The following is a 72089-nucleotide window of genomic DNA, read 5'->3' on the forward strand; positions in this document are numbered from 1 at the left end:
AAATATACAATTATATTTTGTAAGTTTGCGCCACTTTTGCGTCAAAAAATGACGCAAATGCGGCGCTAAAAAAAGTATAAATATGGGCCTTGGATTCTATACATAATTGCTGTGTCACACTGGGGTAATTTATGGAAGGCCAACAAGTGAAGGGGGGACAGGAGCATATAACCTACCCAGATGCCATTTTGATAACTTCAGCACTTGCGCCTCCCCAGCGAGGGTAGCACTAGGCTTCTCGCCAGGCAGGTGTTTACTTGGGATTGACACGGAAGCGAACCCATAGGCGCGGGTGCGGCTTGTGGAATCAAGATATCTTCAGCCATGCTCAAATCAAGGAGGTAATCAGGAGCTGCAATCAACAATTAGTCAATATAAAGTTGACAATCATGCCTTCTAAAGCGCAGCCTTGCTTAAATTGGTTATGCAGAAACTTAAAGGTAATGTAATTGTTTTAAAGATTTAGGCTCATATTTTTAGAAGGTTAGCGTCACCTTAGCACCATTTATTTTGACTCTAAAGAGGTGCTAACGTCACTCCAGATTTATATTTTGGCACCAGACCCGTCTAGGGTCAAAATATTGGAGTTAGCGCCATTTTGAGGAAGTGCCAAACCACCTTGCGTTGATGAGCCCGCTTAGCGCCATTATTTAACGCCTGGTCAGACCATGCGTTAATGCGCAGGTATGCCCATTCCCATGGGGAAACACCATGGAATGGGCACAAAGATGCCCAACCCCAGCTTCACCACCTCTCATACCACAGGGATACTACAAGAGGAGGCAGTCCATCCCAGGTAAGTTGCAGGTAAGTGTATATGTGTGGTGTGCTATTGTGGGCCCCTTACATGGGGCCCCCTGGCTGGCACTGGGCATGTATGGCTTGCCCAAGGGACACTGGTCTCCTATGGTGGGCATTGGGGTAGTGGTAATGACTTCTGTTTATACTTAGACAGGAGTCATTATTTGGCTGCTTGTGCATCAAAAAATGATGCCTGGCTGACTAGCGGCAGATTTTTTGCCGCTAATCAGCCTATTGTCATTCTTGACCCACTAACGCATTTCTCCTGCCAAAGACAGCACCAACGCAACTACCAGCCATCACAGCTCTAAAAGTGTGACAATTCAGACGATTCCAGGCCCTCAAAGCTATAAGAATGTCCTGGACAGCAGGTATTAGTCACTTTTATTAATTTCTGAAGATAAACAGCACCATCATTTGGCAGGCTGTCATAGGTGTTGACAAATATTTGCTGGTGCTGAGCACCAGGAACCACTGGCTTAAATTAAGCACTGCATCATGTCTGTCAAATTAAAGTAGATGCCCCTCCAGCCTGAAAATACCAGTGCAAATCGTCCACAAGAAGGTGGACATCCGCTTCGGTAGGTAAATGAAATATGCCACAAACCAGATCTGCAGATCTTCAAATATCTGCACTGGGGCCTCGCACCAAATGAAGAATAACACTCTTAAACTGTGGGCCCAACAATGCATCCAGGAGGTATTCTGTCTTCACCTTGAGCTAGACATGTGGGCTCTTGAGCTTGTCGGGTATTCTTTCAACAGATTGAATTTTTGATCTCTGACACCCGATGCTTTACGTTCACCCCCAATGCTGCTCTGCGATATATGCAGCAACTTCCCATCAATAGCAGACTTTCACCCAGCTTTTCATCCACGCTGTTGACCAACAGGTCTGCCTGATCCTCATAAAAAAAGAGCATGAAGCATTTGCATGCTTATCGCCCATGTGCCATCAAACACCTGTCAAGCAAATACTCTTAAAGAGCTGTCATAAAGAGGCATTTGCATTTGATGGTTCACCATTTGTTCTGCATCTGTTACTCACAGGGCATTGTCAGCACTGTTGAATGGCATGAAATACCCGTGTATCTTCAGACCAATTTACAGCAACTCGTGGACTGTGTGACAATGTAAAAGAGAGTAGCTCCCCACCAATTAGCAATCCATGGAATCTGCTGTAAGTAGTGATAACTTCTTCGTGGCAGATTATAATTTATACTACAGGGAGTGCAGAATTATTAGGCAAGTTGTATTTTTGAGGATTAATTTTATTATTGAACAACAACCATGTTCTCAATGAACCCAAAAAACTCATTAATATCAAAGCTGAATATTTTTGGAAGTAGTTTTTAGTTTGTTTTTAGTTTTAGCTATGTCAGGGGGATATCTGTGTGTGCAGGTGACTATTACTGTGCATAATTATTAGGCAACTTAACAAAAAAAAAATATATACCCATTTCAATTATTTATTATTACCAGTGAAACCAATATAACATCTCAACATTCACAAATATACATTTCTGACATTCAAAAACAAAACAAAAACAAATCAGTGACCAATATAGCCACCTTTCTTTGCAAGGACACTCAAAAGCCTGCCATCCATGGATTCTGTCAGTGTTTTGATCTGTTCACCATCAACATTGCGTGCAGCAGCAACCACAGCCTCCCAGACACTGTTCAGAGAGGTGTACTGTTTTCCCTCCTTGTAAATCTCACATTTGATGATGGACCACAGGTTCACAATGGGGTTCAGATCAGGTGAACAAGGAGGCCATGTCATTAGATTTCCTTCTTTTATACCCTTTCTTGCCAGCCACGCTGTGGAGTACTTGGACGCGTGTGATGGAGCATTGTCCTGCATGAAAATCATGTTTTTCTTGAAGGATGCAGACTTCTTCCTGTACCACTGCTTGAAGAAGGTGTCTTCCAGGAACTGGCAGTAGGACTGGGAGTTGAGCTGGACTCCATCCTCAACCCGAAAAGGCCCCACAAGCTCATCTTTGATGATACCAGCCCAAACCAGTACTCCACCTCCACCTTGCTGGCGTCTGAGTCGGACTGGAGCTCTCTACCCTTTACCAATCCAGCCACTGGCCCATCCATCTGGCCCATCAAGACTCACTCTCATTTCATCAGTCCATAAAACCTTAGAAAAATCAGTCTTGAGATATTTATTGGCCCAGTCTTGACGTTTCAGCTTGTGTGTCTTGTTCAGTGGTGGTCGTCTTTCAGCCTTTCTTACCTTGGCCATGTCTCTGAGTATTGCACACCTTGTGCTTTTGGGCACTCCAGTGATGTTGCAGCTCTGAAATATGGCCAAACTGGATGCAAGTGGCACCGTGGCAGCTGCACGCTTGACTTTTCTCAGTTCATGGGCAGTTATTTTGCGCCTTGGTTTTTCCACACGCTTCTTGCGACCCTGTTGACTATTTTGAATGAAACGCTTGATTGTTCGATGATCACGCTTCAGAAGCTTTGCAATTTTAAGAGTGCTGCATCCCTCTGCAAGATATCTCACTATTTTTGACTTTTCGGAGCCTGTCAAGTCCTTCTTTTGACCCATTTTGCCAAAGGAAAGGAAGTTGCCTAATAATTATGCACACCTGATATAGGGTGTTGATGTCATTAGACCACACCCCTTCTCATTACAGAGATGCACATCTCCTAATATGCTTAATTGGTAGTAGGCTTTCGAGCCTATACAGCTTGGAGTAAGACAACATGCATAAAGAGGATGATGTGGTCAAAATACTAATTTGCCTAATAATTCTGCACTCCCTGTATTATAACTATAGTTATTGTTAGCAGAAAGAAAACGATTCTGAAATATTTCATTTTTCACAGACTGCAGTGTGCCTATATCAATGTTGTCCTGCTTGGCTTTTCGAGTTCCGCTTTTCAGATGAAAATTATTTATTTCGTGAGGTGGTAGGACACTGCCGGACTTGGCACAAATGACTCTAAAGCAGACCCTCTGACACATTCCCCACATGGATCATCGAGTGAGCTGTTGTGCTCTGATCCATTCACAAACTAGTCAAAGCCCTTCTACACCTGCTCCTGTAAGTCGCCATTCCGTGCTGGAGAAATATGATAAACTGGGAGCCTTCCATTGAGTTAGATCATCCTTCCATATCTCCACATCGGTTTGTTCCCTGTTAAGTTACAAACAAGCATGATGGCAGCTCAAACGTTCATCTCATGTGTCTCTGTTGGGACTACAGGTGGGCCCTGGCACTCTTCTGGTTCATTGCACCATCCGACTACTGGCCCACTACCTTTGGCAAGCGGAAAACCATGGCCTTAGTATGATACTTGGTCCGGGTACTGTAGTAGAAGCTGCAGTAATGAGCATTATTTTCTGCTGCAATATCGAAGAAAATAACATCGACCTGTACTTATATTGCCTCCTCAAAAACTTCTACCAACATATTAAGATAAGGTAAGTTGGTAAGTATAGATTTAGTATTTGCAAGTACTTATCTTCTTACCTTGACGATGTGTTGGTAGTTGATATTATGGATCCCTCATGAGTGCAGGTCCATATTAAAAACGTAGGGTCTGATTTAAACCTTGGCGGACAGGTTACTCCATCATAGCGGTGACGGATATCCCATCTGTGAAATCTAAATCTCATTGCATTCTATGGTATTTAGATTTCGACAGATGGGTTTTGGTAAAAAACCCTGCAAATATTTACAAAGGACGTTCGCCTCAATTTGCATGTTACTGGAAGGTATTTGACCCACTGTCGTTTTGAACAGATGTGAAAGAAGCTAATTATGTTGATGGAACAAAGAACACACGCTGCAGAATCTGGTTCGGTGGGATGTTAAGGAAGGGCAAAAAGAGCAGATGATGGACGGAATGCTGAACAATGCAAAGATTCACCTTCTGTCACAAAGATCTGAGTGTAATCCTTTGTTTTTTTACTCACCAGGCCACCCCAGTTTGAACCCAGCCATATGCAAATCAGTCTTGATCCTGCTCCCCAAGGGAACAGTCCAGCCCGAACTGTCAGGCCAGGTCCTCCCTGGACTAGAAACATGCATCCTGGGAACGGTTTCGGAGTATCACCCTTCATCAGCAGCTCTAGTTTGATTCCAGTGGCGCAGTGAGCACAAGACCCACGTCAGGATATACCCTTCCCTCATGGCGTGACAAAAGCAAAGCGGACAGATGATGGACAGAATGCTGAACAATGCAAACATTTACCCCCAGTCACAAAGATCTGGGTTAGGGAATGGGCCACGACCAGGAAGACAAACAAGTGGCAACACGTCTATTTTGGGCCCACAATGTCAGGATTACTCTGGCATGGTGTAAAGCTGCTGCTTGATTGAAATGCATCAGAATAAAGGGCACACGCTGCAGAGTGGGCATAGAGACCATGACAATGTTAGTAACTGACACCTGCCATTTTTTCATGTTCCTGGAAACTATGCTGTAAAAAGTTGTGCATTTCTGTAGTTTGGAGATAACGCTGACCATGGTCTTACTTTTTCTCCCTCTAGTAGGCGACCATATCAGAATCTTCAAGCACAAATACATTCCACTTGTTTAAGACAAATATGAGGATTTTGCTTGTTTAATTGCCTGGTGTAGCTACATCTTCTGCTTGAGCGAAAATGTTATTAGAACATTGGAATGTTGGGGGCTACATTGCAGACAATGGAGTGCTCCGGGCTTTTACTCGCCGGTAAAAGCCCGGAGCTTCAACATTCCAATGTTCTCTTTTTTTCACAGCTGTGAACAAAGCCTCACGGAGCCTGAGAGGAATTTGTTTTATTTGATAGAACATTCTGCCCTCTAGTGGCAGAATGTTCTAATAGCCTTAGAACCGGCCTTCAGCTCGGGCCTTTAACGCGGGAGCGGGACTTTAATGTCCGATAGAGCACGCTACGGCGGGTTCTAAGGCTATAGTAATGCTTTAGTGGCACAGTAGTCAGCAGTAAGCAACTTTATATTCACATTTAAAAGCTCAACTTAGACAGATACACTAATACATATTTCAAAAGTGAACACGTTTTAATTTGTGGTGGACATTGTGCCCACCATGACAGATGTTGTGCCTGCCAGAACTGACAAATTTGCTAACCTGATTTAACAATTTTGAAATATATTAATCATTAGAATGAATTACTATGAGTAGAAATTAATATGATTTACGATGACTTATGATTTAGTAGCTTAAACCTGAATGTGTGCAGAAAAATAAATACACACCTCTGTTATATTTAATGCAATGCATTAACAAAGATTGTAATTAATATTGAAATGCTTTTGCACATTTTATGATATATTATTAATGATGAATTCATAAGCTTGCATATTATGTGTGTTTTATTAATGACAATATTGATGCATTTTATTTCTTGTGTTAACATAACTAGGCCTGAAGTTTTTATATGGCAGTAACATGAAATGTCCAGCCATCTTCTGCCTCTCTAACATGAATTTGTCCATTAGGCTGTTTCTCATGATTAGTAAAGAGTCCTACTGTATTGTGTCAGTTTTTCCTCACTGACCTTGAATGTGGTACATCGACAGCAGTAGATCTGGAATCAAGACAGACCCTATTGTTTAAACTATCCGATCTCATGAGAATCATTGGAAATGTTGTGAGCCCTGGGAAGAGGTCAGAATGTATCAAGCAATCTACAGAGTTTGTAGTTTTTGCCGGTGTCACAAGGAAGGAGTGGTGACTTCACCCAGACCTGGGAATCTTCATCGATGTTGCATTAATTTTCAATGAATATTGCCCTTTTTGTGTAATGTGGAATAATCGAATTGACTAATCAAACTGTTCAAAGTAATTTTAAGTAGGGAATGGACTTGTAAGTTTAGAGCACAGAACCTTTGAATCTTGATCTGTTGACTTGTCCCTTTCGACTTTTCCTGCTTTCTATGTACAGCCCATGTTCTGTACTTTCCCCTGATGCTGCTTCTAATGGACCTTGCTGAAGATTTCTTGCTGTTATGACGAACCTGAATTATATGCTGATCTCAGGAGAAGTATATTCAAATAAAATGTTAATGTTTCCCTTGCTTTGTTTTAATTAGAGTTAGCATGTGGACACTTGCCTATTTTATTTTCTAGTGAGACTAACTTAACCCTAGATAGATGACATTTTCCAAATTATCTTATCTTCTTTTTCTTTTGCCCAGGTGTTAGCCCATTCCCACACATTTGTCCTAATTTTCGATAGTAGTAGGTTGACCCTCCACCTTGTTAATTTAAAGTGACATATTGATTTGTGAAACATGACTAATGTCATTAACAAATGATTTGAAATAATTTTCTGTCTTTCCTGGTATGTGAGATTCTTTTGGAATGTTTAATGGTGTTGATATAAAGTAGATTAAACTTCTTTCATACATTTGGTCAGCCTGTGGTTTTCCTTTATTTGTATAATCTGCTCATGCACAATTTACATTACTTTAGCTCTGTGGTTATAATAAAGCTTTGGAACGTTTTACAGATTGGAGTTTTGTTTCCGTGCCCATATGGGTCATGGTGTTCACATTTATTGTTGTATTGATTGGGATTGGAATGACTGTACACAGTTAACCACACTCCTCACTGGGTCCAAAGATTCCACTGACCTCGAGGAAAGCATTTTAAAATCCTGGCTGGGAGGAGAAAACACGCTAAAACTTTTACTAGTAAGCTTTATCCTCCACTTCCAACACGTCTTAGCTGGCTACAGTCTGGGAAACGTATTCTTTCCCTCGCTTCCACCAATTTTAACGCCCTCTCTAACAGCAGTCAACACCCACTCTGCATCTGCTCCCCAGATTCCAGTATGCCCTCCAGCTCTCCAGTGAGGTCTGAGTCAGGCTGTGCTGCCCTGTGATCCACTGGCCACTAAGTTAGAGCCTTCCTTTGCATCTCCCTTTCGGAGTCATGTTCAGCAAACCCTTTCTGCTACCACTCTAAACATCTTTAGACCTGTAGGTCATCGGTTGAGGGGTGAGATACACAATTTAATAAATAATATTCTATTATTATTATTAAGTATTTTAGTATAACCTAAACATTTTTATTGGAGTTGTAATCTTTCTATATTGATAGCTGCAACCAATCGCATTAGTGATTTTATGCGTTTTTGGGCACAAAGCAGTTACCAGGTGACTTATTTTGCACACAGTGGGCCAGATTTAAGAAAAGTATTGTTGCACTCAGTGCAGCGCCACTTTTCTTGCACCCCTTAGCGTACCCCTAACGCCACCATGTGTGCACCATATCTAAGATAAGGCGCACCATGGCTGTAGATAGGGAACGAGTGTTAGAATATTTGACGCTAGTTCGTAGCTTTGCAAGATTAGCGTAAAATTGTTTGACGCTAATCTTGCAAAGCCCATTGAGGCCCACTGTACACAGTGGTGTGCCTCCTTTTAATGCCTGCTGTGAGCAGGAGTTAAAAGTGCCTAAAAAAATCATGCAAAGAAATCTCTTGGATTTCTTTGCAACATTTTTTTGGTCCCCCTAAAGCGGTAACGTCCCCTTTGCATACATTATGTCTGGTGCAGGAATAATGTAGCACAAAGGGTTACAAAGTGGTGTGCAGTACATGAATTGTGCCACTTTGTAAATTTGGCGTGTGATTTTGGCCTTGTTGGGTCACATTACCTTAAACAAAATGATGCTAATGTGGTGCAAGGAGGCTCTAGGGGCTCTTAAATCTGTCCCAATTTCTTTCTTGGAAATACTTGGCACAAAGCACTGTGGTTCTTTAACTACCTCCTGTGCCGTTTTCAGAGCCAGGTTGGAGTAGTTTGGGGGCCATTTTTCCTGCACAATATAGGTTAGCGGTCTGGTCCTCACTTCCGGCTCCCTTACTTAATGAGCCGGCTGAAATGGACATGCTGCCTGTAGGTCATCGGTTGAGGGATGAGATACACAAATTGATAAATAATATTCTATTTTTATTTAGCATTTTAGCCTAACCTGATCATTTTTATTGGAGTTTTAATCTTTTTATCTTGATTGCTGCAACCAATCGCATGAGTGATTCTAAGCATTTTTGGGCGCAAAGCAGTTACAAACTGACTTATCTTGCACTCAATTTCTTTCAGTGGAAATACTTAGCACAAAGCACTTTGGTTCAGTAACTACCTCCTATGCCATGTTCAGAGCCGGGTTGGAGTAGGTTGGGGGGCATTTTTCCTTGCACACCATAGATTAGCGGTCTAGTCCTCACCTCGATCTCCCTTACTTAATGAGCCGGTTGACGTGGACACGCTGCCTGTAGGTCAACGGTTGAAGGGTGACATACACAATTTGATTAATCCATTTTTATTTAGCATTTTAGTATACCCTGAACGTTTATATTGGAGTTTTAATCTTTTTATCTCGATTGCTGTAAACAATTGCATTAGTGATTATATGCAGTTTTGGGTGCAAAGGATTTATGGCCTGACTTATATTGCACACAATTTCTATTGGTGGAGATACTTAGCACAAAGCACTTTGGTGCTGTAATTACCTCCTGTGCCAGGTTGGAGTAGTTTGGGGGACATGTTTCCTTGCACACTTTGGATTAGTGATCTAGTCCTCGCCTCAAACTCCCTTACGTAATGAGCCGGCTGACGTGGACGTGCAGCAGACGCGCACAGCGGGCGTGCCACCGGCGCACCAAAGGCAAGCTTGTCTGTGCCCGTCCGTGCCAAGACCGCACCTAGCACCCACACCCCTGGCACAATTTCTCTAAAATATACGAGAAACCAGTTGATGCATTGCAACATGGGTAAGTCCCCTTCATGCAACATAATTGACTGCAGCCAGCTTTCAGTAGACATGCAGCATTGTAGCAACTGTAAGTGGGGTGCTCAAACGGAACAAAGTCACTTTACATGGGCTACCAATACTGTGGTCACATCTGATGGGAAGCTGAACTGTATTTTACTAAACACAAATTCTCTTATCAAACATAAGCATGAATTTTATGATTATTTAGAAACAAATAATCCTGACATAGCTTTCCTCACAGAAACCTGCGCAGATGAAGCGCCAAATCCAGCTTTAAAAGATGGGCTACCACCTGGATTTGCCATTTCCAGATTTGGTCAAATAAATAAACGTTGTGCGGGTCTTGCTGTGGTACAGAAAGATGTATCTTTACCAAACAACAAAACTGAAGTTTATCAGAATTCAACATAAGACTGTTGCTATTCATCCAGGCTACTATAGCACTTAATCAATTGTTGAACCAATGTGCCATTTTGTCAACATTATCACTTATAGATACCAAATGTTGTGTGTCATCAGCGTATGCCACAGGTGTGAACCCAAAAGAGCAAATCACTGAAATCAAAGGCGCCATAAATGTTAAAAAGCGTGGGGCTCAACGAGGAACCTTGAGGAACACCACAAGGAAGTCAAAATGGTTCAGATGAAAACTCACCTAAAGCTGAATGTTCTCTGCCCAAAAGGAAAGAACAGAAAGAGCCATTCATCCAATCACAATCTCCTTCAAACGAAACAGCAAAAACTTGTGATTAATAGTGTCAAAGGCTGCTGAGAGATCTAAAAGTATCAAAGCAGCTTTTCCTCCTCTATCAAGAGCATTTCTCACTTCATCCATAGCCACTACCAGAGCTGATTCAGTACTGTTATTAGCTCTAAACCCGAATTGTGCCAAATCCAAAATATCATTCTCTTCGAGATACTTGGAAAGCAGGTTGTTCATATATTTTTCTAGTAGCTTCACTGGAAAAGGCAGGTGAGATATCGTCAATAGTTTTTTACATCCCTAGGATCTAATGTGGATTTTTAAATTTTCATTTAGAAGCAGGTAATAATACTGACTCTCAGCACCTCAGCGATGTACTAAACGCACGCATCGACAGACCAACACCAAAAAACCTCTCTGGTTCTCCGACACCCTCAAAGAATCAAAGAAAACTTGTCGTGCCCTTGAGAAGGCCTGGCGCAAGGACCACACCGCTGACAACATGACCGCCCTCAAGAACGCTACACGAGAACACCACCACCTGATCCGCACTGCCAAAAGGAACTTTTTCACCGACAGACTAGACAAAAACAGCCACAACAGCAGAGAACTCTTCAGCATCGTCAAAGAGTTCTCCAACCCCAGCGCCAGCGCCAACGCCGTCACGCCCTCACAGGATTTGTGCGAATCCCTCGCCACTTTCTTCCATCGCAAGATCAGCGACCTCCACGACAGCTTCGGACACCAGACCCAACCATACACCACTGAACCCGCTTCCCCGGACATCACCCTCAACAACTGGACCCACATCAACACGGAAGAAACCAAATCCATCATGAACTCTATCCACTCCGGCGCCCCTTCGGACCCCTGCCCGCACTTCATCTTTAACAAAGCCGACGACATCATCGCCCCGCACCTCCAGACCGTCATCAACTCTTCTTTTTCTTCTGCTACCTTCCCCGAATGCTGGAAGCACGCTGAAGTCAACGCCCTACTAAAGAAACCTACGGCTGACCCAAGCGACCTGAAAAACTTCCGCCCCATCTCTCTTCTACCTTTCCCAGCCAAGGTAATAGAAAAGACCGTCAACAAACAGCTGACCACCTTCCTGGAAGACAACAACCTGCTCGACCCTTCACAAACCGGATTCCGAACCAACCACAGCACGGAAACCGCCCTCATCTCAGTCACAGACGACATCAGAACCCTGATGGACAACGGTGAAACAGTCGCCCTCATTCTCCTCGACCTCTCGGCTGCCTTTGACACCGTCTGTCACCGCACCCTAATCACCCGCCTACGCTCCACCGGGATCCAAGGCCAGGCCCTGGACTGGATCGCCTCCTTCCTCGCTAACCGCTCCCAAAGAGTTTACCTCCCTCCGTTTCGCTCAGAACCCACCAAGATCATCTGCGGCGTACCTCAAGGCTCATCGCTCAGCCCGACACTCTTCAATGTCTACATGAGCCCCCTCGCCGACATCGTACGCAAGCACGACATCATCATCACCTCCTACGCCGACGACACCCAACTTGTACTCTCCCTCACCAAGGACCCCGCCAGCGCCAAGACCAACCTACAAGAGGGTATGAAGGACGTCGCAGATTGGATGAGGCTCAGCCGCCTAAAGCTGAACTCTGAAAAAACGGAAGTCCTCATCCTCGGCAACACCCCGTCCGCCTGGGACGACTCCTGGTGGCCCACGGCCCTCGGCACCGCACCGACCCCCGCAGACCACGCCGCAACCTCGGCTTCATCTTGGACCCTCTTCTCACCATGACCAAGCAAGTCAACGCCGTGTCCTCCGCCTGCTTCCTCACTCTCCGCATGCTCCGTAAGATCTTCCGATGGATCCCCGCCGACACCAGGAAAACCGTGACCCACGCCCTCGTCACGAGCCGCCTGGACTACGGCAACACCCTCTACGCCGGGACCACAGCCAAACTCCAAAACCGCCTGCAACGCATCCAAAACGCCTCAGCCCGCCTCATCCTCGACGTACCCCGCAACAGCCACATCTCCGCACACCTGAGACACCTGCATTGGCTCCCAGTCAGCAAAAGGATCACCTTCCGTCTTCTCACCCACGCACACAAAGCCCTCCACAACAAGGGACCGGAATACCTCAACAGACGCCTCAGCTTCTACGTCCCCACCCGCCCCCTCCGCTCCGCTGGCCTCGCACTTGCTGCCGTCCCTCGCACCCGCCGCTCCACGGCGGGTGGGAGATCTTTCTCCTTCCTGGCGGCCAAGACCTGGAACTCCCTCCCCACCAGCCTCAGGACCACCCAGGACCACTCCGCTTTCCGGAGACTCCTAAAAGACTTGGCTGTTCGAGCAGCGATAACCCCCCCTTTCCCCCCTAGCGCCTTGAGACCCGCACGGGTGAGTAGCGCGCTTTATAAATGTTAATGATTTGATTTGATTTGGGATTACTCCTGGTGGCCACAATCACTTGGCCCTCTTCCAGCTCCAATGTCTTCGGGTGGAAATCTAGGTATACTTGTTGATGCTAGTTTTTCTTTTATTTCCCAAGTGAATACGTTGGCTTCATTCTGCTATTATTTGCTTCATGTCCTTAAAAAGGTATTGACTTTTAATCCATATGATTTACAAAAACCAGTGGTTACTGCTTCGATTTTATCAAGGTTGGACTACTGCAATGCCTTATATCTGGGAATTCAGCAGCGCTCTCTAAGCAAACTGCCGAGCATACAAAATGCAGCTGCTGCCTATTGATCAAAATTTCAAAGTTTCTATCAGTGGCGGAAGCACTGCAGGAGTTTCTGTGGCTTCCTTAAGGAAAAGAATGGTGTTTAAAGCTCTGTGTCTAGTGCACAAGACCCTCTATGGCAAAAGTCCAGCCATTTTCAAAACATTGTACTTGGTATCTACCAGGGTGATCTATCCGCTCAGCATCTTCTAAGTCTCTTAATGTAGCAAGATTCAGAAGAAATTGCTGGGGAGGTAGGGGCTTTTTTCATATCTCACCTCAAATATGGAATAAGCTACCTCTTCATTTAAAAAGCCAGTCAAATGTGTTCTGTTTTCAAAAGCTCCTCAAGACATAGGGGGTCATTCCGACTCCCGCCGGTGGCGGTAACCGCCAGCCCAGCGGGAAAGCGCCTTCAACGAGGAAGCCGGCTCCATTGTTGAAGGCGTGCGACAGGTGCAGTGGCACCCGTCGCGATTTTCAGTGTCTGCTTGGCAGACACTGAAAATCAATGTGGGGCCCTGTTAGGGGGCCCCTGCAGTGCCCATGCCATTGGCATGGGCACTGCAGGGGCCCCCAGGGGCCCCACGACACCCGTTACCGCCATCCTGTTCCTGGCGGTGAAAACCGCCAGGAACAGGATGGCGGTAAGGGGGTCGGAATCCCCATGGCGGCGCTGCAAGCAGCACCGCCGTGGAGGATTCCCTGGGGCAGCGGGAAACCGGCGGGACACCGCCGGTTTCCCGTTTCTGACCGCGGCTGTACCGCCGCGGTCAGAATGCCCATGGAAGCACCGCCAGCCTGATGGCGGTGCTTCCGCGGTCCCCGGTGGAATGACCCCCATAGTTGTTTATCTGTTTACAATTCTTTTGTTGATTCCAGCAATTGGCTTTTGTTTCTCTGCTTCCTCTTACCCATTTATGCAGCTTTAGCACCAAGATGCTGATTGGTATTCATGCGATTAACAAAAAAAAAAATCAATATCTTTCAGGGGGCAATATCACTGCTGATTTCAGGCGTTTTGCTCTGCCAACTGGTGGTAGTGGTTGAAGGAGAATTAAAAATATTCCTCCTCTCTGTAGGACTTTCAGCAGCAGACGAATCTTCATCAAAGTTCAGAACAGCTATACCATGTGTAACATAAATTCTGAATCCAGGTAATAGCGTTTCATAAATCATGCCAGGTGATCTGCTTCTACTAGTGCTATGCCCAACTGTGCTAAGAATATCTGGCATATATAGATTAGAGCAGTGGTTCCCAACCTGTGGTCCAGGGAAACCTGGGGGTCGGCGAAACCTCCTCAGGGGGTCCGCGACTGTTTAGAAAATAAATAATATTAACCGATTAGGTCCCCAGCTTTCAGTAATGGCTCATTGGGGGGTCCCCGGATTCCAATTATGACTCAGTGGGGGTCCCCAGGTTCCAGTAATGATAAAGTGGGGGTCCACAGATGTTAAAAGGTTGGGAACCACTGGAATAGAGAATCTAGTAATAATCTGTGAATGGTCATAATCTGTGAATGTTCACAAGAAGAGACCTCCTATACTTGGAAATCTGTAGGCGGTGTAGCATTTTTCCACGGGCCAAGAGATAGATGGGCGAGTTTAGACATTTATTAACAGATTTCTTCCCCTCACAACAAACTCTACGATGATCAGAAACAACCTGACCTCCATTACCAAGGTTATTGTCAGCCCTGTTGTTTCCTAGGAATTGACGTATATTTATTGCTTCCATGACACCAGAACTCTTCCTGGTTTGCTTTTCAACAAGTGTGTGTTTGTTCAAACGCCATTTTATATTTAATTGATGCTTCCTGAACAGCTGTAAGTAGATCCATACTGCATATTTACTAACTAAGGATGGTCAAAATGATTTGTTTTAAGTCAACAAAAATATATATTCCTGACAGTTTCTCACCATTAGGAAAATGTGCATGTTCCCTGAAAAATGTGGTTCCTGGAATTGAAATATCGGAAAATGCATAACCTTAATACGGTTTATAGGTATGTGTTAAGAGTTTTAAATCCAAAATGTGGAAAGCAACTCTTGGAATTAAAACTTGAAGAGTCAAAATTGGGTGTGGGGAAGTCATCAGAACTAAGCTGACTTTGAACGTTTTCTTTCAAGGTTAATAAAACAGAATTACAAACAAGTTGTAAACACCAAATGCATAGACGTAGGGCCGCACATTAATAAGGTTTATGGCTGTTCACCTGATTCAGAAAACAAGCAGTCATGCGCAATGAAAAGTCACAAATAACGTTTTTTTGTGGTGTCTCAGCAAGTGAACAGGGGCCGAGCATAGTTTGAACTTACATCATGGACCCTGCCCATTTATTTCACCTTTATTCACCAATAAATACTTTCTATTTTATGATATGAAACAAGAACATGACCTTATGACATGAATACCACCGTCTGCCAGTCCATTTTGTACTCCTCTGCTCATAATGGGAAACCTGAAATTACTGAGTCCCAGAATCAAAAGTGCTGCCTAAAAAGCCATGACTGCCTGAAGTGGTCCTCATTAAAAGGGCACAGTTAGCAGCTCGTGGATTCCCTTGGGTTTGCAGTCCATTTATTAGACAATCATAATATTTATCACTAAGGCTGCCATATTTTCAGTGTGCCAGGACCAACTCTTCTCAGCAGGGATACTGTTTCTTTCATGCATTGAGAATGCATAACATCATTTAATTTGCCATTACCCACGTTTCTCAGCAGTGACGACATACTTTTCTTTAGCACTTTTTAGCACGACTGCAATATTTTCCTTTACCTATTACCCCAGGCTCTCCGGGGGGGGGGGGGGCATGGCCCCTCACCCCATTTGGAGGGGCCACTGCTGCTCTCAATACCAGAATGTCAAAACAATTTCTACAGACTCCAGACCATGTAGAAGGCAACCGCCAGACTCATTCTTGACCTCCCACGGTCCATACACATCACACCACACCTCAGGAAGCTTCACTGGCTCCCCAATCTCAAGTGCAGCCAATTCAAACTTCCTATGCATGCATACAAAGCCCTACAAAACACAGGATCACAATACCTGAACAGCCACATACAGTTTCACCAACCCATCAGACAGACACCTATGCTCTGTCTTAGTCTCACTCGCACAAACACCCCACATCCGCAAAAGCAAAACTGGAGATCGCTCACCCTCCTGCATCTCACCCAAGACATGCAACAACCTCCCTTAATACACCAGAGCCTCCTCCTCACTTATTAAGTTCCACAAGGAACTGAAGACCTGTCTCTCATATAAGCACCTTGGGACCACACACCTATACACCTGCTCCAAGCGTTTGGATAATTAGTGCGTTATACAAATCAACATAACATAACATATTCTACCCTATGTTTTATGGTGAAGTGGAAAAGTCCCCACCTCCCTCTAAGGCCGAATAAGTGGCAATATATAGACCCCAAACATCAAGGAGGGTGTCAAGGGGGTCAAAGCAAATGCAGGGTCACCACACTCATATTCCTGGAATATTCATTGCATTTACAGAGGTTCATGCATCAGTTCTGGCCATTTAGGCTACAGCGTGCTTATGAAAATCCAGTGAACCATCGTCAAGAGGCAGGGATCCTGAATACAAATTAGTATAACTCAAGTGAATGGTAGGGGGCCAATAACTGCAAACATAATAAGTTCATTTTAGGCAAGGTAAGGCACACAGTCATCACACACTGTATGCGGTTTCTTGACAGATTCTGCATGCATGAGTTGAACACACTAGGCAGCTGCTTTCTGATAATGAACTACAATGCCCAGCTGGCCATGATCTCTTACATATACTGGAGAGAAAGTGACTGTCTTGAATATCGGGGTATAACTTTTTTTGTAGCCTATGATGTCTTCAGTAGGCAATCACAACACAATGTTGCCGCAGCCAGGACCTCACTATACAAATCTCGGATGTCCTTGCAAAGGCGTGGTGCTTCCTATGGATTTATGTTGATGGATATTGGGGATTTAGAGAAGTATTCAGAACGTTGTGTTCTTGATGAAAACAAACTGGGAAAAACTGAATATGAACTTGTTGTATACCTTGCAGTTCTACAGAAGTAATATAGTAGAAGCTATAACTTGTTTTCTACCAGAAAGTGTATTGAACAAAATTTGAGGCATTTAATCAAGTCATAAGGATAAATGCTATTGTATTTATTTGAAGTTCTCATTCTTTATGTGTTTAGTTATCCGGAATTCAAAGTTCCACATCCAAGTAGAGCGGATTGGCTAAACACAGAGATATTGCTAAAGTACATCGATTCACAATTACAGTGAACAAAAAAGTTACTTAAAATATCTCTTTGTCTTGCAGATACCCACAACAACCTGCAGACATCCTGGATCAATGGAAGTGATGAGTCAGAGTGGTTGACCCCTTTGTCTCTGTTTTCTCTCTTCTCCCATTTCCCTTTCCCTGTTTCTGTGACTTAAACACATAACCCGATACATAGGGTTGCTGGATTTGGAAATCATTATGAGAAAATGTGTTTTGATTTGATATATGCTCTTCAGTTTAGAGTAATTTTGGGATTGCCTTGGCTGACCCTACACAATCCTTGCACTTATTTGACCAGTGGAACAGTTCAGTAGAATTCCTCCAGTTGTCAGAATTTTTGTATGATTTGATGTCCTTCCAGAGAGAGCTATCCTTCTTGCAGAAGTGGGTAGATATCGTGCCAGCTACTGGGTGCTCCATTTCTCTACCTCCTAGTTATAAAGAATTTAGTGATATGTTTTTGAGAAGAAAATTGCAAATGTTTTACCCTCAAACATGCATTGTCAATGCAAGATCGATTTGGAAACGTGCAAAACATCCTTGCAGTTGATACATTATAGATAGTATCTGGGTGAGTATTTGGCAACTGGGTTTATTAGGCCTTCACAGTCTCCTACTCGGTATACATTATATTTTTTTCAGATAAATGGGCTGAGTTGAGAATGTGTACAGAATACATAGTCCTCAACTGAATTGCAGTGAAGAATTGTTACCCTTTGTCTCTTCTCTTAGATCAAAACAGAAATGCTAATGTATTTACAAAGTCTGATCTTAAACAGCACAGCATTTATTCAGCTTCCAAGATAGGGATGAATGGAAAATGACATTCCATACTAAGGGACATAATAAAGAGCCCCCAGCACCACGTTAGAGCCACCATAGCTTCATTTGTTTGAAGCTAAGGCGGCGCAAAGGTGGCATTTTCCCGCTCCATTTTTACAAAGTGGTGCAATGCATGCATTGACATGCTTGCACCAGTTAAGGGGGGCCGAAAAAATGGCACAAGGAAATCTAAAAGATTTCCTTGTGCCATTTTTTTGGCACTTTTAATGCCTGCTCAGAGCAGGCATTAAAAGGGGCATACCATTATTTATTATTGGCCCCTATGTACTCTGCAGGAGTACTGCCAAAATGTTGGTGCTACTCCTGCAGAGTACATCAATATTGTAAAAAGAAATGATGCTATTGCCCCCAACCCTGCGCTGTGGTGCACCGTATTTTAAATGCGGTGCACACATGGTGGTGGTAGGGGGCGCTGAAGGGCGCAAAGAAAGTGACGCTGCACAGGGTGCAGCACCCCTTTCCTTAAATCTGTCCCTAAGTTTGGATTGTTTAACTACTAGATCATGCCTTTTGGACTTTTAAATGCTCCTGTGCCATTACAGAATTGTGAACTGATGTGGTATAATAAGAGTTTTGCATGTGTTCTCTATTGTGCATTTAGATGATATTTTGATCTGTTCTCATGATTTGGAAACTCACATATCACGTTTAGGTAGTATTGCAAGGATTAAGACCTTTTTGTTAAAATGGGCATATATATTTTTCACTCTAATACTGTGTAGTATTTGAGGTACATTATTACATCCATAGGAATTGCCAAGAAAGAGGCCGCAGTAACACAGTGATCTACACCGACTTCAGTTAAGCAAATCAGAATTTTGGTGATACTCCAAGTGTGGCTCAGGGATAGCACGCGCTCATCTTGATCATTACATGTGGCTTCGTATACAACAGCAGCACCGGACTGCTGTTTACTCACCACAACACTAATCAGTGGAGGCCCGTCCTTTAGGGCGGAGGGGCCACGCCCCCCTACCTTTTGCCCCTCATGAAGAGTGTCTGTCAGGCAGAACAAAGGCCAGCCTGACAGACACTTCATTTTCAGCTCAGACAGCCAGGAGTGATCCATGCACGATTTGCGCAGACTCCTGGCTGCCTGAGCTGAACTTTTCTGGGCTGAGGAGGTCACAGCTCCTATGGGCGTGACCTCCTCAGCTCAGCAAAGGTGCCTCGAGGCCCTCCCCTGGGTGACGAGGAAAGCGTCACACATTGACACTCGCCCTAGGCGCTTCAGGTTTAAGCCCTGAAGCGCCCAGGGCGAGTGTCAATCAGTGACACTTCGTCAAAGAGTGGGGTGGGGTCAGCAGTCTCACTGACCCCATCCCACTCTGTGACGAGGCTGGGACTGCTGCCTTCCCTCATTGGCTGGCCAATGAGGGAAGGCAGCAGTCCCAACCCTCCTGGGACCTGGAGGCTGAAGGTAAGTGTGTGTGTGTGTGTGTGTGTGTGTAGGTGTGTGATGTTTTAAATTGAATGTTTGGTGTGCGCGTGCATGTTTGAGTGTTATGAGTGTTGTTAATGGATCTGCGTGCGTGCGTGCGTGCGTGCGTGTGAAAGAATGAGTGTGTGATCTTTTAAAATGAATGTTTGGTGCATGCGTGCATGTTTGAATGTTATGAGTGTTAATGGATGTGCATGCGAGCGTGTGTGGAAGAATGAGTGTTTGGTTTGTGATGTTTTAAAATGGATGTTTGGTGCTTGCGTGCATGTTTCAATGGTATGAGTGTTGTTAATGGATGTGCGTGTCTGTGTGTGAAAGAATGAGTGTGTGTGTGTGTGCTTCCCGCCTGCCCGCCCCCCTCCCTCCTAAAGCTGCCGGCCGCCACTGACACTAATATTAAAAAGGTGTCATGTAAACGGCCAAGCATTTATAGGTTATTTGAAGATAAAGAAAGGGTATCCTGCGACACTTCACTTTTGGAATACCTTCATTTTTAAAGACACCTTGTAGCAAACGTGTAAAAGTATGATAAAGCTTCTTGAAAATTCAAGAAGTGCCTTTCAGTAACATGCAGAACTGATTCATTTTAATGCATCAGATTATATCAGTGCCTTGATGTGTTTTTATTTGGTTATCATTTTCAAGCTTGAATTTAAAACATTCATGCTTTCCCCTACTCTGACAATGCCTTGGTTGGCCTGGGTTGCTATTATACACGAACAACATTACAGTTTACTAAGTCAGACACAAGAGAATGTTTTGTCCAGCGCACATCCTGAAGTAATGTATTCTGAGTTCGTCTTATATGTGATCAATGAAGAAAAAGGAGACAAAGGGAAAAAAACAACTGCCTACGATCACACAATTTGGTCAAGTGGGGAAGCCAGGATTGGTCCCAGGTTTTCTGGTTTCACATTGTGCCACTATATGTACATGCTTTGATTTCCCTTAACTCACCTTAACCCAATCCCAAACTGCCACCCTACTTGCATCAATGGGGCCCTCGGTCACGCCACAGACCAGACATTTTGGCCACGGGAAAATGTTTGTGAGTACCCATGCTTTAATCAGTTTTTTAAATCAAAAGACCCTTTACCAAGTTAATATGGAAAGGAGTAGTTTTTGTTCCGTAAAAAGAAGCAGATCAAGTATTTGTTTTTTTTTAAAAGTGCTTTTTTGGTGACCCAGTTTTGAAACCTTTTAATGTAGAATGTCTTTTTATTGTTGAGACAGATGCTTCTTATAATGTTATGGAAGATGTTTTATCTCGGAGAAATTGAAAAACTGGTCAGTTCCACACATGAACTTATTTTTCTAACAGATTTTCTCCAGAAGAGTCAAATTATACAATCACTGACAAGAACCATAGGGCATTAAGAGATCTTTTGAAAAACTGAGACACTATTTGTTGGGGGGCCAAACACTGTTTATATGTATATACAGGACATAGAAATATACAGTTACATGCTACATGACAATGTTCCAACACAAAATTACAATTCTCAGCAAGCCATGAGTTCTCATGTATTCTAAAGAAACAGTGACCTCCTCGAATATCTGTGTATAAATTCCCTCGTGACCCAAGGTGTCTTTGTTGGCTTAGATGATACAATGTTGCTGCAGCCAGGGCCCTGCTACACAAACCTCAGATTTCCTTGCTAACAATATTGCTTCTAATGGATTTGTATTGATGGACTTTGGTATTACAGATAAGTATTCAGAAAACCATCTTGAAGATTTATGTGAACTCTTGTAAGTCTGTGGATTGTTTTACTAGGGTTATTCTGTGACAGATCAGGAATGATTCTTAGACTGGACTACGTTGTACTTGCATATATAAATGTAATGCATAAGCTATTAGAATCCCAGTATACATGGATTAGGGAACAACAGAATATTAAAACTGATGGCCACCTTGCAGTTCTACAAAAGTCAAATACACGTTATAACTTATTTTACACAAGAGAGTGTATATCGTTCAAGTCATGTGGAGGAAGTGCTAGTGTACATGTATTTTGGTACTCATTCTTTGTGTGTTTAGTTGTCAGGAATCACAGGTTCCATGTAAAAGTATAGAACGTTGGTTACACAGAGCTATCAATACAGTTATACATATGTAAGTAGAACCTTCAACAACAAGTTATTGTAAGATATATCTTTGGCTTGTAGATATCCACTACAACCTACAGACATACTCGATCAACAGTAATAAGGTTCAGAGTGGTGAAGCCCTATCTTTCTGCTCTATCTCTTCTCCTATTCTTCTTTCCTCATTGCTATTACTGGCCCTCATTTTATTGGATATGTGGTCACTGGTGGAGGTGGTGAGAGATGGAAAATTGCATTGCTTCCATTTTACTCTGAGCACAAAAGTAAGTGCATGCTGACAACCTTGGTCTTGATGTTTCTTGCCGGTAGCCTGCATCTTTGCACCACTGGTATCTTGCCTTTCCCTTCCATCAGGGCAGTTCAGAAAGCAAGTCTTTCCAGATTCGAGATTGAGCCCAGCCTCAGGCAAACAGCATCAATGTCTCTCTGCACTGATAAAACAGATTGCCTCAATGTTCAAATTAATGTTAGTGGTTCAAGAGGGACCTTATTTATCTTACTCTGTGGGCATTAGTTACAGTGCTTAATTTGAGCCTGTGGTTTCCAGTGTTCTTCACTGGCACTTACTTGTCAACAAGGAATGTATAACAGTCTGCCACATGGTGGTGCTGCTTGTCTAATGAAGAGATAAGTACAACAGCAGTTGATTATTAATTCAATGTATATTAAAAATAATTATTACCTCCATACAAGGCACTTTTAGAGTTTTGATGGCCTGGGATTGTCTGAATTGTCACACTTGTAGGAGTGCAATGGTTAGTAGATGTGCTGGCGCTGTCACTGGCAGCACTGACAAGGGCAATGGATGGTAGAAGCTACAGTGGCCTTCTAAGGAGGGCCCTGGCACCTTTTTTTTTAAACAAATTAAGCACTAGACTGAAAGCCAAGTCCAACTAAAAATTTCAATTGTAAAATGCCTGTTAACTCAATTTGCATCCTAGGAGGCTTTTTTCCCAGTTTTGCAAGGGCACCTGAAGGGGTTTGCATAAAATGGCGAATTTATGGGATTTCAGAGGAGAATACACTTATTGTGGCTTTAAATGTTGGATTTTTCTTTATTGTAAACCAAAAGCCTCCCCAATAGCCAGCTTGTAATTTGCCATAAATATAGTATTTATATCCACAAATATCACTGTTTAATGTTAGTAAGTATAACCATGCCAATTTGTATCATCATGTTCCCAGACATACTATCCATTTACCAGCTATTGCTATCATGTTCTTGCTTGCATCATCAAACAGCATTCATTGGTATGATATTGGTACCCAATACCATACATACCCCAAGACCATATGAAAATTCTTGTTGGATTTAATAATTTCTAACTAGAAAACCTTATACTAAATCTAGTTCATCTATGTTCATCTCATACTACGTGGAAACTCTATTTAGTGTGCCCACCATTTGTGCAACATAAAATAATAATACACAATTTAATTACATTTTGAGTAAAACCAAATTTCCCTCGCTGTTTGTACATAAATCTATAGAAGCAGGCATGAGCAATAAGATAGAAATCAGTGAAAGTGCAAACATAACATGGTGATATATGCCATATAATACATTAAGAAGCCTCTATCTCATCACATGTAGCTGTCCTTTACATGCCCGGTATTGCTATCAGGTGTTAATGTATTTAGTATCATGTGTTTTTAAACACAGCTATGTGTCTAGGAATGCTATCGTATTCCATCCAATGCAATGATGTATGATAGTAATTCCTTCATATGTCTTTCAGTGCTCTTAGGAGCCAAGGTATCTTCCACATGGCAGTCAATGCCATGATCTGCTCCATGCCACTTAATGCCATGCTATTCCCCACAACCTCCATATGCCAACCAATAGCACCATGTACCTCACTTATATCCTACGTGCAGTTATCTCCTACCTGCAGGTCAATGACAATGTATGCAAACAACCACCACTCATTCCAATCACCCTCAGCCTGTACCAAAGATATCATTCATGATATGAGGTGCTCTTTTACCTCCTCATGTGCTAGTGAATGCCATGGTGTGTTCAATGTTAACCACCATATGCCATCAATGCCATGAAGAGCCTCCATTAACCACAAGTCAGCCAATCCTGTAATGTAACCCCATTTGTCCTCATATGTTAGTCAATGACATGATATACTCCAATATAGTCTCCACACATCAGTCATGTCGGGATGTGCTCCTCTATGGTGTGTTATGGAAGCCACTTTCAATGCCAAGATGTACCCCTATTCCAGTTAATGCCATGATGTGGCTGTGTAGTCCTTCCACAAGACAGTACCATTATGTACTTTTCTTTACTACCATATGCCAATAAATACCATTGTCATGATGTGACTAAGGGCCTGATTTAGGGTATGGTGGATGGGATACTCCATCACAAACATGACAGATATCCCATCTTCTGTCTTAGAAGTGTCATTAAATAGAATGCACTTGTAATACATATTTGTGGTGGAATATCCCATTTACCAGACTATAAATTAGGTCCTAAATCATCAGAATGAAAATGTGAAACAATTTGAACCATCAGTTCCGTTTGTCCTCCAGAAGTCTCACTACTTTTTGATTTTTCGTTGAGTTCAGTTGGCTCCTGTTAGAAAGTGGGTCTCTAGTTGACAGAGGTATGCACCCTGTCCAAGTACGGACCACAATCCTAGTCAGGGCAAGTCACAACACAACCTAGATTATCCTGTGCTCACCCTCAGGCAGCTTGACAAAGAGAAGGCAGGCTTAATTTAGAAAGTAGTTTGTAAAGTATTTGTGAAATAACTCATACAGCAACACGGTGAAAACACAACAAAAGACTCCACACCAGGTTACAAAAACAGAGAATATTTATCTGATTAAAGTAAGAATACAATTGACAAAAATCCACCCAGTGGAAGTCAAGATATGAATTCTTAAAGATTGAATGTGAAAACGGTGCTTAGAAGTCACTAGAGATCAAAAGGTTACTTGAGGTTGGGAGGGACCGGTGGAAATCCAAGATCCAGGCCGACCGCAATGGAGGATAGGCTGGCTAGAAAACCCAAGCTGGGCAAGCTGAAACTGTACCTTTGGTGGAGCTATACGGCAACACTGAGGGCACGATGCGTCAATATTTTCCTCACATTTGGGTCACTGCGTCGGCGGCGGATCCCGTTGAGGTATGTTTGATGTGCCGTCGTCAGACATACGATGCACCGATTTCCTCACCGCACTTGAGGTGGCGCATAGATTGTTTCTGCCTCACTTGGGGGGATGCGTCCATTTTCCTGCCATGCTCGGGCAATGCATCAATTTGGGGCAGAATTCAGCTGCAGAAACCACTTCTGAGGCCCAGACCTCAGGCAAGGTTGAGACTCACAGAGAGCGGAGTCCAGCAACAACAAGAGAGTTGTGGTCAGTCTTTGATGTCCCCAAGACTGCAGGAGAACAGGGGATAATCCAGAAAGCCCTTGAAGATCACTCTGGTGGGAATGCAGAGTCTTTCCAGCAGGGACAGACAGCAGCAGGGTAACAAGCAGAAGAGCAGTTCTTTAAAAAAAGCATTTCAGTTGAGTCCTTTGTGCAGCACAGACGTTCTTCTGACAGAGGTTCAGTTCCAGATCCCGAAGTGTCTAATTTGATTGGGTCAGAGACCCAGTACTTATACCCAAATGTACCTTTGAAGTGGGGGAGACTTCAAAGGGTGGTTTTGATGTGCACCATTTCCCCTTTCAGCCCTGTCCTACCTGCCAGGAGATCTGTGGGAGGTTATCAGTCCTTTATAGGGGATCAGGCCTCTACCCTTTGAAGTGTAGGTGAGAACCCCTCCACCCTTCCTGCCCAGGGAGGACCATCAGTATGCAGATTAATGCATTTGCAGTTGAGTGTCCTGTGTTTAAGGCTGTCTAGATGGAATGCACAAGGGGACCTGTCACCCAGCACAGACCAGACATGGATTGAAGACAGGCTGTAAGGCACATAGAGCATGAAGAGCAGAGAAGTGCCTACTTCCTTAAAGGGGCATTTCTAAAATAGTCATATAAAATCCTACTTTACCAGTAAAGAGGATTTATCATTACCATTCTAAACTTATGAAACATGATGTAGCCGCTCCTCTCTGTTCAGGAATTACAGCTTAAAAATATTTTAAGACATTCCCAATGCTGGCATATGAGAGGACCAGGCTTCACAATAGTGAAAAATGACTTTGGGATTTTTTCATTACCAGGACATGTAAAACTTAAAAGTACAAGTCCTGCCTTTTAAATACACTGCAACATGCCCTGTGGGTAACATAGGGCTTACCTTAGGTGTTATTTACATATAATAAAAGAGGAGTTTAAGGCTTGGCAAAGAGTTTTAAACGCCAAGCCGAGGTGACAGTAAAACTGCACACACAGGCCTTGCAGTAGCAGGCCTGAGACACTTTAAGGGGCTACCTATGTGGGTGGCACAATCAGTGCTGCAGGCCAACTACTAGCATTTAATTCACAGGTCCTGGGCACATATAATGTACTTTACTAGGGACTTCTAGGTAAATTAAATATACCAGTTGGGTTGAAGCCATTAATACCATGCTTAGGGGAGAGACGACAAGCACTTTAGCACTGGTCAGCAGTGGTAAAGTGTACAGATAAAATCAGTAAAAACAAAATAAGAAAAATGTAGGGAGGAAGGCAAAAAGTTGGAGGAAGATCATCCTAAGGTTGTCAGGTCTAACAGCTCCTAATCCCGGGAGAACCCAGGAGAACCCTGGACACCAATTCCAGTAACCCTCACTGACAGTCTTGAAGTCTGCTGAGACATAGCAAACTCGAAAGGGTCCTCCACATTTTACTTAGCCTGGGACACATCTTCACCTTCTTGCTATTGGATGTTGGCTGGTTTAAGCATTTAGAATTTTTAGATGGCGCATTCCTGTTCCAATGGGGTTAGGACTTTTGGCTACCGTGTAAAGTTCTGTGCAGCCCAGTAGTGGAGACTAATTTTCCCTGACGCATACTCTGACCTTCCTCCCCACACTGTCTATGTGTTTGTATGTGTGCCTTTACATAGACCTGATATGGAGGTTGACAGACTTATCACAGAAACAAAAGGGTTCTATGATCTCCTGCTGTGCAACATTCATATTTGAATGTTCTGTGCCGGTGTTGCTGCAGAGTGAATTCCCCACCTTATATGTTTTTTATATCTACCCAGTTTGTGATGTGCCACTCTATCCCGTCTCTCTTTAATTTGGGCTAGAGTCACATGTTAAGTGGCACAGCGCTGTGAAAAGGGAAGGGGAGGACCGCATCTGTATGAATTTTGCCTCACCAGCTTGCCTCCTTCACGCTTCTTTTTCTATTTGCCTTTATTAATGGTGCTGGGGTCGACCATACCCCTGCTTTTATTTGTTTTCAGAAGAAATGTTTTGACAGGCATTTATTTCACTGCCTGCTTCTGCTGCACTGTTTTATTCTGCGTTGTAGTGCAGGGGGTGAAATGTCACACGCTGTTCTATCAATAAATCAATTAATTGTTTTTGTAGAGTGCTTCTAATAACCTGTTAGGGTCTCAGTGTGCTGAGAGGAGGGGCTGTGCAGTTCAGTCAGAGTGCCAGGTCTTGAGGTCCTTTCTGAATTGAGGCAGTGGGGGTGATTGCCTGAGAAGCAGCTGTAGAGAGTTCCATGTTTGTGCAGCGAGGTAGGAGATGAATCTTCCTTCGGCAGAGGTCTTGCGGGTCCTTGGGAGAGTGACCAGAGTCACGGGGATGGAGTGGAGATGTCTGGTGGGTGTGTAGAAGGAGAGGCGGTGGTTGAGGTATGCAGGTCTGATGTTGCAGAGGGCCTTGTAGGCGTGCGTAAGGAGCTTGAAGGTGATTCTTTTATTGATCGGGAGCCAGTGAAGGTCTCTCAGGTGACCGGAGATGTGACTTCAGCGGGGGATGTTCAGGATAAGTCTGGTCGAGGTGTCCTGGATTCTCTGCAAAAAAGTTTTGGGAGCTCCTGGGAGGTGCCAGTGTAGAGTGTGTTGCCGTAGTCGAGCTTGATGCTAACGAGCACCTGGGTGACCGTTCTCCTGGACTCAGGAGGGATCCACTTGAAAAAGCTTCAGAAGCAGGCGGAGCATTTGGAAGCAGGAGGATGAGACAGCATTGATTTGGCAGTTCATTGAGAGCAGGGAGTCAAGGATGATGCCGAGGTTATGTGCATGGTTGGTGGGTGTGGGGGGTTCTGAGTGCTGCGGGCCACCAGGAGTCATCCCAGGCGGAGAGGGTGGTGCCCAGGATGAGGACTTCGGTTTTGTCGGAGTTGAGTTTGAGGCAGCTGTCCTTCATCCAGGGGGCAACTGTCTTCATCCTATTGTGAAAGTTGCTCTTGGCAGCTGTAGGTTCGTCAGTGAGGGAGAGAATCATGTTGGTGTCGTTGGCATAGGAGACGATGTTGAGTCTGTGTTTTCTGACGATGTCTGCAAGAGGGGCCATGTGAATGTTGAAAAGGGTGGGGCTCAGAGAGCAGCTCTGAGGAACTCCACAGCTGGGGAGCCCTGAGGAACTTTACAGCTGATCTCTAGAGGTTCTGGAGAGAACAGTGGGAGCTTGACGCTCTGGGTTTGGCCGGTGAGGAAGGAGAGGATCCACTCTAAGGCTTTGTCGTTGATGCCACAGTCATGGAGTCTTGTGCAGAGGGTGTGGTGGGAGACGGTGCCGAAGGTGGCAAAGAGATCCAGTAGGATGAGGGCTGTGGTTTCACCTGGTCAAGGAGAGTGTGGATGTCAGCTGTTGTGGCAAGGAGTGCAGTCTCGGTGCTGTGGTTGCTTCTGAAGCCTGATTGGGAGGGGTCCAGTGTGTGGTTAGATTCAATGAATTCAGTGAGTTAGGCATTGATGGTCTTCTTGATGACTTTGTCCGGTAAGGGGAGCAGCCAGATGGGTCTGTAATTTTTTAGGTCTGTAGGGACGGTAGAGGGTTTTTCAACAGGGGTTTGATTTCTGCGTGCTTCCAGTCTTCAGGTAAGGTGGCGGACCTGATGAAGCAGTTGATGGTGTGGCAGAGTTCGGGGGCGATGGTGGCACCAGCTCGATTGAAGATGTGGTGGGGGCAGGGTCTGAGGGGACTCCACAGTTAGATGTGGCTTCTAACACATCTACCCCTCAAAGCTCTCTGGTTGTGATGCATAATTTCTCACCAGGCCCACTTCCCCTGAAAATATATCTGTTTGACTGAATTTAACCACAGCAAACACACAATCCTGGGAGAAAGATAAGTCTGCCCTGCAGAGCAATTAAACCTACCCCATACCAGCTGTCTGAAAGATGGAGCCAGGTACATACATTTGCATATCTGTCATGAGGAAGAAAGGTAGATTAGCTGTTGCCAGAACTTTGTAAAATGCGTTATATTCAACTAGCAGTGGGATGCTAACCCAACTTTCAGGGGCCTATTCACAAACTGCATTTTGTAATACGAAATGTAGTATTACATTAGTACTGCTTACCACAAAATACAATTCACAAACCTATGGGTAGAAATCAATCTCCATTTCACCTATCCTTTATATGGAGCTATCTCCACACATGTACATTTATTATTCAATATGAAATGTGAGAGGGGCTATGGGGGTGGCTTGGAAAATGGGGAATACTTACTACAAAATAGGAGGGGTTTAGGTAAGGGCAATGAAGAGTGCAAAGCAGGATATGGTAGTGCCCACCCACAAAAGAGTAAGATCATTGCTATTTAGAAAGTATACTTCTAAAGTTACTATAGCTCAAAAGGCCGCACTACAGTTTTAAACATACTCCAGTCCAGCCTTAGAGTACGTCTAGCACCACATTCAAAGATACTGCAAAACACTACCATGCAGAATAATGTAAGAAGGGTCTTACAATAACACCCCATTGAAAATAATGTTAAATAAATGATTTAAACTGTCCATTTAAATATATAGGTGTATTAGTGCTAAAGTTATATTAGCATAAAACTAAAATATTTGATATATTTTACATAAGAATTAAATTATTAAAAAATTAATAAGCTAAACTTTTAACATTTTTAATAAAAAATGCGATTAATTTTAAATTAATTAAACACATATCGTTGAAAAAAATAAATGTATATTAATTACATATTAAACTGTAATGAGGGTGAGATTTTTAAAAATGTTTTTCAAATAATTATTTAGAAATTAAATTAATCTAGTTTACTTATCTAAATATTTACTGAACATTTAATTTGATTTGCATTCTGCCATAGCACTGTATTTATTAGTTTAATGTCAATAATAATCATTAATTTACATTTTTGTACATTAAAAAATTTAATTTCTTTTAATTAATAAACTGTATTGCTTGTCTCTATACCTTACCACAGAGCGATTGCTGCCTGATGGTGGAGATTTCCGTCTTCATGTCAAAAGTTACAACTTAATAGTAAATGTAGCCTTAGATGTCGCTATCACCTGGCTTCATGGGGAAGAGATGTATAACTCTACACTTCAATGTTGATCTACACTCAGAAAAGGTGAACAGCAAAAATTTATAGATTTACACCTAGGCGCAAGAGTAAATTTACAGTTGAGTAAATATTTACCTTTGTGAATAGAGCTATGAGTGTTTGAACAGAAAAGCTGAAGGTCTACTACTGCCAACTAAAGAATCAAACCATTACAAGGCGTGTGTGGATCTGGGCAGAGGCTTTCATGGCTATTTCAAGCTGAATGCTTCTCATTTCCTCTAAGCTGAGTCTTTGACTCAAGCTTTGCCTAAGGTCCTGCTGGCAAAAGATGTCCTATCATAAACAACCATCAGCCAAACACAGGAGACCCAGGATTCTGGCCCGGAGCACCATGAAGGCCTCCAGACACTTATCACCAAAGACAGTGGAACACAAAACTGATCCAGGAGGAGGTTAACTATCAACAAGCTTTGACTTTTCCTTGTTTGCACTGGTCTGGGTCCTTCTTTGCCTGTCTGTTACTGTCACAACATTCCTGCAGCCACCCCAGTACTCTACAGCCTCCATCCAGCTTTGCATGTACATTAGCCCTTCACCCGTCTCTGGCCTGTGCACCAGGACAATGTCCCTGAACTTGTGGATCCCATGACCATGGTGCACCATGCTGTTGCCTTCTATTCAGTGGCCACTGTACCCCTGAACCCTGACCTTGCAGGCAGACAGCAAGGCATTTTGGTGGCCGTTGTTTCCCTAGGAACGGACCAGCACCTTGCCTTTTGAGTAGGAGCCAGTTCTATCCCCTTTCATCTTTTAGAGAATCTCACCCTTGCAGATGAGCCACTCACCATGCATTGCTACATCTAACAATGCAGGGGATACAGATTACCATGTTAATGCTAATGGGACCTGGAAATTAAAACACTTTCGTTCAAGGTTGTTTATCACTCACATGATGCTTCCTCGACTCCTTCTGGCAAGACAGCCCATCACTCCTCCTTTGCTTAGGTGACAGTGTACACCAGCAGTTCACCTCCAAAATTTGCGAATACCCCAAAGGTCAGTAGTTTGAAATTATATTTCAAGGAAGTATCCATAGCTACTTCATATCCCACCTACATGTCACTTGATCAATTGCAATTCAATTGAAAATAAACATAGCATCCACCACTAAATAAATCTGCAATATTATATACTCTTTCTTCATTTAAATATAAAAAATACCCTAATGCACTCACAAACAAACTCTTGACCTGCTTCATTGCAAACCACTAAATACCGATATGAGGAAACTCTGCTCAACTCACTCAGCAAAACAGACACCCAAACAACCACCACCTCAACTCATAGTTAAAATGCAAATGAAGACCTCCAAAGTAGAATGTATTCATAAAAATAATCACCTTCTTCCATCAAAAACAATTCAAGATTTCATCAACTTGAAACAATCTGGTGTAAATTTAAGTCATCCCTTACAAGCCATCATACCACTATCCAACTATCATTTAAGACCTTTTGGAGCAATAAACAGTATCAAAGATATCATCATTAAGGCATTAGGTTTCCCCTCGTTACAATGTACTAGCACTCCCATTCCTCCAACCAGACACAAAGACTATTTATTTATTCTAATTGTTACTGAAAAGCTACAAAACTTCCTCACAACACAAATCTCAAAGCCAATCTGTGCTCTTTCCTTCTCAGGTCCATTTCTTCCTCCTGTCCACCCTGACAAACAATTCACCTTTACCGAAGTCAGTGTAAACACCGTCATGCAGTGATGCAAAACTCAGACAACCTTGGCCAGCAGCCACTGCTGCTTCTAGGAAATACTCCACCCCTTCCCTCACTAATGAATTGCTCCCTTCTCAACAGTATATCCACCAAGGCCATGAAAGACTCACTTATAGGGACCGTCCTCAGAAATACCCTTGAGTGAACTTTCAACTACTGCCTCTTAGTGGCCCTCGAAGATCCTCTATAAAGTGGCTGGCCCAGCTCCAAACCCCCAGAGGTGTACTATAAATTGTGCAATTGGCCATCAGTGTTCCCTATTCATAACAATGAAACACTGCTCTTAATGGATAAAGGCTCCCGCCGTTTCAGCATGCTAGATCTCTTCTCTGCTTTTCACTGAGTCCAAGCTGTGGCAAGAAACACTACAGGTGCCAATACTTCCTAGTGGAGGGACAAAACTGTGTCAACCGGATAAATTTCACCATCCATCCCAAAGTGGTCAATTTTGGAGTCCCACAAGGGCTTGCACTCTGCCTACCTTTTTAACATCTATCTAAATCCCTCCATGGACCTCCTACACCTCTAGAGATCATGGCCCAATCCTAGGCTGATGATAGACAAAGATAATGCAGCCAGTAATTTATCCACGGACCCCAACTCCTTCTTTAGGGATAAAGAGGGAGGAGTCAATGAGGAGTGGAGGATAACGGGTGAAGGATGAAGGATGAAGGATGAGTCATATGGTATGAGTGTGGAAGGTGGGCTGAAAATGTCATGTGGGTCAAGCGCTAAAGGGAAAGGATTAGGGAAAGAGGGGTGAAGAAAAGCAAGCAAGAGATGAGGATTAGGGAGGACAAATTAAATCGAATGAAGAGGCAGTCCTAAATAGGAAGCTGTATTTGGACTTGTAGTTTTCCATTTCCTCAATAGGTTTAAGCCTACAAGCCCCAGCATGCAAAGTGGCGTTGAATAAAACGTCAGAAATTAATGAAGATATTACCACATGGCATCAGCCCATCTTGCGTCTAGGGGCCTTAAAATAATACATTTGCAAAGCAGGAACGTTTGTGAAAGGCTGAGACGTTATGGCTGTGTTGTTCTGACAGAGCGACCGGCCTCCTCCTTCTCACCTTGCACAGCAGTGAAATGATCTGATTTGCATGATGGAACTTCCTGATTAGTCATTTTCTCTCCTAATTTCCCTAACAAATATGGAATCAGACCAGAAAAGCTGAGTAACAGCAACCAAGAGCTTCTGGTCCTCATTGCCTGCACAGAAGGGGAATGCCAATGCTTATGCAGCTCACCTGCAAAGATTCAGCCAACTCTGGACCGAGGTATTTATTTATTTTTTTAGGAGGTCTGTTTAGCGCTACCCGTCTCTCCAGCTACTTCGGAGCTCTAGAATAGAAAGATAATGTAAATACCTTCAATTGAAGCTACTTTTCGTTGTAGGAGGATAGATGGGAAGGAGCTAACTAGAGGTTGCATGATATCCAACAGCTAACAACTTTGGAAACTAATACCATTCGATGTCTGAAAATTTTGAAACTGAAGTTGTTCCTTTTTGGGTACTTGAGATATTTCCCCGATGACACTTTAGGAAGGAAAACAGCGACAATGGCTCATCCAATAAAACATTCTACACCCTACGTTAACAAAAAGAATAGAGGGTAAACAGGGATGAAAATATTGATACCAGGGTGTTAGGTAATATGCATACACCTGTAGAGAATGGTGTCCTGGTTCAATTAAAGCTAATGTGAAATGTTCTTTCTTAGTCGCGAACTCTGCAATTTAAATGTTTTACTTTTTTCAGTAAAAATGTCTGAAATGGAGCACAGTTCTCAAGTTTCCTAATTGCCAATTTCCTACGCCCTTGAGGCTGTACCCAACGCATGCTCTTCTTTCCATTTTGGAAATTGTAGCTCTGCGTGTCCAATAATAAATCGTGGACTGCAGGTACCACAATGCAAAGAATAGGCTGGAATGGATGAGCTACTCATTCATGGAGTCTGGAAGCTGAACAGCTCCGTTGATGTTTAACTGAAGCACTGTATTACAGCAAAGAAAGAAGGTTAATAATGCAAAATGTGTCACAACAACTGTACAAATTCCTCCTGAAAGACAGACAGGGGAGAGCGCTCACATCCCTAAAACATGCTGCACTAGAAGGGTGTTCATATATTACCTATATTCATATATCTGGCAAAATTTGCTACCTCAATCCAGGTCATCACATACACTGTTTCTAGTCCTTGGCATTTCACCTACAAATCTTTGCTGTCGGGGGAGGTCTTCAGGTGTTTTAGTCTCTTTAGGCCAAAGAGGCAAACTACAGCCCAGAATTACAAGTAGCCTGCGCCACCGGTGAGTCACTTTTTTAATGCATTGGGCAGCAAAGGCTGCTGACCCATGTCTACAAGGCCATGCAAAGCCACTTTCCATGGCTTTACATGGCCTTGTTCATGGCCTTGTAGATATAGGGTATGGCAACGCAGGGCAAGTCGCTGCGTTGCCTTACTTTACATCGGGAGGCGTTTCCATGGGTGTTCCTTGGGTGTTCTGACACAACACCCATGGATTTTGATGCATTCCCAAATTTACAATGTTTTGTAAACCTTGGAATGCGTCAAAACTCTACGCCACCCCAATGGTGGCATAGAAGTGACGCAGGGGAGAAATATCTTTATTTCTCCTCGTTTTTTCCTCTTTCTAGGTGTGCTGCATTTTGCACTCTTGGCGGGGCTGGAGAGAGCCTGCATAGGCTCCCAGTCTGCCTGGGAGCACCCTGGCTGTGCGCTGCTCTAAGCGGCGTCAGGATTGGCCGCAGGACAGGCTGGGAGCCCATGCCTGCAGCCTGAAGCGACGACGAAGGAGCGGAGGAGCAGCACGGAATTAAGGTAAGTTTTTTATTATTTAATTTTATTCCCCCATGCAGTGCTCCCCCTTTTCCTTCCCACAGGCCGCCACTGCTAAAGTATGAACCAGATGTAACATATGTCACAGTTTATTGAATGACAGCAGAGTTCTTGTGTGCTGACAGTGTGTTTAGTTTGAGGGAGCGCCCGCCAATTCAGACCCCATAAGAGAGGGTCCTCCCATATGGTCCAGTGGGGTGTGCTAAGTCTCCCTGTTGATGCATTGCATTTGCATAGACTCTCAGGCATGTCACTCGCAGCTGCTCATGTCGTTTTCAACTTCCCTTAGCACAGAGGTCTTCAATCTGGGGGTCGCGACCCCCAGGGGGGCCTTGGAGTCCTGGAAAGGGGGTCCCGCATTCCCCCAACTGATTGTTAAAATGCCGGAGGTGAACTTTGATGTATTGAGTCTTCTGTGCTGTGAAAGCCACAGACAGCTAAGGAGGCCTTCACAGCAGGGCGCCTGCTTCCTGAATGAAATGTAAATGTGCTCCAAGAGATAATCTGCAAATGTAAATGGTAATCAGCAACTGTAAAGGATGCTGGCGAGCTGATCAAATCACTCACAGCTTTGTGATGACAAACATTTATTCTTTTTTTTTTAGGGGTAGTGCAAAGAGTTAAGAAGTGTGTGTGCTTTTATTTGTAGTTACACAGTGCTCACTTCACCTGGAGGTGTTGAAGGGACAGCTATTAAAAAAAAAAAAGGTATTGCATATGCTCTGGTATTACTTAAATCTACATTTTGGAAGCACAGTTTTATCTTAAACCTCTTTGTAGTGGCCTATCATATACTGCGTGTGCATTAACTAATAGAAGTTTCCTAATGCACTACAGTGCATTTCCCAATAAGTAACAACGTTTTTTCATTTCTTTTTCATTAAAGCAGGCTGTTATTCTATATATAGCTACCTGATGGTGAATGACTTAACAACAACTTAGAATATTTTGGGGTTTATTTATGAGAGGCTTGAGCTGCTTGAGCATCACTTTTTTGACGTTCCAGCGGCACAAGCCTCTCAATCATACGTATAAGGTGACACAAAGCCACCCTAGGTGGCTTTGAATCGCTCATAGATATGGAGTAAGGCAAGGCAGTGCAAGCCACTACATTGCCTTACTTTGCGTCAAGGAGAGGTTCCTTGGGCTTTGTGGTGGGTGTTCCCACGCAACTCCCATGGATTTTGACGCTGCCCCAGATTTACAAAATCACGTAAACTGGAGCAGTGCCAAAACCTTAGGCCTCCCCAGAGCAGGCATAATGAGGAGACATGTTTTAATTTCTCCTTGTTTTTCCTCTTTCCATGTGTTGCTATCTGCCGCACATATTGAAAGAGGTGCAATGCCTCTCTGGATTGTTTTTGTGCAGTAGGTGCCCCTTCATGCACAAAAACAATCCTGGCTACATTGGTGCTAGACAGCAATTTGTGTGCCAGTGCAGGAGGAAAGGACAGAAATGCATTGTATTTCATAAATACGGTCCATTCCTGCCCTTTTGTATTGGTGTAGGTCAGTGTCCTACACCAAATCCTCATAAAGGAGGACCTTTGTTTTTAGCTACACCTTTTGCCACGCACCAACACTCACTGACCTTTGGTTTGCTAAACACTGTTTAATATTAATATTATTTCCTCACCGTAAAAATTATTTGCTGTGGGAAATGGGGACATTTATTATTGACGATGATGAGGAGTACCAGGTTCTAGAAATTGTTGTCAGGGAGGGGTCCTTAGACCTAAACATCTTTGAGAGGGGGTCCCGGCATCAAAAAGCTTGAAGACCTCTGCCTTAGCAGGAACAGCCTCTACTAGGCACATCCAAAGCTACAATATGATTCGTCTAGGTCTGTTGGCATCACACGGGTATGGGCTGTGATTAGCTGCCCGCCACTGCTAGCACCATCCTCGCCTGCATTCTGGTGGGAGGAGGCAGGGGGAGTGTGGGTGGGAGCGGTGTTGAGAGGAATGGCATTTTAGGCGATAGAATAAACCCATGTACAAGCAGTTTGAGTTCCTAAAACAACTTTTTGATAAACAGACTTCTTCATTTATGAAAGATAATTTCCTCTCTCACAGAAAACTTAAGTCTGCAGGGACTTCAAGTGGTTTATAGTTACACGCCAATTTCTCCTTATTTTGCCCAGAGAGAGTGACTTTAATATAATCAATTCGGGATGTATGGGGGTCAGTGTGTCCAACCTTACCCTCACAGATGGGCTCTCCCTTGCCAAGGTGTAATGCATGAGATGAGAAATGCCCGCACCTTTCATTGTAGAAGTGCTCACCAACATGATCTTGTAGTACGGACTGTCGGTGTGACTAGTGCAAGGAATTAAAACAATGTACTTGCCCCTAACCACTATCAACCCAGTCTGTCCTGCCATCACCCAATCCCTCCCCAACACCAGAATAACACAGTCTGTGTTTAGCCTACCCAAGCTTATCATCGGCCTTATCCAGACTACCTTCAACCTAACACAGCCCCACATCAGCCCGGCAACCTGTCTTCGTACACCCTATATCAGTGATTCCCATCCTGTGGCCCGCGGACCCCCACGGGTCCGTGACACATTCACAGGGCGTCCGCAGGCCTGGGCCGGGAGGAAGGCAATTTTCCTCTGACAAAACACTTGCATTTTAAAAAATATTTATTGCTTCCCTTGAGCAGTTTTAAAAGCACTGCAAACTTCCTGGTACATCCAGCTGCTTTCAAGGACAAAAATAAAAGCGTCAAGATTACTCTAGTGATTAATGTCCCTACTGGAGAGAGACGGGAGTTTTGTCTAGTGGTAGTTTTGACTCAAAGGTAGCACAGATGGTTAATATGCCTGCTGCAAAGAACCTGTATCAGGCAAAGAACAGTATTTTATGTGCATAGCACAGTGGGTTACTGCTTTTGTTTCTTTGCGTACTGTGCAGCACATAAGTTACAATCATAATCTAGCACAGTGAGCTATGAAATGCCATTAAGGAGCTGAATGCAAATTGTATGGCACAAATGAGAAAGTGTTTTTTTCCTTAGTCTTTCATTTTCCTTGCGCTGCTAAAAAAAGGTTTGCTTGTGCAGAAATACATTCTTACTATTATTAAAGTCAATGCTAACGACTGTGCTGTGTTCTGAATCCTGAGTATGTGCTTCCCCAGACCAAGCACTCTGTGAATCCTACACCTTGCTTCCCCTGTAAAGTGCTCTGACTCCCTACACTGTTATGAGAGGTGCTATAAAACAAATGAATTACATGTGATAGAGAGGCTATGGAGAGATGACAGGTTCTTATGATTTTATTTCCTTTCCCGCCGGGGGCGTTGGGTGCAGAGTGTGAAGTCTCACGCTTCTGGCGGGAAGAGAGAGTTCTTTGAAAGTTGCTTTAAAGTTGCAAAGTTGTTGCAGTTTTTGAACGGTGCAGCTGTTTTCGGAAGTTTCTTGGTCCTTCGGGTTCAGGGCAGTCCTCTGAGTCCTCAGAGGTTGCTGGTCCCTGTCGGATGCGTCTCTGTGCAGGTTCTTTGAGTCTGGAGACAGGCCGGTAGGGCTGGGGCCAAGTCAGTTGTCATCTCCGTTGTCTCTGCGGGGCTTTTAGGTCAGCAGTGCTTCTTCTTGTTGTAGGTTGCAGGAATCTGATTTCCTGGGTTCAGGGTTGCCCCTAAATACTAAATTTAAGGGTGTGTTTAGGTCTGGGGGCAGTAGCCAATGACTACAGTCCTTGAGGGTGGCTACACCCTCTTTGTGCCTCCTCCCTGAGGGGAGGGGGGCACATCCCTATTCCTATTGGGGGAATCCTCCAAACTCAAGATGGAAGATTTCTAAAGGAAGGGGTCACCTCAGCTCGGGGGACCTTAGGGGCTATCCCGGCTGGTGGGTGACTCCTCCTTGTTTTCCTCATTATCTCCTCCAGCCTTGCTGCCAAAAGTGGGGGCAGTGGCCGGAGGGGCGGGCATCTCCACTAGCTGGGATGTCCTGGGGTGCTGTAACAAAAGGCATGAGCCTTTGAGGCTCACCGCTAGGTGTTACAGTTCCTGCAGGGGGAGGTGAGAAGCACCTCCACCCAGTACAGGCTTTGTTCCTGGCCACAGAGTGACAAAGGCACTCACCCCATGTGGCCAGAAACTCGTCTGGTTGTGGCAGGCTGGCAGAAACTGGTCAGCCCAGCACTAGGAGTCGGACTGGTATTCAGGGGGCATCTCTAAGATGCCCTCTGGGTGTATTTTACAATAAATCCCACACTGGCATCAGTGTGCATTTATTGTGCTGAGAAGTTTGATACCAAACTTCCCAGATTTCAGTGTAGCCATTATGGAACTGTGGAGTTCGTGTTTGACAAACTCCCAGACCATATACTCTTAATGGCTACCCTGCACTTACAATGTCTAAGGGTTTGTTTAGACACTGTAGGGGCATAGTGCTCATGCACTTATGCCCTCACCTGTGGTATAGTGCACCCTGCCTTAGGGCTGTAAGGCCTGCTAGAGGGGTGACTTACCTATGCCACAGGTAGTAAGATGTGGGCATGGCACCCTGAGGGGAGTGCCATGTCGACTTAGTCATTTTCTCCCCACCAGCGCACACAAGCTGTGAGGCAGTGTGCATGTGCTGAGTGAGGGGTCCCCAGGGTGGCATAGGACATGCTGCAGCCCTTAAAGGCATTCCCTGGCTACAGGGCCCTTGGTACCAGGGGTAGACAGGAAAGACATTGGTGCTGGGGCCTGGTTAGCAGGGTCCTAGCACACTTTCAATCATAACTGTCATCAACAAAAGGCAAAATGTCAGGGGGTAACCATGCCAAGGAAGGCATTTCCTTACACCCACCTAGCTAGCTCGCCATCCACCAACTAGATTACATCACCAGCTACACAAGCTTGTCATTAAAGCTCTCCACCCAGCTATCAGTGAGCCAAATGTAATTCCAGCCAATCAGTCCATTCCAGTCCAGCCTACCTTCAGCTGAGTCAGCTTATAAATACACCATACCCTCCTGACGTGTCTATAACAGCCCCCCATCAGTCCACCACAGCATACCATTTCCAACCTCAACCTGCCATCCCACCCAAACACAGCTCACTCATTGTCCATGTCATATTAACCACCAGGGCTGCATTTAATGAGTAATCAGTAGCTAATGAGGTGTGTGTTTTAGAATTGCTGGTACAAGTATTCTGTGCTGTACAATTTGGATGAACTAGCATCTGTGCAGTGAGGAAAGCACACGGATGTGTAATGAAGATGGTTCCGGCACATATACAGGAAAACCTTCTTTATTCCTGTATTAAAGGGCACTCCTAAGCAAAGATCTACGCATCCCACCAGTATCTGCAGTGCCCAAAGCTCTGCTCAGAAGTCTGTGGCTGGTGCAATTTAATGTCAGCGCGCCCAAAGGATGCTCCATCTTGAATCCACCTCATGCCCTTTTGATCCACTACCAGACACTCCCTGCCCCTTTGTTTCACTGTTGCAGGTTCTCACTTTCTCCCTTTATGACAGTTTTTCTCTTTCTCTTCCTCCATCTTTCCAACTTGTGTTTCTCTCTCATGCTCTCGGTAAATGTCTGATGCAGAAAAATAAGCACCAGTCTCCAGCAATGAGTGCTGGTGGGACCCACCAGCACCCACCAGCCCAAAGTAATCACTGAGGAGCTGGCATCCTTTCTCTTTAGCCACCAGCTGCCAGCTACTGCACATAGCACACTGAACACTCTCTCATCTCCCGTTCTACACACTCACAGTTCTACACACTCATAGGTCACTAAATCTACATCAAATCAGAGGACAACAGCACCACACAGAATGGAACACAAGTTCCTATTCAAACACAAACACAGCACATTGTAACACCACAGAACCCAAGTTATTAAAGCACTCATATCAAAATTATATATCTCAACACCAGCACATCCACCCATTGCTTATCACCTATGCAGAATTCACCATTACAGTTCTCTCTCTCTCTCTCTCCTCTAACTCTTTCCTCTCTCTTTTAGAACAGACAGATCCCTAACTCCTTCCATTTTGGCCAGCACACATTCTTTGAGGTTACAAAATGGAGCAAACACTCGACCTTCACTTCTTTTCCTTTCCTCCAAACACACAGGCCCGGATTGCTCAAATTCTATCACACTCTACCTCAAGAGGCAGTACACATCCCTTGAGGCACACAATTGGTGAATGTATGAATGGATGTATTTGGTAGTTCCATAGCGCAAACCTAGGAATAAGGAAGCAGAGAGCTGTGCATGGTCAAAGGCAAGCTTAAAGTCTGCAAGTAATAGGAGAGGAAGCTGAATTGTGGACAGTGACTGCATTGTGATGTGTTCTTTAAAGGGGTGTGTTAGAAATGGGGTCTTTGGTTAGCAGTCAGGTTACCCCCTGTCCAAGCAAGAGCCCTCACTGTAGTCATGGTAAAGGAGAATCACCTTCAGTTAACCTCCGCTCACCCCCTTGGTAGCTTGGCACGAGCAGGCAGGCTAAACTTCAGAAGCAATGTGTAAAGTATTTGTACCAACACACACAGTAATACAGTGAGAACACTACAATATGGACACCACACCAGTTCAGGCAAATGATTAATATTTATCTAAATCAAACAAGACCAGAACAACAAAAATCCAACATACACAGGTCAAGATATTAGTTTTAAAGAGAATAAGAGTCTTAAGCCTTGGAAAACAGTGAGAATGCTGTTGTTACAAAAAGTATCTGGTTGGCGTAAAAAATAAAGCTGCACGGGAGAGCGTGCGTCAAAAAAGGGCCAGTGTTGATTTCTCACTCGCAAGCGAGACCGTGCGTCGTTCCTTCTCCTGTCGGGACGGCGTGGATCATTTTCTCTCTCCCACAAGAAAGTGATGTGTCGAATCCCAGACGAGCATCTCAGGTCTGGGCAAGTTTTGTGTTGATTTTTCACACCCTGCGATGTTGCGTTTGATATCCGGTCGCACGGTGTCAGGAAACCGCACTGCGTGGGATTTGCATTGTTATCAGCAGCCACATGCGGGTGTTGCATGTTGTTTCTCCAGCCGCAATGTGTCGATCTCCCATTCACAATGCAGGTGGAGCGTCGATTTTAGCCACGAGGACTGCGGCGCATTATCAGCCGCTTTGCAGATGGTGCGTCATAAATTTCCCCGCACAGTGGTCTTTGCGTGGATTTCAGTCCTTTTCCACCAGCTTCAGCTTTCAAGGACCCAGATTTAGGGCGCCACTTGGCTGGGCAGGAGTCTCAGCAGAGAGTCCAGGTGCTGGCCAAGAGAAGTTCTTGATGTCCCTGAGACTTCAACACAGGAGGCAAGCTCAGTGCAAGCCCTTGGAGATTCTTCACCAGTGGGAAGTAACACAAAAGTCAGTCTTTGTCCTCTTTCAGGCAGAAGCATCTACTGAAGGCCAGTCACAGGCTATGGGGCAGTAATCCTCCTCCAGCTCTCCAGCTCTTCTCCTTGGCAGAGGTTCCTCCTGGTTCCAGAAGTAATCTAATTTTCAGGGGCTTGGGGTCCAATACTTATACCTCTCTATGCCTTTGAAGAAGGCCTTCTTCAAAGCAACGTCTCTGTTCTTCACATGATCCTGTCTTGCCCAGGCCAGGCCACAGACACACACCAGGGAGTTAGAGACTGCATTGTGAGAGGGTAGACACAGCCCATTCAGGTGAAAGTGACCACTCCTCCATCCACTCTAGCAAAGATGGCTCATCAGGATATGAAGCCTACACCCCAGCTCCCTTTGTCTCACTGTCTAGAGAGGATTCACAAATAGCCTAACTGTCAAACTGACCCAGTCAGGCAATCCACAAACAGGCAGAGTCACAGAATGGTTTAAACAAGAAAATGCCTACTTTCTAAAAGTGGCATTTTCAAACTAACAATCTAAAAACCAACTTCACTAAAAGATGTATTTTAAAATTGTGAGTTCAGAGACCCTAAACTCCAAATTTCTATCTGCTCTCAAAGGGAATCTGCACTTTAAAGTTATTTAACGGTGGCACCCATGTTAACCTATGAGAGATTTAGGCCTTGCAACACTGAAGACTGCATTTAGCAGTATTTCACAGTCAGGACATGTAACACACATCAGTACAAGTCCCACCTTTAACATACACTGCACCCTGCCCATGTGGCTACCTAGGGCCTACCTTAGGGGTGCCTTACATGTATAAAAAGGGAAGGTTTAGGCCTGGGTACACATGCCAAGTTGAACTGGCAGTTTAAAACTGCACACACAGACACTGCAGTGGCAGGTCTGAGCCATGTTTACATGGATACTAGTGTGGTGGCACAACCAGTGCTACAAGCCCACTAGTAGCATTTGATTTAGAGCACTTTACTAGGAACTTACTAGTAAATCAAATATGCCAATCATGGATAAGTCAATTTACACATTTAATTTATACAGGGAGCACTTTGCACTTTAACACTGGTCAGCAGTGGTAAAGTGTCCAGAGCAAACAAAAGAAGCTAAAACAGAGTCTAGCACACAGAAATAACCTGGGAAGCAGAGGCAAAAAGTTAGGGGAGACCACACCAAGGATGCCAAGTCTAACAGGGTGGGTTGTGAAGGCTTTGTAAATGAAGAGGCTAGATTTGAAGATGTGTGGGGTGGCATGGAGAGCCAATGGAGTGCAATCATGGTGAAGTTGATGTGCTCAATTTTTTTTCAGGCCCTGGATGAGACATGCTGTAGGGCAGAGGTCTTCAAACTGGAGGGCGGGCCCCCTTAGGGGGGCCCCAAGTGATGCCAGGGGGGGGGCAGACACTGGCCAAAAGAAGCATTATACAGATAACAGGCCTTTGTTTTATTCAGAAGCATGTTATTGCATTTTTAAAAAGGTAACTGTACTTAACTGCAATGTTTAAATATGTTAAATATGTAGAGATATATTTAAACATTGTCATCTTTACGAAATACTTGCGAAACATTCTGAGGGGGGCCCCAATGATTTTTATTTTTCCACTGGGGAGGCACGGCATTAAAAAGTTTGGAGACCACTGCTGTAGGGTGTATGATGCCACTAAGTGGTGCCAGTGTTGAGTCTGGGAGGCCAAAGAGTAGGACCATATCACCATCCAGATGCAAAGTACACAGGCTTCAACAGAACAGCAGTTCTGAATTTGCTTTCTGGAAGAAATGGTTGGACTTTCTTCATCTGTGATCAAGAGGACATCATCCATGATATATAGGGCCATATTTATACTTTTTGACGCCAAACTGCGCTAACGCAGTTTTGCGCCCAAAAAATTAGCGCCGGCTAACGCCATTCTGAAGCACCATGCGGGTGCCGTATTTATTCAATGACGTTAGCCGGCGTTAGCCGCCGGCGCTGTCTGGTGTGCGTTAAAAAAAACGACGTACACCAGGCAGCGCCGGCGTAGTGGGAAAAATGGCGTATGGGCGTCCACAAATGGTGCAAGTCAGGCTGAGGCATAAAAATCGCCACAACCCGATTTGCGCAATTTTTTTACGACGCCCATCCCCCATTGAAATGACTCCTGTCTTAGCAAAGACAGGAGTCATGCCCCCTTGCCCAATGGCCATGCCCAGGGGACTTCTGTCCCCTGGGCATGGTTATTGGGCATAGTGGCATGTAGGGGGGCACAAATCAGGCCCTCCTATGCCACAAAAATAAAAATAAAATAAAAATTACCTGGACTTACCTTAATGTCCCTGGGGTGGGTCCCTTCATCCTTGGGTGTCCTCCTGGGGTGGGCAAGGGTGGCAGGGGGTGTCCCTGGGGGCAGGGGAGGGCACCTCTGGGCTCATTCTGAGCCCACAGGTCCCTTAACGCCTGCCCTGACCCAGGCGCTAAAATCCGGCGCTAATGCGGGTTTTTTAGACCCGCCCACTCCCGGGCGTCATTTTTGCCCGGGAGTATAAATACGACGCATATGCATCGGAGTCATTTTTTAAGACGGGAACGCCTACCTTGCATATCATTAACGCAAGGAAGGTGTTCACGCAAAAAAATGACGCTAACTCCATGAACTTTGGCGCTAGACGCGTCTAACGCCAAAGTATAAATATGGAGTTAGTTTTGCGTCTAATTTGCGTCGAAAAAAACGACGCAAATTCGGCGCAAACGGAGTATAAATATGCCCCATAATGTGGTGATCGAATATGTGACAGAACAACTAGGTCCTAAACAACTATAGCCTAAACCACTACTGCTAAACAACTAAAAAGTCTCTACAACTAAGTACTGAACAACTACCATCTAAACAACAATTGTGCCTGAATAACAATTGCCTGAACAACTAATATATATATATATATATATATATTCTAAATAACTAATAAACCATAAAAACCAAAAAGAAAACCTTACCTTAAAATTAGTTGTTCAGGCAATTCTTATTCAGGCACAATTGTTGTTTAGACGGTAGTTGCTCAGTACTTAGTTGTAGAGACTTTTTAGTTGTTTAGCAGTGGTGGTTCCGGCAAGTAGTGGTTTAGACCTAGTTGTTCAGGATGTTTCCCTTCTTCATACCATGGTCAGACATTTGAAAGACTGAATGCAGTCTTCCTCACTCCCTCTTCTGGCCTTAACTACTCAAATGGAGCAGAACGCCTCCAATGAGGCAATACCTGGACTACAGTCCTGGTTCTCCCTAAAATAGGGGGCATGTTTTGACAGGTCAGTAGTCCAGACAAGATATGACAGTGCCCATGTCTGACTTCTTTTTGGCCACAAAGGAAGCAGAGTAGCTGTGGTTGACTGGCTGCCAATATGCATGCAATTTGAATGTTAGTGTCCAGGTGGTGGAAAGGTGGTAGGTTTAAATGAAGAAAGAATCTTTTGGTGGTGAGAGAGAATCAGAGAGAAGATTCTTCGATGATCTTAGCTGCACTTTGAATGTGGAGAGGCTCTGCCGCCCTACTGAGACAGGGTGTCTCTCCACAACCAGGATTTTGTGTTGATGTTCCTGTCATGACTAAGGTCATGGCTTGATTCCTGCTTCTTTACAAACACAGTTTCACCCCCACATCTTCACACATCCTAGAGTAGGCTTTGCAGAACCTCTGTCGTTGTTCCCTACATGGAAGACTGAAGCTGTAAAGCCCTTGATAAGTGAGGAAATGCCTAGCCATTTGTGGAAGAATATGGCTTGGCTGACCTGAAGCCTGTGTGGCAGATAACTCAAGCATGGATTTCGGCGCAGGGGCCCCAGCTACTGTTACACTGGTTGCAATTTGTGACCAGTTTTTTGTACTAATAGGCAGGGTCAAAAAATTTAGACTCTGAGTGAGTCACATTCTGACCTTTAAAATTCATGAGGTAAGTTGCAAACAGTGATTTACTCTGTTTGTCAAAAATCACAGGGATGGTATCTCACCAGACTCCATGTCTGTGATTGCTTTTGAATAAAGAAACGTTTAAAAAAAAAAATGCAGCCTGTTTACCCTAAATGAAACAGCGGCGCCTTTAAAAAGAAAAAGGTTTTTTTTTGTTTTTTTGTTTTAAGGTTTCCTTGAGAGAGAGAGAGAGAGAGAGAGAGAGAGAGAGAGAGTTGATAGTCCTGCCCTGCACCATTGCTTACTTTCCTAAAACCTTTTTTTTTTTAAGTCACAGAGTGGAAGAGGTCCAAAGAGGACTCAACTTTCTTTTTCAATGAGTTACCACCCCAACTAGGAGATCAGTACGTATTCAATGGTTTCCAACCGGAAATCCGGTGCCAGTAAATAATACGTATGGATAGGAATTGCTAATTGGAAGGGACACCAGAAACACACCCCTTCTAAATAGCGATTCATTATCCATTACTAAACACATTTTAGGAGATGGTAAAACTTTACTGACTTCTAAAATGGGTTTAGTACATAGGAAAAACATTTTGGAGTGTTAACATCTGTAAAAACTTTAGCACATCTGATGCGAGATCCAGCACTCCTCTGATCAGAACTATAGCAGCATCTGATGACATCTGCATCACCTGAGGATGGAGGGATTGTAAAAGGAGTGTACATATTAGTGAGCCACCATTCCTTCAGCAACTTATTAGTTTGTGGGATTCCACATCACATCTTCCTATAGCCCAATAGGAACATTCTGGGTTGTATGTAGCAATGGTGTCTCTAGATAGAAGTTTAAAGGAGCAAACTAAGCGCTCAGATAAAACTGATGTGGCCACCTATAGCCAGGAAACTTGAAGAGAGTCTCCACAAATTGATGCATGCATGTGGGTATATATTTGGGCATATTTATGTGTAGCTGCCACATTTCTTCGCCATTATTCATTGTCCCTCTCACCTTTTATTTTTCTCTTCTTTTTCTCTTTTCTGCCATCTCAATTTCAATTATTTTACTTTCCGCATTTTATTTGTTAATTGCTGCCACATTTCAATTTGGTTTATATTTTGCATTTTATTTCCTGTTAATCCCTCTACCGCCATAAAACCTCGTGCAGACCTAGCTCATGTCCCGAGCTCCCTGTTTTTCATTTAAAAAGCTCTTTACTTTGCCTAACACTCTTCATTGATGAGGTCCAAGGAGAAGGGGGAATGGTGCAGGAGGAAAGCAGTGAGGATACTGGCCCCAGCAGGCATCACCTGGTCATGTCACTATTAAGTAGCTCTCTAATCATGAAGACCATTATCCTAAGTCAATGGTAAGTGAATCCAAGGGCTCAGGCTTTAGGTCCTGTGGCGCCCTTTCACTGCAAAAGGTTCTATTTGCAAGAAGGGCAGTATAAATAGATCTCCATACCCAAGGTGATGTCATCAAACAATTCAACACTCTAGAATGCCTATTTTTGTGATTGTTAAAATTGGAGAGCTGGGTGAAGAGCTGTTTTTCCCTACACTGTGTAGCCCCTTCAAAGTTAATACACCATGACGGCTATTTGGGGAGTCCACTACAGTACTTCTGTGTAGGAATAATGACTTTGGCAAACAGTTGTAACAGTTTTACCACCAAAATGTGCCCACTCTCCACTGTTACTGGTTACCTTGGCAGCCTACTGGACCTCGGGACAGATTTCTGTGGTTTCTTTTCTTATCTGTATAGTTGAGAATCCCATCTCATTTTTGGATGGTAGTTTCTTAGCGTCTTTGAGGTTTCTGGCAAGTTCTCTGATCAATGGGCTCAAAGTTGTCCTGCCTTTGGTACCAGGTTTGTTGTGAAACCTGGGCAGAGGGCAGATATATCTTAGCACAGTGACTGCAACACTCTGGCTGCCACAAGAAATATTACCCATCCTATAAGATTTCCAGAGATTGTTAATGATTAAAATAGACTTGCTTAACCCGCAAAAAAACAAAGCCAATGTTAACTTCATTATAGCACCTAAGCCAATACTCTTTGTAAATATGTTTTGATGGTCATTTTTAGGCCAAGAAGGAGCAACGATTTTCTGTTTTTGTTTATATTTCAGTTCCAGCTAGTGTGTATTTTGACGTCCTGTATGAAGATCTATTATGATACGCATCTTACTGCCATGTACCTCGATTGAGTTATATTATTTAGTTGCATGATTTATCTGAACCTTAATCACCCTGAAAAGTAAGCCTTGGTTGCTCAGTTCCTCTGCTGGTTTCAATAAAGCCCCCAACAAGGAATACTTGGTCATGAATAAACATAGCTATAGTGCCCAAAACCCTTATAGCTAATCACCAGTAACCACTTGTTACTGCAGGACCTGAAGAAAAGACCTTATAGCACCGGTAAGCAGTGTGGAATCCACATCCACTAGCACCATCCAATAACGTTCATTCTTTATTCATAGCATTTAGTTGGAATGGCAGAGGTACAATATTCAGCGGGATGGAAATGTAGGTGAAATGTTCTGTACTGGGAGGGAGGCTCAGGTGTAGTATGGTACCATGGCAGAGATGCAGAAGATGTCCTGAAATGGCAGACAGAGAAGTCAACCCCCAGTACAGAATGTGAGAGAAGCAAAGTTCTCACTGATGCACTGCTTAACTTGAGCAGGTGGCGCCCACCAACACTCTATTTTTGTGACAGGAATTTATACTTAACCATCAGGCTTTGACCCAAAACAATGAGAGAGAGAGATGCAGAAAGACAGAAAATTAGTGACAAAGGGAGAAAGTAGGTATGAAAAAGAACCTGCAAAAGTGAGATAGAGTGGCAGGGGAAGTATGCTGGTGGCTAAAATGGCATGAGGTGCAATCAAGACTAGACGGTCATGGTATTTGGCAACCCCAATATTTGGTAGTGGCACAAAAGGGCTCCTGAGAAAAATTTAGGCCCTAGTTCTTATTCTTTTACAAATCTCTGACCCTCTCCGTCTAATTCAGCCCACAATCAATTCAGCCCACAAACCTCTATTCCTTTTTTTTTTCCCTACCACTCCTACTACGGCTTGAACCTCAGCTGTGGGTCCTAAGGCCGGATCCCATGAGAAGGCTAATAACAAGGAGGATTTCATAAGGAAGAAATTCAGACATAAAAATTCAAAGTGGACGAGACTAGAGAATAAGAACGAGATGGCTGAGAGAACACTAGAAGCTTGGGGCTTGTCCAGATGAATACACTGTGATTCAGAAGGTCACTGAGGAGGAAAGCATAGCAGATCGCCCCTTGGTAGAATCAAAACAAGTATAGAAGTGGACGAGGATAAGAAAAACAAAAAAGTTGCAATTATGAAAGTGGTGGGAATTTGACCTCTGCACAGAAAGCATATAATTCTTCTAGGCAAACATATATATGCACATCATTCAGAAAGGTTTGAGTAGTTTGTGAAAGGAGAGGGGATAATGACTTATAAAGCATTCAATGTGCTGCTGGCGGAGGTAGGACTAGACTCGGTAGAGGTCCAGCCACACTCGGCCAATGCGTAGAAGGCTGATCCAAAAAAACTTGAGATAATCCTGACAGACTGGTACCTAATTGGGTAGGTCAAAAGGGGTAGGGCTTGTGTCAGGCAGAGCTTCTGGGGACAAACAGAACAAAAAAATAGCAGAGTAAGCCAAAACAAGCAGGGCATGCAACAATATAAAGGCATTAAAGAGAGAGGCCAATGGATTTTTTTCATTGGTTAGGAAATGAATGGGAGTTAGAAGGCATCTCAAAATAAGCTGTGGGATGGTTGCTCTGCTTGTTGCCTTAGCTGTGTGTTGGGTGATGTGCTTTTAAACAGAGCCATATTATGTTATACTGTCTCTGGTCAACCCCAACTGCTCATGTGTCCACAGATGTATTACATGTAGAGGATGCATTCACAGATATGCTTCCTGGGTTTACAGGAACATTCCAATTCCAGAGTTCAATTTTAGGTGCCCAATTGTCTCAGTCAAACTGCTAGTGGATGTGAAATTGAGAGGTGTGAGAGTGAGGGGATGTGAGGGACGATGTCCATGTGGATTGCCTAATAAGCACTATGCCCGGGGAGTTGTGGATGATGGGCAGAATTCTAGCTCAATCTCTGATGGGCCACTAGGAAGATTCTACCTGAGAAGAAGCCCTGATACATGAGTTTAGAAGTGATCTTGGAAACACCCTTCACAAATGAGTGCCCACTACAGAGCTGCCTGCAATTCAGTGAGGGAAGTCTGTTCCTGATAGCTCTCACCAACCAAAAGCAAACATAACTCCACTTTCTGATAGAGGGGTCTGTCAAATAGGTCCGCTGTCAAAAAGTTGAGTTTTCATCTGTCTTCCATGCACTCAGATATGCGTGCACGGAAGACAGATGAAAACATTGCTCCAGCAAGCAGGGAGCTGCTACTAAAAGCAGATCCTTGCATTCTGGAGCAATGCCGGCTCACACAGGAGGTGGGAGACAGCTGGGACCACTGGGGAGGCCTTGAGGCTCCCCCCGCGTTCCCAGATAGCCCGTAAAGGGCATATATAAATTATTTTAAAAAAATAGCCCAATGGTGAATGTCACAGAACTTCACACTGAGAGTTTCCTTTTTTAATTTATTTTCAACTGCAAATGTTTGAGGCTCATACTGAAAGGTGATCTTACTGTTTTAATTGGCAAATACATTTTTCTTTTCAATTTGTCTAGAAATACCTCATTCCAAGTCTAACATCCATGAAACGCTGAAAAAACTCTCTCCCTCTCTTTCAATCTCTTTCTTCCACTCACACCTACTCAGACCGTCACCCACCCATTAACAGGCCCACTTAAACACTCACACACCCACTCATAGACTCACTCAGACCCTTGTGCACCCATTCACAGTCCCAGTCAGACCCTCACACACCCACTCGCAGATCCACTCAGGCACTCACGCACCCACTCACAGATCCACTCAGACCCTTGTGCAACCACTCACAGCCCCAGTCAGACCCTCACACACCCACTCACAGACCCACTCAGACACTCATGCACCCACCCACAGATCCACTCAGACTTTCACACACCCACTCGCAAACCCACTGACACCCTCAGGCACCCACTCACAGACCTGCACAGACACTCACGCACCCACTAAGACACTGATGCACGCACATTCACACCCAGGCACAGACTTTCACAGCCACTCTCACCCCCAGATACACCCATGTACTCCCAGAGAGAAAGGTTGCCGCTAACTCCCGCCGTGCACCGCCAAAGGGCCGTGTGCATTGTAGGGTTGGCCGCAGGACTGGCTGCAGGCCACGCCTCGCTGGCAACCCTTGCTGCGCATGGTCGAAGGTTGTGCACAGTGCAAGGTTGGGTGCTAGGCCCTGTGGCCAGCCACCGCTTCAGGCATGCAAGATGGTTGTTGGATTAATGTATAGTAAGGAAAGTTACTATACATTAAAAAAACATAGAAATTCACTGAAGAAACCAAAGGTTACAGAGACGTTATAGTTACAAAGATCCCAAAATGTTCTTCATGTGCAAGATTGATGACCATAGTACGCAAACCAATAGGTCAAATTACTCTCTCACCTCTCAGAAGCATACCATTGTCTTCAGTAAGTTCAGATCGGATTTCCGAATACGGTTTAATAGTTTGTTCCAACTCATTTTTTTGGCCAACCACATGTTACATAGTTCAAAAGATTTCATAATGAAATATATTTTTTTGTATTCAACATTCCACTCATCCATTTTTACTGCAGGTGTACCACTATCACAGCCCATTCTATATTTCATCCTCACACTCTTCTATGTCTGAGGGCATTCTTGTGAGGAAGTCAGCTATAATGTTTTCCTTTCCAGGTGCATGTGTTGTTTTGTAATCAAAATCTTTCATTTGCATGGACAATCTCACAATTCTGGCGGAAGCTTTAATAGTGCCTTAAGCTGTCAAGATTTTTACTAGTGGTTTATGATCACACCATAATATACCAGGTTTACCCCACACCAAGGCTCTTAAGTGCTTCAGTGCCAATGTGCATGTTAATGTATCCCTTTCAATGGTAGGATATTTTTCCTCTAAAGGGGATAGAGATATAGATGCCTTAGCAATAATGTACTCTTTCCCATATTTATCTGTTTGTGTAAGTACAGCACCTAAACCCTTGCTGCTAGCATCAGTGGTAATGATGCTTTTAGCAGATCGATTAAAACTTCTCAAGGAAGAAATATTTGCAATAGCACGTTTAAGATTGCAGAAATCCTTCTCATATTGTAGTGACCATTCAAATTTGTTTCTATTTTTTAACAATTGGTGAATATGAAAAAAACATTCTGAGAACTTTGGAATTCATTTAGCACAATATTTTGCTATGGCCAGGAAAGAACAAACGTCATTTGTACTAATGGGTGTGGAAGCTTCTACTACAGCTCTGATCAATGAAGGTTTGGGTTTAATTCTATTCTCATTAATTACATGTCCTAGGTAAGTTACTTCTTTTTCAGCAAACATGCATTTAGAGAATTCTACAATCAGGCCTCTGGATTCTAAAATTCGTAGTACATTCCGCAGTTTATCATCATGGGCTGTCTTGGTCTTACCAAACGCTATAATGTCGTCTTGAAAAAACTTTACACCACTAGGTTTTGAAAACAATTTAAACATCAGCCATTGAAAAATGGCTGTTGCTGACGCTAATCCAAACAGCAATCGTTTGAATTGAAAACAACTGTCAGGAGTAACAAACGCAGTATATTTCTTAGATTCGTTAGACAATGGAATGTGATGGTATGCAGATGAAAGATCGATCGTAGAAAACCACTTAGCACCATCAAAAGACCCAACCATTTTGTTGATTTTAGGTAGTGGAAATTGATTCACTATAACGTTATTAATAAGATGACGAAAGTCCACACATAATCTGATCTTGCCATTTTTCACTTGGCTACCACTAATGGAGATATCCAGTCAGAAGCTTCTACTGGCTTAATAGCACCTGAAGGAACTAGTTTATTCAATTCCTTCAAAACTTCTTCTCGAACCATAAATGGTATATTTCTGACTTTATTAATTTTGGGAGAGGCGTTTTCTTTTAACAAAAATCTATGTCTGAATCCTCTGAGTTTCCCTAACATCTCACTGAATATACTAGGAAATTTTACTAAAATGGTGTTGCCTAGATTTGTGTCTTCATCTATAATTAGCACCTGCTCCTTACTATTAGGATTAAGCACCATGTGTAACTTCCATTGATCAAACCATCCAAGTACAGTGGGTCCTCTTTTTGTTACTGCTGATCTGTGTATCGAATCTAAAAGTTAACCATTTGAATCCTTACATATTTATACGTTCACCGATGTATCCTTCTAGATTGATATCAGTGGGAACTAAGGCCCATATTGATACTTTTTTTGTGCCGCATTTGTGGGATTTTTTTACACAAAAGTGGCGCAAACTTACAAGATATAATTGTATTTTGTAAGTTTGCCCCCTTTTGCGTCAAAACATGATGCAAATGTGGCGCAAAAAAAGTATAAATATGGGCCTAAGTGTTCACCATCCTTATGTACAAATTCAATTTTCCATAACACTTCATTAATGGTATTGTAGGGTGAACCAGAATCAGTATAAATAGTCAATGGTACACCACCAACAGTCATACTACACTCAGGTTTGGGGTTAGAACATTCACTTCTCACATTCAAAACCAAATTGCTGCACAAACTAGCCACTTTCTCAACATCCTCTTCATCACTAATGGTTGATTCATTATTATCATCAACTTCACAAACACATTTAATACATTTCTTCTTTTTCTTGCACACTTTTGCATAGTGACCTATAATACCGCAATTGCTGCATTTTTGTGTGGCCACTGGACAGTTTTTGCTAGAGGCTAAATGTTCCTTGCAATCACAACGGTAACACCTAAGTTGCTATCTCAGTTTTTTTCCTTATCCCTTTTGTTGAAGGTGTTGTAAAATATTGTATTTCTCTGCTTGCAAATAGTAACTCCTTCTTTAGATTCTTTTTTCACAGCACACCTGCTAGAAATCTCAGCTTTGCACACTATAGCTAACACATCTTCAAGAGTAGAATCACCATTAACCCCTAACCGCTCTTGGATCGCAGGGTTACAAGTGTGCATAACTCCTTGATCCCTTATAAGCTCATCCTGTAATACACCAACCTGCAATCCATTACCAATTTATTTAAATCAGCAACAGAATCATCTATAGATTAATCTTTTTCCCGTTTACGTTGGAAAATTTTGAATCTAGTGCCCGTGCATACTTTAGGTTTAAAATATGTGTCTAGATCATGAATTTCAGCATCAAAAACATTGACATCACCCATAACTGTAGCTTTAGTCATTTGAGAATACGTTTTCAGCCCTGGTGGACTGAGTGAGTGTAATAAAATTCTTTTCATTTGTTCTGGTGAGATGTTCTTGAGTTCATCCACAGCTTGAATATAGTTAAGGAAGTATTCTTTCCATTATCCCCATTTTATCGTTGGGGAAATGCTGGAAAGCCAAAATGCCTGAAGGGGACTGAGGCTAATATTTTGAGCACTCATTTTTTTTTTATCAATAGTGGAATTGTTCGGTGTCCAATCTTCAACAGTAATGGACTAGTTCACTGTCCTTACTTCATGACTAAATTGGACCAAAAATAAGAAGTAAAAATATGCGTGAAGTATTTTATACAGTGTATTTTATTTGTGCTGGAATTGCTGGTATTAGCTTCTGTATATAAATGTCGAACTGATGGTTCACACACCTACTTCTCAACAAATAATTTCCATGACAGAAGTAATGAAGTCCTTGCCATGTTAAATTTAGCGCCAAATAATGATGAAATGCAGCAAAAAGATCCTGCTGCAGCCGATTAACAAATTAAATTCTATCACAGGACCGGAGGCGAGGATTATGCAGATCTTTCTTCACTTTTTATTAAACAGCAAGTTCAAAGTTAAACAAAACATGAACAAAAAAACTACAAGTTCCATGAGCCCGCCGCCATGGTAACGAGTATCCAATGAGGTGCACTCCTTCATGTTGGTATAAATATCCCGAAATGCGTCACACTTCCTCTTTCTTCACTGCTGCGAGTCAGATAAGTGCCTTTTTTCTGCCTCCGGTTACGACGCTTGTTTGTTTGCTTGGCGCGTTTCAGTTTTCATTGCATTTTCCGTGTGTTTCGTTTGTTGGTAGCAACGTCTGTTGCTACGAGCGTACTCTGTCCCGAACAGACGTTTTTTCCGCTCGAGCGTTTTATTTTGTTTTAATACGCGTTGGGCCCACTAGAGGGCGCGCGCGCTGCGTTTCAGCGTCTGAGAGCTTGTAATTCTCAGCGCTCGGCATTCGCTGCTCGCGTTGGTGTTTTTCTTTCACATTTGAGGTTTATTTACCTCAGTGGCACGTTTTTTCTATTTCTGGTGCAGTTTTCCCTACCCTGACACCCGTTTTGGGTAAGAATTACCCCTTTGGGAAGTTTTTTTGGATTCATTGGCTTTACTTGACACAGAGTGGGTAGGGAATTACCCTATATATATATATTTTTTTTTTGTGGGGTGTACACTCTGTCCAGTCCTCATTATGCAATCCTCTCAAGAGAATGAACCTTTTACCAACATGTCCCCAGGTGAGGGCTCCTCTCACCGTACCCTTCCCCCTGGGATGGACGCTTTGTTTTCGCAGGCTATTTCCCACGCTTTAGCCCCTCTTAGGGATACTGTGGCTAAACTTACTGAACAGGTGTCCAAGGGTACGGGCATGTTTGGTGTGAGAGGAGCGGAGGGTGATTCCTCTACCCTTTCGGCTCCCAGGAAAATGCGCAAGCGCGACGCGGGGCACCTGGAGGATGGTGATTTTTTATCCAATCCCAAGAGTGCGCGCGCGCATAAGCGCTTACCCTCCCGGGAGGGCCGTTTGCCCGGGGTAATGGGTGACATGCTTCACCACCTATGGAACCCTGATTTGGGATCCCCTAAAGGCTTCAGGGGAGGTTCGGATGAGGACTCATCATCTTTGGATGACGACTCAGGTTGCCCTTGGCGTCCTGGTGCTACCTTACCAGATCCTTCGGATCAAGGCGATTCTGATTCCGATATGTTTGAACCGGAGGGTATCTACCACCCGCGTTCCTCGGAGTGGCGTCCAGACCACAAGGTGGCTGAATATTTTGCCAGCAAGATTAGGCAACCTCTGGACAAAGAGGTGCGAGCTCGCCTACGGGCGGAGTGCCCACGCCCGTCTTTATCGGATAAGGTCGCTTTTACTCCTGACATTGACCCAAAAATGTGTACGTTTTTTGCCAAATATACCAAGGATCCCAAAAAAGGGATTGATCGCTCCTGGAGGGCATGCCAGGATAAACTTCTTGATGTGTTAGGTCCCCTCACACAGATTATTCAATTGGCGGAGCGTGCCAAGCAAGCAAACACTCCCCTGCAGACAGACATCATAGCAGGATGGGCTCAGAGAGCGGTATGTCTCCTGGGCAACGCGAACTGTGCCATTTCTGCAGAAAGGCGCAGGTCTTTACTGATCAAAATCGACCCCAAGTTAGGGGAACTGTCTAACTCGGAGGCAGGGGCTGTTGCCCAAGGCAATTTATTTGGGGACCCTTTCGTGAAAGAGTTAGGGAAATTTGTGGCTACTTTTTCAGCTTTGGATAAAGCGCAATCTTCCATTAAGAAGATTTTTCCCGCTAAGGTTTTTGGCGGGGCCGGGCGAGGCAGGGGTCGCTCTTCCGGCTGTCCTTTCCAGCAAGGTCCCAGTTCCTTCCGGAACAACGGTTGGAGAGACGGCAGACAAGGAACTTTCTTCCCCAACAGAGGCAGGGGAAAAGGCAGAGGGTCCAGAAATACGCGAGGAGCATCTAATGCCTCAGGAGGTCCCTCTGGTAAGGATTATCCCTTTTTCCCAAAAAAAATTTGGAGGGAGATTGAGGTTTTTCAAAGACAACTGGAGGCGCATCACCTCCGACGCATGGGTTCTACAAACTGTCTCGGGATTTCAGATAGAATTCTGGGGTACCCCAATTCAGGAGAAGCTGCCTCCGCCCATAGTGTTCTCAGCAGCAGACTCGGAGCTCATAGATTTGGAGGTTCAGGCCCTTCTACACAAGGGAGCCATTTCCTTTACTTCCCTTCACCCCACAGGTTTCGTAAGCAACATCTTCTTGGTGGAGAAGAAAGACAAGGGTTTTCGTCCCGTTATCAATCTTCGTGCATTCAACGAGTGGGTGGTTTACAGACATTTCAAAATGGAGGGTATTCACATGCTCCGCGACCTCCTCTTACAAGGAGACTGGATGGTTCCTCTGGATCTCAAAGACGCGTACCTCACAGTCCCTATTTTTCCACCCCATCGCAGATTCCTGCAATTCTTATGGAACGACCAGATGTTCGAATTCACCACACTCCCCTTCGGCCTGTCATCGGCACCTTGGTGCTTCACCAAACTCCTCAAACCAGTAGTGGAAACTCTGAGGTTACAAGGCATACGCCTCATAATTTATCTGGACGACATCCTTTTAATGGATCAATCCAGGTCTCAGTTAATATACAATCTGAACACAACTATTGCGCTTTTCCAGGACCATGGCTTCGTGATCAACCAACAGAAGTCAGAACTTACTCCGACTCAATCGTTAATCTTCCTAGGGTTTCTGGTGGACTCCCGATCGGCGTCTCTCAGTCTCCCGACGTCGAAGATTTCCAAGATAAAGAAGGAACTGAGAAAAGTCCTTCGGCGAGACCAGATTTCACTACGTCAACTAGCCAGAGTGGTCGGCTTGCTTTCCTCTTCGATTCAGGCCATTTTTCCTGGTCCCCTGCACTACAGAGCCCTGCAACGCTTGAAAGCGTTTCACCTTCGTCGAGGGGTGACGTACTCCGAGCTGATCTCCCTGTCTCAGGAGGCAAGGACGGAGTTGTTTTGGTGGCTGGACCACATGGAGGCATGGAATGGCAGGGCCATTTTTGGAGCAGCCCCAGATCTGGTGATCGAGTCAGACGCCAGTCGCCAGGGATGGGGGGCTCGTTGCGGGGACATCTCGTTCGGGGGACGCTGGACCCCGCAGGAACTTACCATGCATATCAACTGCCTGGAGCTCCTGGCGGGATCATTTGCGATCAAATCTCTCACGAGGGACAAAGTCTCATGTGTAGTTCTACTACAGATGGACAATATATCGGCAGTACAGTATATAAATCGTTTAGGGGGGACAAGATCAAGAGCCCTAGCGGAACTAGCGAAAGATTTTTGGCATTTTTGCCTTCAACACCAAATCTCAGTCACAGCAGAGTATCTTCCGGGAACCCAGAATATCTGGGCAGACTGGAATTCTCGGTTTCTCCGGGATCCCAGCGATTGGCGACTTCATCACTCGGTTTTTCAAGCGATCATGAATCGTTGGGGTCCCTGCTCAGTGGATCTCTTTGCGTCTCGTTGGAATGCTCAACTTCCCCTATACTTCAGCTGGCGTCCGGATCCGGGAGCAGCGGCAGTAGATGCGTGTCTCCAACATTGGGATCCTCTTCAGGGTTATGCTTTCCCCCCGTTTCTTCTTATCCCGCGGGTTGCTGCTCAAGTCCGCCGCCAAGAGGCGACGGTGATTCTCATAACTCCCTGGTGGAGGTCACAGGCGTGGTTCCCAACTCTGCTGGAACTCTCGTGCGAATGTCCTCTTCGCCTCCCGGATTTTCCCTCGATACTCCTGGATCCGTCGGGTTTCTGTCACCCTCTAGTCCTTCAAGGTCATCTTTCCCTCATAGCTTGGAAGATTTCCGGCATCGTTGGCAAGACAACCGACTTTCGCAGGAAGCTAATAACTTTATCGCACAGGCCTGGGCCCCTGGTACATGCAAACGATATAGGTCAGCATGGAATAGATGGTCTCGTTGGTGTGTGGGCAAACACTGCGATCCCATGGGGGCCAGTATTATCGACATCATCAATTTCCTCGCAGAATTAGCGGAATCCGGCTTAGCGTATCGCACGATCAATTCTTTTCGTTCGGCCATCTCCGCGGGCCACCCTCCGCTGAACAATCTCCCGATCGGAGAGCATCCCTGGATATGTAAACTTCTTAAGGGTATTAGACTCTCCAGGCCTCCACAACCCAGATATTCGGAGCTCTGGGATGTGAACATAGTCCTTAATCTCTTGTCCTCTTGGCGGGACAACCAGTATTTGTCGACAAAGGAATTGTCGGCCAAATTAGCCATGCTTCTCTGTCTCATTTCCTGTAAGCGAGTGTCAGATATCAGAGCACTGGATGTTTCCGCTCGAGTCTTCACTCCAGAAGGAGTCACGTTTACTATTGCAAGGAGGACTAAGACTAATACCAGGTCGGTATCTTATCCCGCTTTTCCTGATTCCCCGAAACTATGTGTGGTTAGATGTCTCAAAGCCTATGAGGAAGTGACCAGTTCTTGTAGACCTCCAGGTGAGACTCAATTGTTGATTTCCATAAAGAGACCGTTTAAGGCGGTTTCTTCTCCTTCCATTGCCAGATGGATCCGTTGGATTCTCTCTGAGGCAGGAATAGATATTCAGGTCTTTGGCGCCCATTCCACTCGGGGAGCTATGGCTTCAAAAGCCATACAAGTGGGGGGCAGACTAGAGGACATCATGCATGCTGCTGATTGGTCTTCAGATTCTACTTTTAAAAAGTTTTACTTTAAACCAATTCATGAAGCAGCCGCACTTGTGGTGAGTAAGCTTTGAACTTGCATAATCCTCGCCTCCGGTCCTGTGATAGAATACGAAATTTCCTAGCTATCGTGAAGGAAAGTTTCAATTCTATTAAGGACGCGGAGGCGAGGATTATCCCACCCACATACGATACACTGGTATGTTCCCTCCCGATTACATCTATCTGCGTAGCAAGGTAGTATACTTGTGTTTCTACCTTTATTTATGATTATTCTACTCTTATTCTAATTTACATTAGACAGCACTTGGTTCAGTTATATTTACGTTTTTGTATTTAAAGGTATTTAAGGTTTATGACTTCATTGCCTTGCAGTATGTTTCTTTGTTCTATTGGATTAGCATCTAATTATACCTTTTTTGTAGGTTCCGAAACTACAACCAATTGACTCTACCAGGATTCCTTCCGCAGTGAAGTCGAGGAAGTGTGACGCATTTCGGGATATTTATACCAACATGAAGGAGTGCACCTCATTGGATACTCGTTACCATGGCGGCGGGCTCATGGAACTTGTAGTTTTTTTGTTCATGTTTTGTTTAACTTTGAACTTGCTGTTTAAAAAAAAGTGAAGAAAGATCTGCATAATCCTCGCCTCCGCGTCCTTAATAGAATTGAAACTTTCCTTCACGATAGCTAGGAAATTTCGTATTTTCCATAGCGCGATTCAAAATGGCTACACGTAAGGTCACAAAACTTGCCTGACATGATCTTACGTGAAGACATAAATATTCACAAATGCAAATCCCTGTAGTGCAATTAAAAATGGCAGTGCATTAGGTCACGCAACGTGCCTGACATGACCTTACGTGAAGACGTAAGTATTTCTTTTTGCAGCAGATGATGAGGTGTGATGTGCTCTGAGCTAACCGCGCACCGGTGGTTAGCAATCGAGTCGCGTGCACAACCGCTCGGCTATCCAGCGCAGATAATAGTCTAAAAGTCACGCGTTAGCATGTTATTTCTCTAAGTGCTTGTTAATTAATGTTCTTTTAGGAAATCTTAAGTTTATGCATATGTGTACTGCCTGAATGAATTTAAAAGTTCTTGGTTGGGTAGTCTTATTTTTTCTCCTTCGAATTTATTCGAAGTTTCCAAGTTCTATCCACTCGTTGCCACTTTGTAGAAGCAGACTCGTAGTCGATAGTTCTTCAACGGAGTTTATTTATTCAGGTAAGTTACAAACTTGTGGTAAAGCAGCACACATCTGTCACCATCATCTCTCGCCTCCAACTTCCACCCAAGGCTATTTCCTATAATTCAAGCTCAACCAGATTCTACCGCATTCCACATTATTACTTACCCAGTATTCTGTTGTTAGGGTAACATATAACACCTTGGGTCTCTGTATTCTCAGATGCTGTTAGTATTGATATCAAAGCCCCATTTCAGCCAGGGGTATGGGTAAAGAATGCCTACTCATTATGATTCACACTAACGTATCTGTCGGTAATGAGGTTCGCTGGGGACTTTTCATCATAGTGAATTTGAGTGTTTCTTGGCATTCTTAGATGCACAGTTTGTTGAGTAGATAATGGTACAGTTTGTCAAAGGACAATGTACCCACTCTCAATGGTTGTCATTGTCTTCTTGCTTCGAGTTAGATTGTTGCACCCTTAAAGGAAAACAAAGTGATTGAAGAGTAACACATGTAGTCTGACTTTGCTTTTTAAATCTCTTGCAGTGGTGTCTTTCTGAGAGTGTAAAGTGTCTTGCGGCTGGGTAAGGTTGTCTTTACATAACAATCATCCAAATAAAGAAACTAGCAATTAGCTGCTCATTTTAGTTTCTTGAAAGAGGTTTGTTTGGGATTCTTTTAACTAGATCCAGTGTCTGTTATTCAGTAACTTGTGTAAGTTTTCACATCCTGACAACGAACATAGAGCAACTGATATCAAAGAAACCCTTGGAATGTCACAATCACATTCCACAAGTGGACGGTTACAATGTAATCAAAAGCTGTTCTGCTGCCAGTAGAAGCTTAGTCAGACTCTAGAAACTCAGTGAAACAGCCAGCAATGTGTAGAAGCAAAACAAGAGCTCTCAAAACTAGGAGATGCCTCCCTTGAATATGAAAACATAAAGGTGGCCATTGAAACTCTTGTGAGAGCCAAGTAGCTTTTGGCAATATAGCCACCACTGTACCAGGCTGTGGTTTTTGAACTATGTGTCTCATTCGTAAACTGCGCACCAATTGATTGTAAGCAGCAAATCTCTAAGGTGGGATATTTTATTTTTGCTCCAAGAAGAATGTTCTCAATGGGAAATGCTTCTTGTGAGCAAGAGCAAGGCCCTGCTGAAGTAAAGCCTGTGTGCCCTGGGAAGGTCGTACCCTCGAGCCACGAGGTCCTGTAGCCCAGATGGTGAAACACAAGAAACATCTATTGGTATCTGCTCCACTTAGGGTTGAGGACGCATGGGATCATCATAGGACTAGGCCTGTCATGAGGCTGCACTGCCCCCTGTTCCAATTTACTATGTAGGAGCCCAAATTTCTCGTTTTTTCCATTTCAAGAGAGGCATTAGGGTTTTTCTCTTTCACTCCACATCCTTTGTGTATCCTGTTGGCAGTCGTTGGAACAAGTACGTCCAGTCCGTGTCTCAGATTCTGTGCATCCCCCACAACTGAAAAGTTTCAGCCACGACCAGCTGTTTGTGAGCTATGTGTCCCCAAAGTTAGATGACCCAAAGGAACCCGCCCAGGTTGCTTAGCAGATCCAAAGCAGCAGACATTTTCTTGTTGGAGTAATAAATATGAAGAGTTTCTACTACTCGATTTCCCTTAGTCTCTTTGACTGGACACAGGAACTTTGACTTCAGGGTCAGTTTCTTAGGTCTTGGATTTGTGACTTTTTGGGATTGATCTGCGTTTTTTGGCTCCCAGTCTCAACCCCAGTACTTTGTCTCAACTTACACCCAGAGCCTCTGAGAACTAGATGTAAAGGGCACACCTATTATAGCACTCTGGATACTTTGCAACGTTCTTCATGCCACCAGTGCAGCCCATTACCTTGACACCCCCTCTTTACTTCTTACCATTTCTCAAATTCCATTACTTCGATCAGTACTATTATTTGGTTCCACAGGGGAGCAAAACAAAAGACCATTCTCTTGGCCCCGTCTTAACTATAATGAGCGGGTGAATGACAAGGCTACTAACGCTAAACTGAGTACAAATATCAGGTCATACAATGGAATTTGCCCTGGAATGTCGTCTGTTTTGATGATGCTGCATGTTTTCTTTATATTTGGAAAAAATAATAAAATCTTTTTTAACAAAAAATTCCATTGGCAGCCATCACTCAGAAATACCATTACATCAAAAATTGTGTTAGGACTTCTACTTTTAAGGCAAATCTAATTAGTTCAAAGTGCATTTGAGAGTAAAATCAATTGAATGTATTAAACTAAATATTTTTAAATGTGTATTTACAGAAAAAACTAATAAATGTTTTGACGCACAAGGATTTGGGTTTAGGATTTATTTTCCATTTTTTAAAATTGTTAATTACAGTCAAAAAGTATCCTGTAAATTTAGTAACGGAAAACAATTCAAGTTCATACTGTTTGTTTTCATTTAATTTAGAATAATATTATTCATGTTAATATAAGTATTTAAGTTTTTATAAGTGTGCTTGTATCCTTTTCATTTAGTTAATGTATTAGGCAGTACATGTTCATTTTAACTGTGTTCCTGGTTAAGATTATCTATTTTCTGCCATTCTAGGAGGTCATCTGGCCCCAACCGTGGTAGTGTGGTCATTTGCCACTGATGTCCTTCCTTCTTTGGATCTATCCTACTATGATTCTGAAAACTGGGCTAAGCACATACTTTACGCAGTTGACTTTCATAGTAGGGGAGGCAAGAGCTCAGAACTGAACAGTCAAACAACAGATACAATAAATGTGTTGTCCAGACCCGCACTTAAATTAGTAAAGAGAGAGTACTTTATTATTACATCTAAATGTAAAATACAACATAGATCAAGAGGGTTCACCTGCAAGGTCATAAATGCATCTACGCTGCCTAGTTAAGTGACTCACTAGCTATGGTGCCTTCAACTCAAACTAGGAGTGGTGATAGTGCTATTGATCGCCTACTCATCTGCATTTATAGGCACAGATTAGGCACATGTGCGGTTTACTAGTTCTCTACTCACTTGAAGCAGGTTGCTTATTAAGTCAATAGTTTGTACCCACATTAAAGGGTCACTTTATTCAGCAGTCATTGTTCCCATGGCAACCATGGTCTGCGTGTCCAGGTCAATCATTTGTGCGATGCCCCATTGCCTGCAGATGCAGTTGCAGTCGACTGACGCTAATGGGCACTGCTCTGGCTGGCACTCTTAGCAACGTCTCTAGTGACATGGGACCATATTAGTAGTTTCACTTGACCCATTTTAAAAGTCATACACTCTGCAAGATTCTACATTACGTTTTTTTACCTCTAGATTACTAAAAGAGGCCACTATGGGTCGGATTCAGAAAACAATTTGGGAGTACAGGAAGTAGTACTACAGCAGTTCTTTCTTGTACACATGCATGCCTTTTGAATCAGCCCCAAAACATCCAAGTCCCTATTAGTAAAAGAGCAAAGAGTGCACAGTCCTTCTGGTTGTATTAATTACATATGAATACTCTCTGAACGTTCATACTTGATTCCGATTTTAGATGTTCTTGGATCCATTACCGAAGGTATCTCAGAGTACAATAGAAGTACTACTTAATGTACTCAGTCAGTCAGTCAAAAGAACTTTATTTCGGCTACAAGAGCCATAAAAGCACATAGCAGCAATAAATACAGATAAATACACAATTTAAACAAATAGAACGATACGTATAGCTGATAAAATAAGAATAAAATAAAGATAAAATGCACTCACACAGTATGATGTAACAATCTTGTTGGAACCATTAAACAGATAAAGATTTTCCTCTAACAATCCAACTAGCTCCGAGGAACTTGGCGACAGCGATCACTAACGTTGGCCGAGTGTCTGATCTGAGGATTCGGAGGGCTATCTCAGAACTGCGGACTCCAAGCAGTCTGCATGCCAGGGCCAGCCATTTCCTGTGTGAGGCAGTGTACGTGGGGCAGGCAAATAGGACATGAGAGAGGTTCTCAATGGGGCCTGTGCAGGCTGGGCAGGTGGTTGATTCTTTGTGTGACCAGCGGCTGGTAAACAATTTTAGTGGCAGTGTGCCAATGCAGAATTGAAAGTACAGTTTCCTTTCCCTTGGTACAGTGATTATGTCCCAGAAAGCCTCGTACTTGCATGTCTGTTTTAGGTTGACAAAGTCGCAAAATAATGTAGTATGAAGTGCAGCCCCCAGATCTTCAGAGTTTACTATGTGCCAATACAGTTTTTTTAGTTTGCTTTTTGAGGGAAAGAAGGAGGTGGTTGGTGAATTCCAGAGTTCACTAAGCCCAAGTGAGTAGAGTAACCCCTTGATGTATCTAAGCCAGGGGATGCTATGAAGATGATCAGCTTCTAAAATGACCTGCAGGGCTGCAGTGAAGGATTCAAGCTCTGGGGTGGTCCAGAGACGCCGCCAGTACAGAAGAGGACGTAGGCGGGCTTTGTGACCAATGCGTTTCATACCAAGATCCTTGAAAAGCAGGGAACAGTGTAGTGCTTGGCGGAAGGGACACAAGGTTGCTTAGGAAGTTGTTTTCAGGGATGGTTATATCTTGGGTTTTAGCGTAGCCCCATAATTCAGCCCCATAGAGCGCTGAGGTCACAGCCTGGGCTTCATATATCTGGATTGCTGGACAAATTGATTTTGTATGTGAGAGGTGAAAATCCTTTAATAGTACCCCTGTTGTTTGCTTTAGTTTTAGAGGTTGCTTTCCTATGTGTGGTTTCCAAGACATGTTATCAGTCAATGCTATGCCCAGGTAATTAAAGGTGCCCACCTTCTCAAGCTTGGTGCCCTCTAGTGTGAAGTTCCCTCTAAAGGATCTATGGGGATTGAGGGGCATTAATTTTGTTTTTGACGCGTTGATTTCAAGTCCCCTCATGGAGCAGAATTCCTCAAAGCACGTGAGGAGTTTCCTTAATCCACTAGGGGTCTTGGATATCAGGAGAGTGTTGTCTGCAAAGAGCAAAACAGGGATTTTTTCTGTGCCAAGTGATGGAGCGTCAGCCTCCACTCTAAGCAGAGAGGGGACGATGTCATTGATGTACAGGGAGCAGAGGGTGGGGGCAAGGACACACCCTTGCCGCACACCCTTTGATGCCTGGATTCTATCAGTTAGTTGTTCCTTGTTGTCCCACCTGACGCGTGCATAGTTGCCCTCGTGGAGCCGTATCAATAGCGCTAGGATGTGCTCGGGAATTCCCATTCGGGAGAGAGTGTCCCATAGTTTGTTGCGGGGTACTAGATCAAATGCAGAATTTAGGTCTACAAAAGCTACATATAAGCTCCCTTTGCCAATGAACACTGTTTTCCAGTATAAAAATAGGAACCTGAGGGCTTGCTCAGTGGTAGATATTTTTTTCCGGAAACCAGCTTGGAGGGGACTAAGGATATCATATTCAGTCATCCAGTCTTCGATCTTCCCCAAGAGACAGTGGCAGAACACTTTTTGCACACAATCGATTAGACTAATTGGCCTGTAGTTGCAGGAGAGTGATCTGTCACCCTTTTTAAAGATCAGGACAACAATAGCCCCTTTCCAGGACTCAGGGATTGGTGCCCCAGATGCTATTGCATTTGCTATGATGGTGAGGTATCTTGACCAGGTTGCAATATCGGTTGAGAACAGGTCTGCTGGAACACCATCCGAGCCAGGGGCCCTGCCACACTTTATAGTGCCCAGGGAATATACTATGCCTTTTTGGGAGAACAGCTGAGGCACTTGAGCGGAGGGTGCTGAAGTGATGTTTAAGCAAGGGTCCGTGTGATCAGGAATGGGGCTATCATGATCGTAGAAATACAGTGCACTGAAATGGTCTACCCAGTCTTTTGGGGCGATGTTAGTGGTTATGTTCAATCCACTGCTTTCTGGGCCTCGCGCTGCCAGGGACCAAAATAGACTACAATTCCTCTTGCGTGCAGCGTCGCCAAGTGCTGCCCACCACTTATCATCTTGGTCACGCTTGGCTTTGCATATGGCTAGCTTGTAGGACTTCCTGGCTAAGCGGATGGCATTGGCATCCTTGGATTTGATGGCTTGGATTAGATGCTTGTTTGAGGACCGGCACATTTTGTTAAACCAGCGATGCTTACCCTTAGGACTCTTGCCATCATGGGCTGTGGATACTGAGAAGTGGGCCGCGATATCCCTGAAACATGAGGTGTGGGTTAACCTTATTTCCTCGTTGGGGATTGCGGGACCCACCTCTAGATCCATTAATGCAGTCTTTAGGGTGTCCTTAGCTGCATTAATGAGTGTGGGCCGAGCCACGACCTTGTCCCACTTTAGGTGACGTTTGTCATTAACCAGACTAGTGCCCTCTGGTGCTGTTGCTGAGGAGTTTATCATGGGCAGGTAGCTACCCAGAGCTAACATATGGACAGAGAGAGGATTGTGATCACTTTCAGTTCTCTCAATAATCGTCATGTCAATGACAAGGGGCCATAATCTTATGTCGACTAAACAGTAGTCAATTCTACTGGTGTGATTGGTTTTGTTAAATGTGTGACGGCCTTTGGCATCTGATTTGGTTCTGCCATTTAGTGCCCTGAGCCCAAATTCCATGGTCAGTGATTTTACTTGGACAGCGACTCGCGTCCATCTCTTGATGGGTGGGATAGTCAGGTCAGGGATAGACCAAGCTCGATCCTCCTCGTCTGTGGACCTGAGATCGTCTTGGTCTAGAGGTTCGAATGTGACATTAAGGTCACCTGCCACAATGGTTTTATGATGGTGGGGACAGTTTTGCAGAAAGGCTGCCAGGACACAGAGGGTTTTGGAGACTTGGCCCCCCGACCCCTCGAGTGTAGATGTTAAAGATGTTCACAACTGTATCTGGCCCGAATGATAGACGAAGACCTAGCAGGTCGGAGGAATCAGTGGATAACTGTGATGTACGACAGTTAAGTGATGTTCTAACCCAGGTGGTCAAACCCCCAGAAGGCATGCCCCTGGTGCTGGGCAAGGCAGGGATATAGAAGTTTGAATAGCCTGTTCGGAAAAGTGGCTCAATTGACCATGTCTCCTGAAGAAGGCATTTGTCGTGTTCTTCGATAAAAGAGGTGAAGGATGGAAGAGAGAGAATAGATTTCAAGACTTCCACGTTCGATGAGACAAGTCACCCCAAGTGATTGGAGGAGCTGTCCTGTCCAATTGCTTAGTATTTGCAGGATTGGCTACCAGGGGTTGGTTTGGCAGTTGAAGTTGAGTGGGAGGAGGGGGACCAATGCAGCTTTTGCCCAGTGAGACCTGGGGTAAGTGGTGATGTTCCTCTGGTAGAGCTGGCCTGGCCCTGATGGGGGAAGTGCTTGCGCGCTTAGCTGTCGGTTCTTGACTTGGTGGATAATATTCCTGCAAGGTGAGAGATGCAATGTTGTCGTGTTTGCACAGTGAGTCGTCAGGGGTCTGGGGGGATATGTCAAGGGGGGGAGCATGAGTACTTGCATTGACAGTGTTGGAGGCTGCAGCTGACCCAGAGACAAATGATATATGTGAGTTGCACGGTATTTCAGCTTAGATTCCAGATGGGGCTTTAAGTCAATCGTTCTCACTGAGGGCAGATAAATTGTTTGTTAGGCAGTGGCTGGGGCAAACCCCATGGTACGCGTGTGGCCTAGGGTATTTGAACTGGATGACTTAATGTACTCCAAAATACATTTGGATATAGGCTTTAACATAACCAAGCCCACACATGAGAATAAACATTTATCTGGTTGCCTTTCTCAAATTGAGGTAGAGGATTTTGGGTGTTTTCCTCTTTCCACAAATTCTAATAAGATGAAAGGAACAACAGCCTTATTGTGATGAGTCTGATGCTTACGGTCTCTATGATTTCCTATTTTCAAGTTGCTTTGGAAAAGTAACACAGGAAGTGGTGACTAAACTTCAGTAGTGCAGATCTCAGAAAAGACAATGGAACTGACATGAGGGAGCAACTCCTACAAAACAACTACAAAGACAAGAAAGTCTCACTTGGGGGGAAGACAGGCTATTCAATGGCAGCTACATGACCCCGACGATGATATCTGACTGCTTGAGAACGAAGGAGAATTCCCCAGGGGCAATACAGGGATGTGGAGTACAAACTCAAGCAGGCATCAGTCGAGGAAGAAATAGCAGCAGGGTGAAACACAGGTCTCAAGAGCAGTTGCTGCTGCTACATTTAAAAAAAAAGTGAGGCACATGAAAAATTACATTAAAACCTTTGAAAACAAACTTACCTTATTTGATGATCTTCTGCAGCACATGTTCAGCTGCAAATACATCCGAATTTCCTCCTGCCTCACGTGGCTTGCAAACCAATAGCATCCGAGCTAATACAAGAACTGCTCTTTTGCTGCTTACAATGCTAAACAGCATAAAAGCAGTGCTAGGATTGGCTGGAGCAGGCAAACACAGCATTCCACAGGACACCTTCAGAGCTGTGCCTTTGCTTCTCAGCTGCCTTTCAGCAGTTAATTATAGAAGCCTGAACTGCCCATGTCAGGCTGGCCACAGTGAAAACACTGGCCAATCTGACATGCCAGTTCAGATGACGCAGCCTCAGATCATACCAATGAACGTCTGTGATGCAGTGGGGAGGTCAGGGGTCAACACCCCCACATCCGCCCCTGCTCCAATGGACATCAGCTGTAGAAGTAGCAGCAGTGGTGGTCGTAGCACTACAGCCCAGACAAACATTAGTCATAGACTGCATTGTAGTGATGAAGTTTACAATTCAGGGGCTAAATTGGATATCTGTTAAAAAATAAAAGACCGGCAATGCAGTCATGCAGCGCCTCGCTTCGTCAGTATTTGCTGAAGAAACTAATAATACGGGGTTCATGCAGACAAAACCTCAAATCAAATCTCACGTAGCAGCAGCACGAGAAAGGCTGATGGCTGCTCACTAGGAGGTTGCAAGCGAGTCTGGGTAGAAACTGCACTGTCCTGGTTTTCTCAGGGTTGGTGTCTGTAAGCTCTTCTTGGTAAGTTTCAGAACACTGAACTCGGGCTCTGGCTGAGCCAGGCCAGCCCTCTCTTCAAGGGGCAGACCATCTCCTCGCCTCTTTAAGGAAGGAGCAGGGTTTTTCATCTGTCCAGGGGCACAGCCTTTGTCCCTAAGAGTGAGACATCCAGTAATTCCACCTCCTGTGCTCGCTTTTCTCTACACAGATGCAAAAAGCAATGGATATGCCCCGCAAGTTACCTTATAACGATTCTTGGACAGTTGGTACAAATCCGTTTATCCAGTCAAGTTTAACGTTAGCGCCAAACGTTTGGGGGAATCAAAGTGCTCAAATTGCATTTTTTTTCAGGTGCCACAGCTGTGGCAATGGATTTCAGATCAAACGGCCACTCTCACGTTCTGTGTTGCTCTCAGAAAACGCCTCTACGTAAATCATATAATCAGTGTCCGCACACAAAATTAGTTCTTCAGTTAGATGTCCATTAACGAGAAGTCTTCCTGTCACAGACCAGTGCTCTCCAGTCCATTTGTTTGAAGACAAGATAAAAGCCAATCTTGTCGCATTTTCTGTCTGATTCAGCCAACGTGTGTTTCCTAAGGTGGATAAGTGACCTTTTGACTTCATCAGGACTAAAAATAACATGACTCAACAGCTTGATCAAAAGAGGTAAGGTAATGTATAAATGAGCAATGATGTGTCACCATGTAGTCATAGCTGCCACGTTCCACAGGTCGATGTGTGATGCTCTTCTCCGGTCCAGTTTTTTTCCTTTACATTTTGGCACTTACAGACCTGTTTTAAAATGGAATAAACAAGTCTTCATATTCCCAGGGTTAAAAAAAAACTGGACAGGAGCATCACATCACTCATGGACTTGGGCAACTTGTTAGGGCTGCGTAATATCTGCTGTGTAGTGTTCAAAACTGATGACAATTCCGAGTCACCTGGCCCTGGAGGAGTGGTATCCCACGTCACCTTGTAGTGTAGTTCCTTACTCATGTATGCAGTATTCTTTTCTCTAGAAACACAACTACAGGATGCTGGAACTTAGCTTGCACCCAATTGTCTTTATAACAGATGTGCAGTACTGACCCTGCCTTTGGCCCATTCCTTTGTTCAGTTGTTACTCTGGCCGTGTCACAGAATAGTTTGACGAAGCCGGTTTTGGCCATGCCAGGACTACAAAAACTGCATTGCTTCTTCTCGCCCAAGAAATTTGATTCAAGCCAGAAAATTGTACTCAGCTTCACAAGTAATTCTAGAGAGAGAGTGGTCTCACAAGTTGTGCAATGAGTATGTGGGGAAGGAGAGACACCAGTTCTGGAAACTACTTAACAGTGATCCCATCACTGACAAATACCAAGAATAGAATATTATGACACCTTAATATTGTGTGGTACAGTGGTCCCTAAGTAGCAGTAAGGGAAGTAGTATATTGGGGTCAATAATAATGCCAGCCTGTGTCAAATCAACTGTTAAAATAATACTAATTGGTGAATACTATTAAAATAATTTTGTAGAGGTACCTGCGCCTACGGGAACACTATACAGATATCGAAAAAAACACACAGACAAAGGTAAGTGACATGCCAGAGTGGTCACAGAATTGAGATCCTTGTGCATGGCTTTTTTTCACTTATTGAAAGTTTTTTTTCCTGTCTTTTATTACATTATAATTTGTTTTTCTCTTTCGCCCCCTTTCCCCCGTCTTTGCTTCATTTGTTTCCTCTTCTTTGCCCACCTCCCTTTCCTTTTACTCTACAGGTTTTCATATTGATTATGTACCTACACTAAGCAAGCATTTTTTTGTACTGATGATGACCACATACTTTTGAGTGGATCGAAACTTTGTCGATCTAAACACTCTGGCCCTATTAACTATATATGTAAATGAATATAGGTGCAGTAGTGCTGTGTTGAACAAAGTTGTGACTTTGTTGTGTCACTGACAGCCTGGCCATTATTTTTTGTCCCTGGTGTATTACTTTCTTTATTTCTAGGTAGGGGCCACTGTTTCTTACTGTATAATATATCATTACTATTGGTCCCTAGATATCCTTGGGTTTCCCTGGTGTTTTGGAACACTTTAATATTGTGAACAAAATATCGAGAACCAAATATTGAAAGTATAGATTTATCCACACCCTTAATCTTATGGAGTACACTCATGCAGACTTCACATTTAATGATGGGAAAGAGCAGGGTCATTGATTCCATACTTCACCAATATGTGACTGGGTATTGAGTAAAAAAGAACTGTACCCCACTGCTATAATCAGTTGCCATCATCTGTTAGTAATTCAATGGCCTTGGTGG

This window comes from Pleurodeles waltl, chromosome 6 (assembly GCF_031143425.1).
Source record: "Pleurodeles waltl isolate 20211129_DDA chromosome 6, aPleWal1.hap1.20221129, whole genome shotgun sequence".
NCBI lineage: Eukaryota > Metazoa > Chordata > Amphibia > Caudata > Salamandridae > Pleurodeles > Pleurodeles waltl.